Below are 72,089 nucleotides of genomic sequence, written 5' to 3'. Positions count from 1 at the left end.
TTGTATGTTTTTACCCTTTACTTCCATGATTATTGGATCTTGAAATATTTTGTTGATTTTGATTTCTAGTTCAGATATATATAAATCTTTCTCATTTTTCATAAAGGATTGGGATCTTAGATCTTCTATTTCTTTCATCACTTTTTCATTCTTACTTTCTAATCTTTTGATTTTTAAATCCTTTTCTGTTTCAGTAAGATTGCTAGATTCTAATTCTTTCATTACAGTTTCATTCTTATTTTTCAACGACGTATATGAAAGTTGATGTTAACTCTATGAGTCTAATCCTGTTTTGATAATAACAAATCACTTGGTATTTGATATGTGCTTTGAGATTGTGAACAGGAACAATATTTAGCATGCACAGAAGGCTAAAAAGTCATGGAAGCCATGAAAATTAAAGTATATACATCTTGGCACAATCCATGGAACTAAAAGAGCAGAAAAATGAAGATGTAAGCGAAAGTTCAAGATCGTCATGGGAATGGGAATTTAGAACTGAATGTATTTACATATTTCATATGATTTATTTCGAAGCTCAAAATATACCCTAGACTGACCTTAGGACTCGTGCATCTCATGAAAATATTTTAGGGGTTATTCATTGACTTAGAGACTCTATTTAAAACCCCGAAAAATGATTTATGAAGAAGCAAAGAAAGAAAGCAAAAATGGTTTTTGAAAATAAAATAAAATAACTGAAGTTGGACTACTCAAACGACTGAGGATTACACTTAGACGTCTGAAGATGCAACTTCAGATGACTGATGTTTTACTTCAGACGTCTGAAGAATTTCTTCAGAAGACTGAAGAATTAGTTCACTCGTCTGAAGAATTAATTGCTGAAACACAGAACAGGCAAAACACTTTCAGAAGTCTGAACCTCAACTTCAGACGTCTGACCTTATGTCTAGTTCAATTTTTTTGAAGCTTTAAGGAACATCAGACCTCTGAACCTTAGGCATCAATCGTCTGAACCTGTGGCAAGTTTCAAAATTTAATCTTTAGCGAGAGAACACGCAAGTTATACACTTGATCAATTTGATCCAACGGTCAGGATTTATCCTAAGGCCAAGTTTACCTATATAATCAACCTCTAAATCCTAGTGCCCTAACTTTTGGAATGGAATTAAGAGACTTGAACATATTGCAATACAATTGCCTACACTCCAACTTATACTCATCAAGTTTGGACAAATCATCTCAACAAAACGAAGGAATTTCATTTACACATCTTGATAGCAAGCTTTGGTGATTGAGTTTTGGTAAATAAGGGATTGGTTTGAATTTTTAATATATAGATATCTTGAAGATTTTTCATATCTCATACTTATACATCTATTACTCTCATTGAAAAAGAAAAATCCTTGTGTTGTTACATATAAATTTATTTGTGAAAGGATTTTCTAAACATTGAATATTTGGTGATCTTCAAGTTCATATTTTCATTCAAAGACTCAATATTTTTGTTATTGCAAAATCTACTTGATTGAAAAGTCTAAAGGTTCTCAATATATATATAAATGTTAGAAATATTGTTGTGATGAGTAGTGTTTAAATATTTTCAATAATCAAAGTATTTTATTTATTCAAAGATTCAACTTCACAAATTATTTGATAGCAAGAACTTAGATCTTCATAATATTCAAGACCAATTTTTTTTAAATAAGATCACATTCGGTATTCTTGCATCTAGTAAGTTGAACTAAAACCCTAAGTTCTCCAAAGCATTTACTTATATAATTATTTTGGGAGATTTGATCAAGGGACAATTTTGTGAAGCATATCATTCATATAACGATTAAATCATTACATACATACTGAGCTTCAAGTTTTATCATATGGATATGTGTTAGGTTTTCCATTGTACTCACTAACTTTGCTAGAAGTAATATTGAGTTGTTTTGCAGATTTGAAATTCTATATTGTAATCACGGTTTGGGTTGTGAACCGGGTGAGGAGGAAGTTGTGCCTCTTGTAAGCATCAGATGTAGGGGAAGCTTCGTCCCAGTTAAAGGAGTAGGGATTTAGTGGAATCCTTGAATGGGTTGCTCAAGGCGAGGACGTAGGCCGAGTTAGCTGAACCTCGTAAAAATTGTGTTTGCTTTCTCTCTTCCTTTACTCCTTTTAATTTCCGCAACGCATTTCATTACCTATCTTGTATGTGTGTATGTTGAATAACCCCATACGCACTTGATAATTAATTGGGTAAAATAGAATTTATTGAGATAATAATTTGAATCAATTTCAAACTCTTGCAATTAATTTGTTAAATATAGAAATAGGGATTAAGTGGTAAATAATCTTAAAGATTTTTAAAATACCCAATTCACCTCCCCTCCCCCCCCCCCTTTTGGGATTACACCTGAATTAACATTTGGTATCAGAGCAGGTTTACATAGACTTAACTGTTCATTTTGTAAAAAGATCACATGGCACACGTCGGTGTAACTCCATTCGGTGAGAGACACTCGTCCATTAGACCACCTATTTTCTGCAGTGTAAATTACACCTACTAGAAAAGAAGGATGAGTATATATCTTCTAAATGTGGATTGGAAAGTGTGGAAAATTGTTTTCAATGGAAACCATGTCCCTATGAAAGTACTTGATAAGGTTAATGTACCCAAAACTAGAGATGAGTATACTGAAGAGAACTGAAAATTTGTGCAAATTAATGCTACTGCAATGAATCTGTTATTCTATGCACTAGATGTAAATGAGTTTAATAGGGTGATGGTATGTAATACTGTTAAAGATATTTTGAAAAAATTAGAAGTTACATATGAAGGTACTAAGGAAGTAAAAGATAGTAGGATAGACATGCTCACTAGTGAGTAAGAAGCATTTAAAATGACTTTTGATGAATCTATTCAATCCATGTATACTAGATTCACACACATCATGAATTCTTTAAATGCTCTTGGTAAATCTTACCCTACTTATGAGTTGATCAGGAAAATACGCAGTGGACTACCACCAGTTTGGGAAGCTAAAGCTACTGCAATAGTAGAAGGGAGAAATCTCAGGGAGATTTTTTTTGATGAACTAATTGGATCGCTCATCACCTATGAGCTGGCAATAAATGAGAGGAAGAATGAGAAAATTAAAGCAAAGAAAGCTACATCACTTAAGGCATTATCTCACTGCTCCAGTGAGGGAAGTGATTCGGAATCGAATGAAAACATGGTACTCATCACTAAGAAGTTCGGAGAGTTCATGAGAAAGAACAAGAAATACACCAGAAAATTCAAGGGCTCAAAAATAGAAAAGGGAGAGTTAAACAGAAGGAAGCAAAAAGATTATCCTCCCATGTGTTATAACTATAGAGAATTTGGACATATCAAGCCGGATTTTCCCCAGGTGAAGAAAGTGTCTAAGAAGAAGAAGAAGAAGGCTCTAAAGGTGGGCTAGGACACTCACAGTACTAGTACTTTAGAATCTGAATCCAGCGATGATGAGATTGTGAATCTATGTCTGATGGCTCACGATGACCACGAGGTACAATCTTTTTTTTCTGCTTCATCTTACTATTCAAGTGATTCAGAAAATGAAAATAACATGCTTTCTTATGATGAATTGCATCAGGAATATTTGTATACCCTTAAAATGCTTGAGAAAATTAATAATAAAAATTCAAGTTTGAAATTAAAATTGAAAGAATTTTCGAAGTTAGTTGAAAGTCAAAATAAATCTCATGCATCTCTCATGAAAGACAAAGATTTGAAAATTAAGGAGTTAGAAATGAATTTGAAAGATAAATCTAAGATTATTTGTAAATTTACAGAAGGTTAAAATAATTTTTAAAAACTCCTAGGAGCTCAAAGAAATTCCCTAGAGAAGGAAGGTCTTGGTTTTAATGGGAAGGAGAATCTAAAACAGAGACATCTCTACATGGGATATTTTGTAAGAGAGTCAAAATCGTATGTTGGACTAAAGACTATCATAGAAATATTACATGTTTTAAATGTAAGAGGTTGGGTCACATAAAATTTGACTACCCTTTCAAAAATAAAGATGTCAAAATTAAGAAAGTCTGGAAAGTCAAAGGAGAATCTAGTACTAACCCCCATGGACCCAAGAAAATTTGGGTACCAAAAGTAGTTATTTGATTATGTCTTGCAAATGTGCTTAAGATTGTCCTCCTCGAAGGACAAGTGGTATATGGAAAGCGGATGCTCGCGACATATGACAAGAGATAAAGCTAAATTCGCATCTATCATATCCAAAGATGAAGGATTCGTTACATTTGGGGATAACTCTAAAGGTAAAATCATTGGAGTTGATAAGGTTGGTAAGGAACCTTCACTTGTCATTGATAATGTGTTATTAGTTGATGGATTGAAACATAACTTATTGAGTATAAGTCAACTATGCGATAAAGGTTATAAAGTCTCATTTGAACATGACAAATGCACTGTAGAGAACAAATCTGAAAACAAAATATTGTTTACTACTGATTGTCATGAAAATGTCTACACCACTAGCCTTGACAACCTTGCTTCTTAACATATTACTTTTTTTCTTCTATAAATGAGATTAGTTGGATTTGGCATAGGAGACTAGGACACACAAACATGGACTTAATATCGAAACCTGTTAAGGAAGAATTAGTTAAGGGATTGCCTAAGACTAAATTCGTGAAATATAAAATCTGTGATGCATGCCAACTAGGAAAACAAGCAATAACGAGCTTTAAGAATAAGAAAGTAATCTCTACTACTAGGTCACTTCAAATGCTACACTTAGATTTATTTGGTCCAAACCCAACTCGGAGTTTAAAAGGAAAATCATACTTATTCGTCATAGTTGATGATTATTCAAGATATACATGGATACTATTTTTAGGTCACAAAGATGAAACGTGTGAACAATTCATAAATCTGTGTAAGAAAATTCAAAATGAAAATGGTTATAGACTAACAAAAGTCTTGTATGGTTTAAAGCAAGCTCCTAGAGCTTGGTATGAGAGACTAAGTGGCTTTCTACTAGACAATGGATTTATCAGAGGGAGGATAGACACAACACTTTTCATAAAGTCTGAGAAAGATGACATGCTCCTAGTTCAAGTATACGTAGATGATATCATATTTGGAGTTACAAATAAAGACTTGTGCAATGAGTTTTCAAGCACTATGCAAAATGAATTTGAGATGAGCATTATAGGTGAACTAAATTTCTTTCTAAGATTTCAGATCAAACAAGCGAAACATGGAATTTTTATAAATCAATCGAAGTACATTAGAGATCTTCTCAAAAATTTTAATATGGAAGATGGAAAAATGCTAGGGACACCTATGAGCTCTTCTTTGAAATTAGACAAAGATGAACAAGGTAGACTAGTAGATGTCAAGCTCTATCATGGAATGATCGGTAGCTTACTATATCTGACTGCCAGTAGACCTGACATAATGTTCAGTGTATGTGTGTGCACAAGATTTCAGACTGCACCAAAAGAGTCACATTTGTTAGCTGTCAAACGAATACTTAGATACCTGATAGGAACCGTGAAACTTGGGTTATGGTATCCTAAGTATAAATCTTTTGAGACTGTCAACTATTCAGGTGCTGATTTTGCTGGTAGCAAAGTGGATAGGAAGAGCACAAGTGGTACCTGTCATTTCTTAGAACATTCGTTAGTCTCTTGGTTTTCCAAGATGCAGAATTCAGTTGCTCTTTCCACAGCTGAGGTAGAATACGTAGTGGTAGGAAGTTGTTGTGCTCAAACACTATACATGAAGCAACAACTGACGGATTTTGGATTAAGTTATGACACAATTCCTATAAGATGCAACAATACGAGTGCAATAAATATCTCAAAGAATCGTATATTACATTCACAAACTAAACATATAGAAATAAGACATCATTTTCTTCGTGATCATGTACAAAAAGGAGATGTGACACTTGAGTTTGTATGCACAGATGAACAATGGGCAGACATATTCACAAAACCACTTGCGGAGGATAGGTTTATCCAAATTAGGCGTGAATTAGGCCTGATGCAGAGTCGAGAGGTTGCCTAGAATTATATTAGATGACATAATTCAGGGGGAGCAACGTCACTTAATATTCACAATTAGTTAAAATTTCAAATTCCGCTCATTTGTTCCCATTTGGTATCACATTTGTTCAGAATTGGTATTAAACTCATATCATTATGAGAGCATATTAACTTACACATGTTAATCCTCTTATAATTTTTGAACTTTACTGACTGTTTTTGCTTATCCATGTCTTTGAAATTTAACACACTGTGTATGTTCACATTGCAATTTAATTCAATAGCATAGCTTTTTGCATTAGCAAGGGAAAGAAGTAAATTGAATTCACACAGGGAGACATATTTCATAGTACAACTTTTGAAATCTGAAGGTTGAATAATTTTAAAAAAAATTTGTGATTTAAAGGGGGAGAAGAATACAAGGTTATGTCCACTCATGTTTTATTATATACCTTTTTGTTGATGTCAAAAGGGGGAGAAGAATATCAGGTTATAGCAAAAATAGTTGGCAAAACTAATTGTGTATGAGCATATTTCATATTGCTGCATATTTGTTTGTGCATTATTTGAGGGGGGGCCTTGTTAGGCGTAACCCATTTTATATTTTTGCTCGCATATTGGTCATCATAAAAAAGGGAGAGATTGTTGACACTATGGGTCCAATCCTATTTTGATAATGACAAATCACTTGGTATTTGATCTGTGCATTGAGATTGTGAATATGAACAATATTTAACATGCACAAAAGGCCAGAAAGTCATGGAAGCCATGAAGATTAAAGTATATACATCTTGGCACAATCCATGGAACTAAAAGAGTAGAAAAATGAAGATGCAAGCGGCAAGTTCAAGATCGTCATGGGAATGGGTATTTAGAACTGAATGTATTTATATATTTCATATGATTTAATTCGAAACTCAAAATATACCCTAGACTAACTTTAGGACTCATGCATCTCATGAAAATCTTTTAGGGGTTATTTATTGACTTAGAGACTCTATTTAAAACCCCGGAAAATTATTTATGAAGAACCAAAGCAAGAAAGCAAAAATGGTTTTTGAAAATAAAATAAAATAACTGAAGTTGGACTGCCTAGACGACTGAGGATTACCCTCAGACGTCTGAAGATGCAGACGTCTGAAGAATTTCCTCAGAAGACTGAAGATTAGTTCACTCATCTGAAGAATTAATTGCCGAAACACAAAACAGGCAAAACACCTTCAGACGTCTGAACCTTAAGTTCAGTCGTCTGAAGAAGGGACTTCAAAAGTCTGAAACTCAACTTCAGACGTCTGACCCATGTCCAGTTCAATTTTTTCAAAGTTTTAAGGAATATCAGACGTCTAAATCTTAGACATCCGTCGTCTAAACCTGCGAGAAGTTTCAAAATTTAATATTTAGCGAGAGAACACGCAAGTTATACACTTGATCAATTTGATCTAATGGTCAAGACTTATCCTAAGGCCAAGTTTACCTATATAATCAACCTCTAAACCCTAGTGCCCTAACTTTTGGAATAGAATTAAGAGACTTGAACATATTGTAATACAATTGCCTGCACTCCAACTTATACTCATCAAGTTTGGGCAAATCATCTCAACAAAACAAAGGGATTTCATTTACACATCTTGATAGCAAGCCTTGGTGATAGAGGTTTGGTAAACAAGGGACTGGTTTGCATTTTCAATATATAGATATCTTGAAGATTTTTCACATCTCATACTCATACATCTATTACTCTTATTGAAAAAGAAAAATCCTTGTGTTGTTACATATAAATTTATTTGTGAAAGGATTTTCTAAAAATTGAATATTTGGTGATCTTCATGTTCTTATTTTCATTCAAAGACTCAATATTTTTGTTATTTCAAAATCTACTTGATTGAAAAGTCTAAAGGTTCTCAATATGTGTGTGTGTGTGTGTGTGTGTGTGTGTGTGAGAGAGAGAGAGAGAGAGAGAGAGAGAGAGAGAGAGATATTGTTGTGACAAGTAGTGTTTAAATCTTTGCAATACTCAAAGTATTTTATTTATTCAAAGATTCAACTTCACAAATTATTTGATAGCAAGAACTTAGATCTTCATAATATTCAAGACCAATTTTTTTTTAATAAGATCACTTTCAGTATTGTTGCATCTAGTAAGTTGAACTAAAACCCTAAGTTCTCCAAAGCATTTACTTATATAATTATTTTGGGAGATTTGATCAAGGGAAAATTTTGTGAAGCATATCATTCATATAACGATTACATCGTTATATACATACTGAGCTTCAAGTTTTATCATATGGATATGTGTTAGGTTTTCCATTGTACTCACTAGCTTTGTTAGAAGCAATATTGAGTTGTTTTGCATAATTGAAATTCTATATTGTAATCACTGTTTGGGTTGTGAACCGGGTGAGGAGGAATTTGTGCCTCTTGTAAGTAGCGGATGTAAGGGAAGCTTCGTCCCGGTTAAAGGAGCAGGGATTTAGTGGAATCCTTGAATGGGTTGCTCAAGGCGAGGACGTAGGTCGAGTTGGCTGAACCTCGTAAAAACTGTATTTGCCTTCTCTCTTCCTTTACTCCTTTTAATTTCCACAACGCATTTCATTACCTATCTTGCATGTGTGTATGTTGAATAACCCCACACGCACTTGATAATTAATTGGGTAAAATAGAATTTATTGAGATAATAATTTGAATCAATTTCAAACCCCTGCAATTAATTTGTTAAATATAGAAATAGGGATTAAGTGGTAAATAATCTTGAAGATTTTTAAAATACCCAATTCACCCCCTTCCCCCCCCCCCCCCCTCTTGGGATTACACCTGAATTAACCGTTGAGGTGTAGTCCCAAGAGGGGGGAGTGGATTGGGTTATTATAATTTTCTTTTAATTCTTTTCAAGAATTCTTAAACCACTTGTTAAGTTAACAATCACATAGCATAGGCTTATTTACTTATTCAATCCACAAACCAATACTTAACACACCACAAGTTAACACAACTTAAACATTCAACCAACCAATTTTCAATTAAAGTAATCAACCATAAAATACCCAATTAAGATATGGTATGCAGCTTCTTGACAAGTTTCAGCTTTTATAGCCCCGTATTGATGGATTTGATTTCTCAATATGATGCACAATATGAAATCCAACACTCTTTCCAAGAACTTGGACTTTTAAATAAACTTTTAGTTAATTAGTCTTAGGTGTTAACCAATCAACGTACTCCCTTGCGATTTCCTCAATTTGTATTGATCAACCAACGTATTTCCTTTTGGTTTTCGCAAATCTCAAAATCAAATTAATCTTTAGTTTATTTAATATCCAATCCACACAGTGTATATGATCAAAAATTAAATTCAACCACACAGATAATATATGCTGAAAAAGTAAAGAGAATAAGGAAAGAGAGTGACACCACGTTTTTATGAGGTTCATCTTATCCCTAGCCTACGTCCTCGCCTTAGGCCAATACCACCTAAGGATTCCACTGTACCATTCCTTTCCAGGTAGAACAAACCATTACAAGTAATACCCCATGCTCAGACACTCCTTCAATAGGCTAGAGCAATGCCTCTCTAAGCGATACCCTACGCTCGGTCACTCCTTCAATAGGCTAGAGCTATGCCTCTCCAAGCAATACCCCACGCTCGGTCCAATGATCCAACAACCTGGAGTCGTCAATCACTACAAGAAACAATAGATACTCTCTACGTACAATAACACTCTCACATAGTGCAGATTAGTACAATTTCAAACACTAGATACTTCAATATTTAAATATCAAATTGAAATAAGATTGAAGCTCTAGTAAGATTTCACCAATATCCTTCTCTAGATGATAATCAGTAGTAGAAATCAGAGTAGGATGGATCGGCACTTCAGTATTCTCAGCAAATCAGATTTACAATAAGTGAGCCAGAGAAAGCTTTGAAAGAGCAAGTGTGCTTTCAGCCTTAAAAATAGATTTTTCAATTCTTGGTGTAATTTCATTTGCAAAACCATGTATTTATAGTCTTAGAAAAGTAATTTCATGTTGCCTAAGATTACTTAGAGTATCTTCCAAGTTTGTAGAAAACTTGGGGTACAAGAAACCATTATTTGGATTTTACAACATTTAAAAAATTTAGCTGTTAACAGTGTTTAAACGACTGAAGTATCGGGTTCAGTCTTCTAATGTTCCTTAACACATTAAAAAATTTGAACTAGACACAAGGTCAGACGACTGAACTGAGGGTTCAGTCTTCTAAAGTCCCAGATCAGACAACTAAACTGAGGGTTCAGTCTTCTGAGGGTGTATTGCCTCTTCTGTATTCTTTCATAAAAATCTTCAGTAGACTAAACTAATTCTTCAGTCTTCTGAAGAAATTCTTTAGTAAACTGAAGTAAAACTTTAGTCTTTTGAGGTACATCTTCAGTTTTCTGAGGGTGCACCTTAGTTGTCTGGGTAGACCAAATTCAGATTTTTCATTTTAGCTTTCAAAAATCCTTTTTACTCTCTTGCTTCAATTTCTTATAAAACAGGTTTTGAAATAAGGTCTCTAAGTCCATAATTACCCCTAAAGAGCTTTCAACATATTTCCATAAGATATTTAAAACATAAAGTACTTACATCATATTTCTTAAAGCCTACAACTCTAAGCTTTGAAGTCATCCATGATATTTTTTCTTTGACTCCATCTTGTCTTCAAGCTTCAATATACTTTAGCAACTTCTCATTCATGCTCTCATGTTCTTCAAGCTTTATTAGATCATCTTTGAATCCATGCCTTTTAAGCTTCATTTTATCATCTTTCTTTTGAGTATAAGCTTTTAATGATCTTTGTGAGCACTTGACCTTGTATTCTCTTTCTTGAGTCATGTCACATCATCACTTAACCAAATATGTCAAGTTCCTCTGATTTGTTATCATCAAAACAAGATTTTAAGTCTTGTAAGGCCAACAGTATACCATTTGGTCACTTTAACTAAAATCTTATAAACCTTGAATAATTCACTTTGTAGTTATTCATAAGATGGCATACTACCATCATTAGATTCATCGAATGAATAGGATTCATTTCATGAGTCGTTAAATAATTTGTATGAGGAACTTTGTACATCATCATCATCCCATGCCATAAGACAACCATTTTCACACTCTTGTTCACTTGATTCACTCTCTAAACTACTAGAACTTAGATTGTCCCATGTAGAGGCCTTCATTGCCTTTTTCTTTTTCTTTTTAGAATCCTTCATGAGTTGTGGACAATTCGGTTTTATGTGTCCAACTTTCTTGCAATTATAACATGTAGGGATTTTATTCCTTGATTCCTTTTTATTGGTTTCTTCTTCATCTGATTTTAAATCTCGAAATTTTCTAGTAAATTTATTCTTCTTTCTAAGAAATTTTGCAAGTATTTTGGTTATAAGGGCTACATCATTTGCATCAATTCCCTCTTCATCTGCATCGCTAGAGCTTTCATGTGAGGTTTTAAATGTAACAGATTTTTGGGCTTTATATTTTCCACTTCTTTCATTTATTGTCATCTCATATGTGAGAAGGGATCCAATCAATTCATCAAGAGAAGTATTTTTCAAGTTTTTTCCTTTTGTGATTGTTGTGGCCTTGGGTTCCCATATCGGAGGAAGTGCTCTAAGGATTTTCCGGATCATTTCATAAGTTGAGTAATTTTTCCCTAAAGCATTGAGGGAGTTTATTATATGGGTAAACCTAGTATACATACTAGTGATAGTCTCATCCAGGTTTATTCTAAAGGTCTCATACTTGCTTGTGAGCATGTCGATTCTACTATCTCTAACATCAACCATACCTTCATAGGTTACTTCTAGTTTATCCCATATTTCTTTAGCTGATTTACATGCCATGACCCTATTGAACTTATTTATGTCCAATGCACCATATAGTGCATTCATAGCACTTGAATTGACTTGTAACATCCTCAGATCATTGTCAGTCATCTCTTTTTCACCTTTAGGTATTTCTTTACCGTCTACTATTTTAGTGGGCATTAGGTCACCATGTGTGACAACTTTCCACGCTTTCCAATCCATAGTTTGTAAATAGTTTCTCATCCTTTGTTTCCAAAAAGTATAGTTCACACCACAGAAAATAGGAGGTCTATATGAGGATTGACCCTCGGCAAAGGGAGATACGCCTAGGTGTGCCATAGGGATCTTTGTGTAGCTTCTAGGTTAATATTTACTATAACCTCGCTCTAATACCAATTGAAAAGGAAGGTCTACTCCCAAGAGGGGGGTGAATTTGGATTTTAAAATTTTCTTTTTACCCTCTTTAATTAGTTCTTTCTCAACTCTATTTGGCTTTAGCAATCACACATGCAAAGTTGATTCACAATCACAAGTTCAATGGAAAATTAATTTAGTTATAAACCTTTATGAATGAGAATGCCAATTTGAATACTTCTTTCAGCAATTTAAACCAACACCCAATTAACTTGATTAATCAACCAAGACTACGATATGAAACAATATAACAATTTCAGCAATTGCTTCCAAGATTCAGCTTTTTAAGTATGTCAACCTAATCAACAATATAAGTTTGATTACTCGATATGATTCAAGATAGAAAATCCAACCAAGCTTCCAAAATTTAGAATTTAAACGAACCACTTTCAATATTAAAGAGCTTTGTTATTTAATGAATTAATGAGTCTTGGGTGTTAACCAATCAACGTACTCCCTTACGGTTTCCGCAATATGTATTAATCAACCAACATACTCCCTTTTGGTTTCCGCAATCCGAAAGTCAAATTAATTTTCAACGATAACCAATCCATGCAGTTTATAGATTTGCAAAATATTAAATTCACAAGCACACAGTATATATGTGCAGAAAATTAAAGAGAGTAGGGAATACAGTGACACCGAGAGTTTTACGAGGTTCGACTATCCCCGCTTACGTCCTCGCCTTAGGCAACACACCTAAGGATTCCACCATACCACTCCTTTATGGGTATGAGCACCCTTTTACAACACTCCTTCAATAGGATAGAGCCCTCCTCTCCAAGCGATACCCCACGCTCGATAAACAATGATTCAACAATCCTGAACCGTCAACAAATCTCCCTAATAAGAATCTCCTCTCGCTAGCCCAACAATTCAACAACCTGAACCGTTAAAAAACAACAAGAAGAAATTTGGTGTACAAAGACACTCTCTTCAAGAGCTGATTAGTACAAGTTATAGAACAATATACTTCAGCAATTAATCAATATAAATAGATGATGTAACGCCCCAAACCCTTAAACTCGGGTCCGGTGCGTTTTACCTGATATAATCCTGATAATCCATAATTCATAATATACGCAGCGGAAAACATAAACATAATCTCCATAATCTATTATATAGTAATACCACAATACCGTAATACCAGAGTTTACTATCTCTATCTAAATTCCATATAATTCAATCATCACCTGCATTTCCAGAAATCTACATATCACCCAAAACATTTCAGTATTTTCTCAATCATTCCATACTTAACATCCTTAAAACATAAAGACATAAAACATAAACTTAAACTTAAACTTTATACAACTCCTCAGTATATAAAAAATATACCCTTTCTCTTTACAACCCTCAAAAGGCTATAATCCCTCGAGCTCCTAAGCCCAACCTCGAGGATGTCCTGAAAAAGAAACAATCATATTCAGGTGAGACACATCTCAGTAAGGGAAGAAACAATATACTAAAATAGTGTGGCCAACGTGAGTTTATATAACACATAATATTTAACATTTGAAAATCGTTGACATAATTTCTGAAATCATTTTCTGATCCTATTCAAACACATGTAAGATATTTTATCCACGAGATTACCTAAGAATAGGGGTGATTACCCACCCATTCAAGTAGCACTCTTATGCTTTGATACATTAGGCAACCCAAAGGTCACAGCAGAAGCATACCAGGGCACTCGCCTTATTCAGTAAGCCCTCAAGTGATAAATTAATCTCGTACTCACACAGTTCGTACAAAAGTTTACCTACGAAAACTCCCAAAAATAGGGAAATCCAAATGCCCATACAAGTAGTTTCCCTCTACCCTAGCACGTTATGCAGCCCACTGCTACACCTGATACAACCAGGGCACTCGCCTTCCTCAGCAAGCCCTCGGACAAAGAGTTTGTCTCGCCCAAACGCAACATGTTCTACTAGCATAAATACTAATAATATCATAATACATTATTTTGTTGATCATTGTTCAATAATTCCCATATGTTCATGTTCTTAGCTTGACATTTCGTAGCATTTCACTTTACGTGTCTCTTTCCCATTTTACATCATTCACATTGCACATTTCATGCCATTTCATTCCTTTTCATTTCATACTCATCTTTATTTTAATTCATAAATATTCGGCATTTTTCAGCCGTGGTTGGTTAGCTTCGGCATCCTTTCAGTCGTGTTTGGTTAGCTTCGGCATCCTTTCAGTCGTGGTTGGCATCTTTTCAGCCGTGGTCGACATCTTTTCAGTCGTTGTTACTTCCATGGTTGCATTAATACTCACATGCAGCATATTTCATATATCATTTGAATATTCAGTTCATTTCATGTATATCCTACATCTCATATATATAAATATATACAATATAATTCCACACAAAATTCTATTTTCCTCATGCCACACAATTTAACAGTAAAATTCATTTATATATTTCCTGTAAAATAAGTCAATCTACATTTATCATTTATATGCTAAAAATATATCTTTTATTTCTTACATAATTATCCTGAAAATATCTTTCACCTTCATCAGTTCATTTTCGCATCTACGTATCTAATAAATAGCCTTAAGCTCGGAAAACGTAATTTAAATGGTTGGCATTTTAAACCCATACCGAAACAAATACACACACACACACACACACACACACATATATATATATATAACACAATTCATTCTCCATTAAATTCATAAAAATTCTAGTTTAATATATATTTTTTCCCCTACTTGGTTTCTGAAAAAAAAAAAAAACCCGCTAACACCCCGGCCTACACCCCACGATGTTCAAAATTCCTGAAACGCCGAAATTCAAATTTCACTACATTACTCATCACAACCCCTAGAATAACTTTCCCTAAAATTCCCCTAAATTCTGAATACCCTAAACAACCTAATAAAGCCCAAATTATTAAACTTACCCCTAATTTAGGATTGGTACCCCGGAACTCCAATTCGAAAACCCGCTCCGGTTAGATTATAGAGAATCTTCCTACAAATCTCTTGATAATTTCCGTTCATTAATTGGGCTTATGGTTTAAGAGAAATTGAGGTAAGTTTGAGATTTGGCCTTACCCTATGAGATATGCCTACACTGCTCTCACAACAGATCCGCTCCCGTAGAAATGTCAGTGACGACGAGTAGAGCCCAACGGTATTTTCGAATTTTTGATCAGCCGAATATCGAAGACTAGACAGAGGAAAGTGAGAGAGAGGGGATGAGGAGATCGAGGGGGGGGCGCAATCAGTGTTCTCTGGAATGTTGATTCCAGTTGCTTCTTGAAGATTACTTCAGGAAGCTACCTTATGAATATATATATATATATATATATATATATATATATATATATATATATATATATATCCTTATAATATTATATTATTATTATTATTATATTAAATATTTAATTAAATAATTTTAAAAAAAATTTTAATTTTAATTTTTTATTTCTTTCATACTATTTCTTTTTATTTATTTATTTAATACATCAGTTTAATACTGTTTAACTAATTAATTCATTAATAATTTTAATTAATTAATTAATTTTATTTATTATTTTATTTATTATTTTTCCTAATTATTTTAATTTTCTGGGTCTCTACAGATGAAGCTCAAGAATATATCACTGAGGTTCTTTAGATTTGAAAAATCTCAGTTTAAGCATAGAAACCTCAAGCTTTAATTCAGCAAATTCGTAGCAATAGCTTTCAGTAAAGTATGCTTAGCAAGAACTCTTTGAATGTGGAAGAATTTGAACAATAGCTAATTTCTTAATTGTTGGTGTGTAAAATCCTTAGGTTTAGTATTTATTTATAGAGTTAAAAATCATATTTTCGTGTTGCCCAAGTTACTTGGAGTGTTTCCCAAGTTTTCATAAAGTTTAAAAATCAAAAACTCAATTTTGGAAACTTCCCATTATTTTTAAAATTTGAATTTTCGAAGGGTCAATCAACTAGACTCAAAGGGTCAGTCGCCTAGGCTTTATATTTTAGTGAAATTCAAACACAGTACAAGGTCAGTCGACTAGGCTCGCCAAGGTTAGCTTCCTAAGCCTTCACTGTCTACTATTCAGTCGCCCGAGGTGGTTCTGGTCAGTCACCTGGGGTGCTGACAACTTCAACCACCTTTTAGTATTTTGAGTATAACTTTCACTATACAACTTTAATTGGAATGTTCCTAGTATCAACACAAAGTTAAGAGAAAATCCCACAACTTTCATGTTAAATACTTTTTAAGATAAGGAGTGTTTGATAAAGAAAATGGCACATCAATGCAGATATAGAAAAAAGAACAGAATTTGGAAAATCTTATTTTGGTGCTTTTCATTCCAAAAATAATTTTAACCTTTTTGAGATAATTTTTTGCCTTAAAAATTATTTTCCAATTATTTTAAAAGTTATCTAGGTCCAAGTAATTAACCTAAGAGTTTCATGCATCCATATTGAAATCGTTTGAAGTACTTACATGAGACTTCTTAAGACTTATACATTCTAAGCACTTAAGTCTTCGTGCATCTCCATCTCTTGAGTCTATCTTGACTTCCAATTTCAATTCACTTTAAGTTTCATCAAATCATCTTTGAATCCATGCTTTTGTAGTATAAGCTTTATGAGATCTTCTTTCTTTGGAGTATAAGCTTTCAATAATCCTTGTGTGTACTTGACCTTGTATTCACATACTTGAGTCCTGAAATATCATCACTTAACCAATATGTTAAATTCTCTGATTTGTTATCATCAAAACAAGATTTTAAGTCTTGTAAGGCCAACAAAATGATTGACCCCTTTTCTTAAAAACAAATATGAGAAGCCTCTCAAGCAAGTATATATAAGAAATGAATATATGCTTATGGCTCTCTCGCATAACCCAAAGAAATTCTCCAACAAATATATTTCAAGATAAGAGTACGAGAATGCTAGGGTTTTCTCTTAATAAGATTGACCTTTAAAATTTAAATGCTAAAAGGAATTCAAGCAAAACATATAAGTGAAAATATATGCTCTAGCCTTTCTCAAGAAACTTTTCAGGCAAATATATATCAATGAATATATGCTCAAAGTTATCTTGTATAACTCAAAAATAAAATATTTTTCAAAATGAAGAGTAATGGAGAAATTTGATCTTTGAAAATTACAATAAAAAGGCTCTCAAGCAATATATATGAATGGAATATAAGCTCAAGCATTTTTTAAGAAGCCCCTCAAAAATTTTCTCCAAAAGATATTTTCACAAAGAAAGAAAGGAGAAATTTGATCTTTGAAAAACAATAGTAAGAAGTCTTACAAGCAATATATATGAATTGATATATGCTCAAGACTCTTCAAGAATAACCCAAAATAATTTCTCAAAAAAAATGTTTTCAAAAAGAAGAGAAGGATAAATATTACCTTTGAAAAACTTCAAGAATAAAAGGCTCTCAAGCAAATATACGAGTGGATATTTAAGAAGAGTAAGAGAAATAAGAATTTTAAGCTTAAAAAGGGTTTAAAATATGGGAGAGAATCAAAGAATATTTAACTAAACTTTTCACATGATTCTCTAACATTTTTCAAGTGTTTAGGGATTGTATTTATAGGCAAATACCCAATATAGCCATTATATGGCCGTTGGAGTATTAAAATATAAGTTTATTTTGAAAACTAACCGTTTCCGTCCGTTGGGGTACTTTCTTGAGAGGTCCAGTTGACTGAGGCCAAGCTCTAGTCGACTGGGGCTTCAAATACACAACATCCGGTCAACTGAGGCCAAGCTCTAGTCGACTAGGGCTTCAAATACGTGACGTCCGGTCAGCTGGAGTGAAGATTCGGTCGGCTGGACTCGAGTTTTCTATGCGGACACCCTTTACCTTTTTAGACATAACATTTTCTATACAACTCAAAAATAGACGTTCTTGGTATCAAAAAAAAGCTAAGAGAAAATTCCACAACTTTTATGTTGAACACTTTTTAAGATACGAAGTTATAGATTGATAAAAATGCTCATCAATGAGACAGAAGAAACATAAAGGGAATTTTCTGCTGCGAACACCTTTCAGTATTTTAGGCATTAATTTTTCTCAAAACCTCCAAATGAAGCATTCTTGGTATCAAAAGAAAGCTAAGGAAAAATTCCAAAATTTTCACGGTGAACATATTTTAAGATGAGAATGAATTGATTGAGGAAATTGCTCATTTCTACTATCCGGTCGACTGGGCTTTAACAGCCGGTTGACCGACCCCTTTATAAAAATTAGTTTTTACCTTCTTTTAATTTCAAAACCATTTTGAACCTTTTGGTATAAGTTTAACTTTGAATAAAAAGTTTTTTCATGAAAGTTTGTTGTTGGAATTGGTGTGATCCCAAAAGGGGGGTGAATTGGATTTTAAAAATATTTTGGCTAAATTAAACATTTACGCTGATTCACTACATATTATATCTCATTCAATATAATAATATGTATGAAAATTGATTAAGTTATAAGTGTGAGCATACACGTGTACCATATCTCATTTAAATAAAAGTGTGCATGCAAATAATTATAACAATAAATGAACAATCATACACACGCTGAATTTAAAGGGCATAAATTAAATGAGATGAGGAGAGAGCGACACATGATATTTGTTATCGAGGTTTGGCCAAACCAACCTACGTCCCCACCTTGGGCATATCCTCCAAGGATTCCACTAAACCTGCTCACTTAAACGGACAGAGTAGAAGTCGTTACAACCTCTCCTTATGGGGCAAGGTAAACTCCAGTTCAATTATAAGGCTGAACCCAACTTGTCTCAGTTACGGAGCTGAGACTCCCCAGTTCAATTTTCGGGTTAAACCGAATTGGTCTCGCTTACGGGACTAAGACTCCCCAGTTTAATTCCGGGCTGAACCCAACTAATACAATAAAAATCATTTTTGTACATAATAGTGCTTCTGAAAATGCAAGCATGGATGTACACGTTTAAGCTCAAATATATGCACTCTCTTATAATATGAGTTATGCTCAGTAGAGAAAGGGTACTTAAGTGAATTTAAACCCTAATAAGAATTTTCTCCAAAAATATATTTCGATAAAAACATAGGAGAACCTAGGATTTTGCTCTTCAAATAATTTTTGCACAAATAATATATATGAATGTATACATAAATGAGAAACATGTTCTCCAACAAAGATTTTTGCTAATGAAAAGGAGTTTTAAGTTCAAGAAACTATTTATGCAATAAATAACTTCTCCCAAAAATATTTATCAAAAGAAATAACTGGGAGAAACCAAAGCTATACTCTCAATAAAATGATTTTCAAAAATAAATAATAAGTGAGAGTATGTGCATGTGAATATGAAAATAAATGCCAAAAATAAATATACTATTTTCCAAAGTGATTTTGAAATAAATGAATGGAAAGAGAGTTGGAGAGTTTTGTTTAAAAAAATTTGTCCCAAAGAAGAGATTTTTGAAATAAAAATGGTTTGGGGCAACTTTGATTAATGAAGGATTAGAGAGAAATTTGAAGTTAATCAAAGTTACTAATCTGGAGTAATGAGAGGGTATTTATAGATTTTTAAAAAAATATGACCGTTGGGCACACGCTCAGTATTTTGGAAAGGTTTAATTAAAAATTAATGACGTTTTAGCACTTTAAAAAATTTCCAACCCAAGAGGTTCGGTCGACCATATAGAGGGTTCAGTCAACCATATTGATGAGTTCGGTCGACCATGGAACTTTTGAACTATAGGTTCAGTCGACCGTCTCAGGGCGATTCTGAACCCCTTCGTGGGTTTGGTCGACCAAGACAAGGATGGTTAACTGTTCCTATAGATTCGATCGACCAAGCCAAGGTTCGGTTGACCATTCATAAGGTTCGGTCAACCGTGGCCAATTTGAACTATACATTTGGTCGGCCGAATAATTGGGGTGTCAGACACGTGTTGGTTCGGTCGACCAAGGACGTTCAATTTAGAACGGTCGACCGTGAAGTCAAATGTTGACTTTTGACCGTGAAGTCGACCATGGCATTTATATTGCCACATGTTCGGTTGACCGGGAAAGTCAAACTTTGACTCAGAACTAGTTCGATCGACCAAGCTAATTTGTACTATAGGATTCGGTCGACCAAGGCTTTTGAATTAACCCTAAAAACCCGACATTGGTCGACCAAGTTACCTAAAGTTGTTCCAAAACCTTTATTTGATTTTAGTTTTTATAAAAAGGGTTTTTAGTTAAACTCTAGGTGCCCTAAGGTCAGTCTACGGTCATCTGAACATTCAAGTCATATCATGCAAATGCATGCATTATTACAGACCAAATAACAATAAAAAAAAATGCATATACAATTAAAATAAATGTGTCTTCTTTTCCTCATTGCTCTTCTGTCTTCATGGAATGCACCTGTAGTATGTGCTCTTTAAGTACTTCTGGCTTCCATTTCCCTTTGTCTTATGTGCGTGCCAACATAAAAAATTGTACAAGCACTCAACACACAGATAAGACACTGGTGCTTTGTCAGTATCAAAATAGGGATTAGACTCAAAAAGTCAACAATTGTGGTTCCTAAGGTCAATCTAAGGTAAGGTAGAGCTTCAATTTCATGCACAATTGAAACCTAAAAACATTACAATTGAAAAGAAACAAAAGTGTTCAAGTCTTTTGCTTTTCAAAAATCCATGGAATGCGCCTTGGAGTATGATCGTGTAAGTGCTTTCAAGGCTTCCATATTGCATCATCATCTGTGCTTTCAGAATGATAAACTTGTTTATACACTAAGCACACAGATGAGATACTATGGTTTGTCATAATCAAAACGGGATAGGACTCGAAAATTCAACACACAATCTACACTCCGAAATAAGAATGAAGGTTAATTTGAATATTGAACATTATAAATCTCGTGCTGATATACATTGCATGTTGAAAGAATTTTAAAAGGGTGATATGGTTATAGTTCCTATTCTTCCTGAGCAGAATCATGTAGGAAAGGTGAGGAAGTTACATGCTAACAAGATGGATCATTTCAAAATTTTAAAGAAAAATGGTTCTAATGCTTATATGCTTAATATTCCAGTTGATTTTAGCATAAACAATGTTTTTAATGTTAAAAATCTAACCCCATTTCTTGTAGCATCTTCTTTTATAAAACCTTGAAATTCTAACCCTGCAGGTGACCCCACTGCTTTTGAACCTGAAAACCCGAAATTGCCTTTGCCTTTACCCTTACCCATGCCCAATAACCTTGATGCAATCTTGGATGACAAGACAAAGTTCACACAAGCAAGATAATACCGAAAGTTTTTGGTCAAGTGAAGAGGTAAGCCACTTCCTGAGAGGAGCTGGAATTTTAAAAAAGACCTCCTTCGCCTTAGCCCGAAGTTGTATTCCCGGTACACCACTTTTAATTCTTTATAGAAGAATTCTTTTGGGCTTAGGAGAGATGATGGAAATCAGCATGCCTTACCTATCTCTTTTGCAGATGTTGTGACACGTGAACAACCTCCCGATGTCCACTCCTTTACTGATATGCTAACACATGGATGACCTCCAGATGTCTACTTTAGTTCATAACTATTTTGCAAGAACCCATGAATTGATGTGAAAATTTCTCTATCAAAACCTTCCCACCTTCAAAAAGTTTGAACACAAAAGTTGTGGGAAATTTTTCTAGCTTTCTTTTGATACCAAGATTGTCCTATTTGGAATTCTTTAGTATAAGTTATGCCCCAAATACTGCATGGTGTTCGCAGCTAAAATTGTCCATCCATTAGTAACTTGTAGATTTTCCAGAGAATCTCAACCAGGGCGCGACCAAGACCCCATGAGGTGTGACTAGGTCTCCTACAAACTGAAGAATTCTAGAGAACTTCGACCAGAAGTGTGACCAGGAGCCTTGGGGGTGCGACCTAGTAAAAAATATCGTCATCTGAACTCCAAAATAAGCGAGCTCGAGTCCTAGATAGCCCCACACGGATTAAGCATCTGTTTTACTTCTATTTGATGTGTAATATTGCAAGATAACTTGCTTGCATGCATGTTTTTGTTCTTAGTAGGTTGTATGTGTTAGTAATTTGTGTTGGAGTCTTTAATATGTCTAGTAATTTGTGAGAGTTAATTAGCTTGTCTCCCATGTTTGTGTGGGAAGTGCAAGTGTGTTTATTGTATTGTCCCCTTATGCTAGATTAGCTAGTCAATGTTTTGTCTCCCCCTTCACCTTGCTAAGTCTATATATGTCTTATATCATTATAAGAAAGGAGCTAAGTATTAATATTGAAATGAAAAGGAATTTCATTTGCTGAAGCTTGTTTAAGCTTTGTCCAATCTTTATGATTATGTAGTGTGAGGCTACGTGTTCTCTCCGGATATCAGGTGGTGAGAGACCACTATTCTATCCAGCGACTTCATCTTTATCTTTTCCCATTCACCACACGACCAGCATCTCCATTCACCCCCATGACCATCATCATTTCAATGCTACTACATTCATTTTGGTACTCAAAGCTTGCACAAAGAACTTACATTGTGATCCAATCTTGGGTTGGATAATCTTAAGTCATCCAATGATTTTCCTTTGGTAAGGTTGTAATCTTCTTAAGCCATAATTGATTGTAAACCATTACTTAATTTTGTAAGCTTTTGCTAAAACCTAAAATTCCATATTTGTTAAGCCTCTTTGAATCCAAAATTTGCAATATTAATACTTGCTAGTTTAAAATCAATTCTGGGAACATTATCATGCTAATGTAGAACTACATTCTTGAAATATTGAAATATCATCTTTCCTGCATTTAACTTGATTCATTTGTGAAAGAACCAATTGAGACTTGATTGTTGGACAAGTCATACACCTTTTCAAAATCTTTGAATATGTGAAATATTGCATGATTTATTGTGTTTATGTTTGGATAACTAAATTCTTAATTTAAAGTGTATTGAGTGTATGTGCTTGTGAGGGTTGAATCGTAGGACTAGGTTGACCCACCCCTTCCTACATCAGTTAACTTCCCTAATGAAGTTAGCTTTCAAGAGCTTGGTTACCACCTCGTCGATTATCTTGATTCATTCACGAGCAAAGCTCCTCTTCTTCTATTTTACGAGATGGTGGTTAATATCTACTTGCAACATATGCTCGATGACCGCAGGATCAATCTCTGACATATCATCAGCGGACCAAGTGAAGATATCTACATATTCACCCAATAATCTCATCAGCCTCGTTTTTAATGAATCTAGCAATTGGTTTCCAATCTGGATGCACTTTCCTTAATCTTCTTTTATTGGAATATTGACCAGCTCCTCATCTAGTATGGTGATATGAGATTACTCACCCCTCACCTCCACGTCATCTATGGTCAAGGCCTCCCACCCTTTTGTTTTTCCTTTTAAAGTCATTACGTTGCAGTTGTGATCCGCCATCTAATCCCCTTTTATTTCCCCAACTCTGTTCGAGGTGGGAAACTTAACCTTCAAATGATAGGTAGAAGTTATAGCTCGAGTTATGTTGAGTGTTGGGCATCCCAATATTATATTGTAGACATAAGGACGGTCTACCACCAAGAAGTTGATCATGAAGGTGACCTTCTACGGAGGTGTCGCCATGGATAGCGAAAGTGTGATTATACCCAAAGGATGGACTACGTCTCCTCCAAATCTGACTAAGTGTGTTAAGATAGGCTTCAAATTTTCCCTTCCCATCTTCATTTATTGTAGAACCAACTAGAAAATTATGTTACCTAAGCTTCCATTGTCTACCAACACCCTCCTTACCCAATAATTAGCAACGAGTAGTGATACCACCAAGGCATCATCATATGTTTGTTGCATGCCTTCCTCATATTCTTTGGTGAAGGTGATGATCTCCTTCTACTTCTGCTTTTTCTAGTTCTGCTTTTGATCCTCAATTAGAAGAACCTGCTTTGCATATCTCTTCCTGTCACCTTCGATGTCCCCTCCACTGGCTTAGTCCTCTGAAGATCACGTCGATTTCTCCTACAATATGATTCTCTTTTTGTTCAGCTTCTGCCTTCTCATGACTGCGTGCTTTGGCTCGGCGATCACTCATTTTTATAAAGTTATACAAGTATCCTCTTCTTATTAGATCTTCAATCTTATTTTTCAAGTGAACACACTCTTGTATGTCATGCCCGTGATTCTTATGGAATTCGCAGAATTTTGAGGCGGATCTCTTATACAAAGGTGTGTGCATGGGTTCTAGCCAGGAGATGTAGCCTTTCTCTCTAATGTGCATCAGCACATTAGTTCGGATTCAAAGGGGTATAATACTAGAACTTAGGTGTGGGTCCTATCTCCCTTTAATCGCTGAGCTGCCTACTACTTTCTTACTTTTTCCCTACTTTGGTTGCTTCATCCATGTCTGTTGGACCCTTCCTTTTCAAATCAACCCGGCTCCTTCTTATGGTCATAACTTTTTTCTAGATTGATATATTTTTGGGCTCGTGTCATCAGCTCTCCCATGTTGACTGGGGGTTTTTTCTCTTAACGAATTTAGGAAATCCTTTGACTAAAGAATTTTTGTCAAAGCCGTTACCGTCACCCCATAATCCAAGTTTCAAATTTGTGAGGTGGCATTGACAAAGCGTTTAAGTTTCTCCTTTTCCCCTTGAACAATACTTATTAGATAAGCCGAGGTATTCGTCATTTTTTGGTTGCTGATAAAATATCCCATAAATTGCTACTTCATTTCAAAAAAGAACCCAATGGAGTCTAACTTTAAAGTTTAGTACCATGCCCTTGCATTCCCCTTTAGAGTGGCTGCAAATGCTTGGCACATGATTGCGCCTTACAATTGCATCAACACTCTACAGGTATCTAGGTGATCAATAGGATCGAACAACCCATGATACCCTTCGATACTTGGCGTTTTAAAATTGTTGGGCAAAGGAATATCCATTACCTATTTAGTAAAAGTAGGATTCGAAGATTTGATTGATGATTCCCCTGTGGAGGGATTTCACACTTGCTTCATCATATTTTCCAATTGGTCAATTTTTTTGAACTTTTCCTCTAGCTCGTGGGAGTGCTGCTCATAGATCCCCACACTATTTGCATATTCTACCTTTTTTTTTTTTTTTATTTGTATCAGAAGCCTTAGCAGCGATTTTTAGTGGGGCTACAATCTTCCCATGAGACATAGCTTCCATTCGATTAGCCTGGAGAGTACATTCTCCATTATCTCTTTTCTGATGCAGGATCATAGTAAACATGTCTTCCACTCTTTTCTGGAAGGCTAGAAATTCACTTAGTGGTACACTGGGGTTGTCTATCGGTACAGAATGAATTGATTGGGGTGACTAATTACCCACACTGCAAATTTTAACTTTAAAAAAAATTAAAAATAAAAGACTAGGGAAATCATCGCCCTTTTGCCTATTATTCACTTGTTTTAATTTTATTATTGCATTCTTTATTTAAATTTATGGTTTTATTTATTATAAAAAAAAAAAAAATTGTGTTGTACATTATTTCCTTCGATCTTTCTTTGCAAGGATCAGTGAGTGGGTGAGAAACCTCTTGAGAAGAGGATTCATGATCAGAGCTCTTTCTCATACTTGTTTGGCCAAGGTTTTGGGTCTGATTTAGAAACTAACTGTGATTTGGAGGTCATCACTACACTCCCTTTTGATTAGGCTTAGGTAACCTACTTTTAACTATTGTTTTGTGTGACCAATATAGACAACATTGAATTTTTTTTTTATTTTTTATTTTTTTTTTTCTCTTCGAGGGATGGGAGGGAGACGCGGGAGTGCTTAGTCTCGAGAAATTATTAGGTACACCAAGTGTATAACCCCACATCAATTCTTCATCATTATGTGGAGGGAGCTCTCCTAATTTTAATGTTCAAGTTTCCTAACAGCAGACCCACCTCTTGACATAGGTGATCATTTCATTTCATTTTCTCCTAACCCTTACCGGCAGCATACCAAACATATGATAACATAATTACCATAGCTAACCAAGCTTAATACGTTAAGTTTGCTATAGTATAGTCCTCCTATAAAACCCAAACCCAAGAGAAATGCACCCTTATCCTGTGTGTTTGGGAGCATTGATTTTGAAGTTTGGATTTGAAATTTGTGAATTTAAACAGTGTAATATAAAATTACATTAATTTTTTTTTCAAATAAATATATTAAAATTCAAATTTCAAAATCCATACTCTCAAATACTACTTAAAAGAGAAGAGTTGGTTATAGATTTTTTTTCCCTTTTGGTTAACTTTCAAGCACCCTCCTCTATTAAATTAATTATTACCTTTATATTTTGGTTGCCTTGATCTGGTTCTCGTAATTATACATTATTTTTTTATTTTTTTATTTTTTTTGCTGTGGTAATTGTGTATCTTTGATGTCTATTTTTTAAAAGCAAATTTGTTCAGCATCGACTCTACCTAGTTATGCAAGATGCTGTAAATAAAAATAAAGAGAAATTGTTTATTGCAAGGAATTAACACAATAATTTTACATATAGCTGGACTGGACAAGATTTATTGAAAAAAATTATAGTAATAGTTTTTTTGTGATGAATAGCAGCATCCTCATAGGCAAATTTCTTCTTTGAAGAAAGAGCGAGAAGAAGAAGAAGAAAACCTCGACACAAACCACCCCACATTCGTCATTCTTTGACGGCGAGGGCTCCTGTTTCCTTGCGGGGTACTGAAAATGCTACCACAAAGGGGGCAAGTGCGACTCTCCAATCATGGATTTCAATAGCATAGCACCAAAAAAGAAAAAGGGAGTAAAACATGTACTTCAAAATGCTGTATTTGCCACCCCTTTGGGACAATAATTTGGTGTTGGGAGGAAAATTATTGAAAAATAAAAATCATATAAACCATGCACGCAAAATGTACTGCCAACGTGAAATGAAATTGAAAGGGCAATGACAAAGCATACTGAACATTCTTTACAGAGGGAGCGCCAAGGGGTAAGGTAGATTTGAGATTTCTGCATTCAAGAAAATGAACCAACAATTGTCAAAGTCAGCTATATATGGATATAGTTGTTGTGTGACAAGGACAAGGATGTCTGGATCTTGCTAAATTGATAGAGATGCTCGATATTAATGTCTCCTCTCTGCAAGTCTGATTGGTTTGGATGTTGAAGCAGAAGCCTTCCTGGAATCACCGACTGGCTTCATAGTGGGAGAGACACTGTAGCCCATGAAGCAGAATCAAGCAGACAAAAGATTGGGAAATCTGGTTGTGGGAAGCTGTCTAAATATATGAATAAATAGCCCAGAGTTTTACCTATAATTCTTGTGCAAGGAGTTTTTCTTCATGGCAGCAATATTCTTAACCTCCTGACTGTTAAAAATGGAAAAGGAAGAACAGATGATCAATTGCCTGAGAAACCTGTTTCAACAAAGGGAATCTGGTACCTGAGCACTGAGAACTGTTCAGTACCCAGTTTATTGTAATTGTAGCCTTCACCTAGGAAGGAAAGCCCAAGAACAACTAAGCTCCATCATAAGCATCGGGACAGCTATAATTTAAGACAATTTGATAATTTTGAACAGTTCTAATTTAATGTATATGATAGAATTTATCTCACAGGAAATACAAGAGCATTTTTTTCCAATCAGGTGGCGCAGATATCATCTCATGATATTTTTGGCATCAAACATCTCTTAAGGTTCCAAGGTCCCCCATCACAAGTCCTTGACTTGTAAGTGCATCAAATACAGTAAAAATGTAGGAAAATCTATGCTCCAGACTCGGGTTCAATTCAACCCTTTTAAATAAAGCCCCAAAAAGTTCATTGTTGATGATATTGAAATCAAATAGTAAGGAATACAAAGGCAGGAATTTGCAACAATCACTGTACAAATCTCCTATATCATAACAGGGGTTTGGGGAGTGCATGGTATATGCAACCCTACCTCAACAATTGGACAGGCTATACTTGGAACCTGCGATTTTTAGTGCAAGTGTAACACCCTTACCAATGGGTCCAGGATTGCCTACCCTCAATTTGGACTATAATTGGTCATCTTTCAAGTCATTCAGTAGGCAAATTTACCTGTTAAGATATTCTATTTTCGCCTTCTTCATTATGTTACTCTTCATATTCGAAAAGTTGTTGCCAGATCCATTACCTACAGTTTATTCAGGATGTCAGCCCTTGCCCAGTTAATTGCTTGACTTTGAGCACTAGATTAGTAGACTAGTACCATAATGGACCTGCGAAGACAACCAAAAGAAGCAGAAACTGTACCTCCCCAAAAGCTCCTTTTACTGGAAGGTGGGACCTTGGTGCAAAGCTGGACTTGCCGACTTTGTTTCCCTGTAAAATTTAAAGCACTTGCTAAGAGTTCAAATCCCAGATTACTACAATGTCTTAGATAAAGTTGGAGAAAACTGCAACCAAGTGCATGCAAATTAGTAAGAAAGTATTCAATGGTGAGGCCTCAAAAGGGCTGGCTATCCAACCCAAAAATGTAAACTTGGCATCTATAAACTACTATCTTATGAACCTGACAAATGTGATTGTTTAGTCAAGAAACAATAAAACAAGTGTTTGTAGAAAGAGAAGTAGAAGTGTGGAGGAAGGAACAGAGATGTCGATTGTAGTTCCAACCCTATACATACTATAAGCTGATGAAAAAAAAGCCACACAATAAAACCGAACCTCCTAAAGCCTGTAACCACTCTTATACTTGCCCTCAAGCTGGATATGTACAAGTATTACCTGACTCCAGCTTGGTACAGCAAGCATCAAAAGGAGGTATAATATAAAAACATTTTCGCAGAAAAGCATCCTAGCTTATTAGTTGTTAGCAGACTTCACAAATGGGGTAACCACAATCATCTTCATCCCAACATCTCCAACAAAAATAAGAATCGACTTCAATATGCTTCTTATTCTCGTGAAACATAGGATTACTTCCAATATAAATAGTGGCATGACTATTCCAAAACAAACAGGCTTTGCTACCAAAAAACTCATCTTTGATTTAAAAGGTCTCAACCAAAGTAACTCATTGGCATACTATGTTTTAGAGCTAGATCTCATCAAACTAGGATTTTTTATTTATTTATTTTTTCCTTTTTATTCTGTATTTAGAGTATCCCACAATATCAAAAATTGTACTGCAATAGGACACTAGCCTTTACCATGAGAGTTCTTGAGGCCCCGGAGAATCCTACAAATAGCACCATCCCAGTTCGTCTCCTTAAGATTCTCCATATAACTGAAAAACCACCCATGCAACGAAGGATATGTCAGGACAAGTGAAAGACTATATGAGCTTTCCCACTATGTTACTACACTAACGCTTGTTCTCAAAAATCTAGTCCACGGTCTTGCCTCCTCTCACACATCATACTCAGGTCAATCAAGTAACTGCTTATTTAGCTCCCAAGATACCTGTTTCACTAAGTTCAAATTATGTTTTCACCACGAACATTAAAAGCTCTGCTATACCTGACAAGCTCAATACCTGGAAAATGCAGGGAAGGGGAAGGGGGGGGGGGGGGGGGTTGTTTCCAGATCCTTAAGTTATAATTGATACTAAAGTCAACATTTGACATCTGCAATCCCTCTACAATTGCTGCTGATGATGTATAAACAAAAACTTTTAGAAATGGCCTTACGAAACTTATAAACTTCGCTGCTCTACCTCCCCTCTCCAACCCCGATAAGCAACATATCCTGAAGGTGTGCCATGCAGAACTATTCCTCAAGGTCGTATATAAAAAAATATTTTTAACATATATTTTGCATAAATGCCAATCGAAGTAAATTATGAAGAAGATAAAAACCTGAAAAAAATTCAGCCAAGCTAATGTTCACACATAAGTCTAAACAAGACTGATATAGCTGACATGCCACTGATCAGGCTAACATTGCTGACAGATCATTAACCGAGTTGATCTCACTAATGTGTCATAGGTTGGTTAAATTTAGGTCTGTGCCAATCTAATGTACGCAATATATCATCAGTCACCAGAGCTTTAAAGGCCATACAGTTTTGAGTCATACATCAGTGAATTTGCTCATCATCAATTGTCTCCCCACTCCCATATCTCTATTCCTCTGGGAACAATGAGTGGGAGTATTTTCTTTGTGCATTTTTAATTTTGTGAAGTATGAAAACCAAGGGTCAAATTATCAGCACTGTAATGCTCTGCTCAAAGCCCAAATGACACATTGAAATTAATGTGCAGCCTTAATATCTATGTGTGGCAGTTATGCATGGGGCATGTTGTGCTGCAACGCATGAGAGAGCACAAAACAATCTAAGTGCATTCTGCAGTTGATTTCAATTTTGAAGAGATTAGGATCAAGTTTTTACTTTACTCCTTCCGTCTTCCTCAAGTGTACATCTAAGTTGCAGATTCTCACTCCAGAGCGCTCTCTAATCCTAGGTTATTATTTTTCATTGCAGAAGTTCTTCAATACATTCCTCTTTACCTACACTTCTTTCTTCCCTCTCTTATGCAGCTCCGCTATTGTCCTTCATCTTTGCTTCCTTCCTCATTTTCAGCCTTCCTTAGTTTCCCTTATTCCATGGATTCTCATATGAAGCTCTTCATTCAGGGCAATGAGGAATCTAAGTCCAAAGGATCTTCTAAATCCACCACCCTTGCTGTTGGTAGTGGTGGCAATGAGAGTCCAATGCTATCTTCTTCTATCCTTTCTATGGAGGTTGAAATGTCCTCTTCTGTTGTTCCTCTTGCTCTAAGGAGAGGGCAGGGGTCTACTCCAAAATACTTGGAATGTTCCCCCACATACCGCGGGGGTGGGGGAGGCTGTAGTTGGTGTACAAAATTCTTGACAAGTTCAGGTTATGTCTTCCTCCCTTTTTTTGACTTGGGTTGTGATTGCAGGCCTGGTTAGGTCTACCTTTATAAGGAGGCCTTCATTGCTAGCCTCCATCTCCTCTTCACTCCCTTTGTGAGGGATGTCATCTGCTTCTACAAATTTGCCCCTTCTCAATCAGCTCCCAAAGATTGGAGAATCCTCTTGAGGTTCTGCTGCTTTTGCATTAATGCACCCTAAAACAAAAAAAACAAAAAAAAAACAAAAAAAACAAAAAAAAAACAAACAAACAAACAAAACAAACAAAAATTAATAAATAAGACCTCAAGGTAGTCTCCCAAAATTGATTCACCCAACAAGTAGAGTTTGTTCACCAATATGAAGAACCTGAACCTACATCCCAAGACTCCTGATTCTATTAAGGTTGGAAGCACCGGTTCTTCTATGTCGGTTGGAGTGAAGCCTAGCCAATGCACATGCAATGGGGGGAGGAGCTTGACTATCATGCCCCCCGCCCTTGCTGACAAGGAGGCCAAAATTTTTTATGCCATCAGAGATTTCATGCCAAAAAATTCTGTAACCTAATAACGACCACCAATTTTTTGACTCTCCACCTAAGTGGTGCGTGGTTGGAGCTATCAGTTAGTAAGTCTTTGTTGATTTGTTCTTTTATCTTGTCCTTTGGTTGTCTGACATTTCTAGGTCTGTTCACAATCATGTTTGATCCAAAGACTATGCAAAAGGCTCTTAACACACAAGAAAAAAAGGCAAATGAAGATTCTACAGGGACCACTTTTGAAAAGAAGAAACCTTAGGAGCTCACCTCAAAGGATAAAGGAAAACCAGTAGCTGAAGTCCTTGACAAGGGTCTTAGAGGGTGAGGGAGAGGGAGAGAGAGAAGAAGATTCCTCTACCCCAAGCCAAGCCCAAGGGAGAGTATCAAGATTCCTGAGCCCACTCCACCATCACTGGTGCATTTTTCAATTGAGAACCCTTTTGAAAGCTTGGCATATACTCCCTAATGGCATCTAAAGACGAAAGATCCATTCTGACAAGTGAAACTAACACCAAAACAGGCACTCAAAGGAGTTACCTTACCGGTAAATGTCAAGGACGTAGGCAAGGCCATCACCCATGCCTCATTCAACCACACATCCATAAACTTAAGGAAGTGTGTTCTCATCCTCAGCCCAATTTCATTTTTTTCTTGAATTGTGTTCATATCTTTGACTAAGATGCTTCATTATGTTGCCTAAAGGTGCTACTGAGGTTCTGACTTCAGCAAGCATGTTGAGAAGACGAGGTAAAAGGGTGGCTGGCTGGCTGGCTGGCTGGCTGGGAAGCCAACTGCTAAGCCAAACAAAGGGAAGGGGAAAATCCTTACAATAGAGAAGAGCGTAGCAACCCCCATGAAGTGAGAGAAGATAGCCAAGGCTCAATTGGCAGAAGAAAAGTCCACAGTGGCAGCCCTAACTGAAAAGCTGAGCAGAGCTAAGGTGGAGACTTCAAGAACATATGAGCTGAAGAAGGAAAGTTTAAAGAGGCAGAAAAGAGGGCTCAGGAACATATGCCTGGACAGAGGAGAGGAAGAAGGTTGAGAAAGAGCGAATCAAAGCTGAAACAATGTCCATAAAGGAGGGAGTGGCACACCGGAAGACAACTGGTGCATACAAGGATGACACAATTGCTAACTCCTATCAAGCTTTACACTACAGGTTCCTCTTGTGCAAACTTCAACTGTCAAAGGCCAGCCCCAGTCTCAACAAGGTCTGATCTAAACATGAAAGCGTGCCCAAGCTGAAGTGGCCAAAGAAGAAGGAAAAGAAACAAAAGGTGAGTGGGCTTGTTCCCCCCAATACTGTTGGGAAGATCATCATGGAGGTGGAGGATAATGAAACAGATGCTGAAATCGTCTCTCAACCTCATCCTTCTCTTGTTGCCAATGACGTTGACAATAGTCTGTTGCTGAAGTCGTTAGTATGAATCCTACTGATACAAGACCTGAAGCAGCTACTTCTGCAAACCCGCCTGCTATAAGATTTGAAGCTGCACTTGACTTCTCATGACTTTTTTTTTAAGACAACCTTAAATTTGAGGAGTTCCTTAGTTTTGGGCAAGATACAATTTTAAATTTGTAATTGAACTTTTCTGTTTTAAGTATATCTCTTATTGATTTCTGTCTTCAATTGTTGATGAATGTCTTTTGTGGAGGCTTTCTAAATGTTTTGAGTATGCATGTCTTGTCAAACTTTTTTTTGAAAAGCTTGTTTATTTCATGGTTCCATCAACCCCCCCCCCCCCCTTCTGCGGGAGGGCACAAAAAATAATAATAAAAATAAAATAATAATAAATAAATAAATAAATAAAACTTACTTTCAAAGGCATGACATTGTGTAATGCTTCTAGAAGTATTCTGTTGAGCTGAGAATGACTCCTTCCTAGGAATATCTTGGTCATCCCGCAAACTAAATGCTACTTCAGAAGTGAATGTCTTTTAGTAGGCAGCTAGCCTGGATCATAGGGCCTTCAGCAGCGCCTTTAGTATCCTTGGTCAAGTTTTTTTCTTTCTGAATTCACAGGAAGGTTTAGTCCTTGACAGTCAGTTGAACTTCAGAATAAGTCTTGTTCAAGTACTTTATACCTTTAGTGGCAAGTCAACAAGATACGACTACCTTAACCCACTTGTGTTCGTTGGAAGTCATGTGATCGATGGGTTGAGGAGGAAGGCCTAAATATAATTCTTATGGAGAAAAACTAAAGTCCATAATTTAGTAAAAAGCTGGGTATACTTGTTTGCATGTCCCAATTCTGTAAATCCTACCCTCTGAGGTCTAGCACTTGATGTTCTCACAAAAGATATAACCTGGGACAAGAGAGCTGATTTGATTCATATTGCTCCAGCCATCTAAGCCCTTCCTTTTCTGTAAGGAAGCCATTAATCTTCGTCCAGAATTGGGGGTCTAGAGAAAGTTTTTCTCTTAACAACTCTCTTATGGTAGTCGAGGTAAGAATATGCCTTCACTACCTCTTTCTAAGGTTACCATATTGAGTTACCTCCTCCAACAAAGAAGATTCTTGTCCTAAACCGAGAGTTGGGATTTTTTTGACACCTTACCTGTGCTGCAGTTGGTTGTCAAGGTAAGAATATATTTTCCTTTCATGTGGGAGAGGCCTCTATTTTGTGATGAGTGTTGGGCCCCAAAATACATCTTTTTTGGCCTTTTATCTCTATGCTAGGTTGGATTCCAACTTCCAAGGTAAGAATAGGTCTTCAGCACATCCTTTATAGGCAGCCAACCTGAATTGCCGTGCAATCATGAAACTTTGTGTGGGAACTTGGAAATTTCTCATTAGATTCATCAATAAGTAATACATCACATATGAATTATAGGAAGTACTTCTTTAAGTTCTCTGAGCTTCACATCCTTGGTATGGGCTTGCCTTGTAGATCATTCAAGTAAGTTCTCAAGTGAATTACCTTAAAGAACAGATAAGGCCCTTCCCAATTCAAAGAGAGCTTCCCCGTGTCTATCTTCCACAGCCTTACAGTTAAACCTAGGAAATACGGACAATTTTGGAACCTGGAGCATCAATGTCTGACACATATCGGATATCGACACCTACCCGACACTTCCCAACATCTATCCAACATGTATCAAAAATTAATATTTTTATTTTTATTTTTATTTTTGTACACAACAAAGACACTTCTCAACATGACAAAGAAACCTCCAGGACTCTTCTTGCACCAAAAAGCTGCATTTATGTTGCCCTTTTAATTCTGTTACGAAAACCCAAAAAAATAAAATAGAGTCAAACATTGGAGTGGTTGGACTTTGGAGCCCTAGCGCCACAACACCAGCCTTGCAGATCACTGTTGGACCCCCACCCCCAAAAATTCCCCCCTCTTTGTAAGGTCATCACCACTTTGCTAATCTTTGTTAATATATATATTATTTTTTAATTTGTTGACAAGTGGCAGCCATTGCCCATAATCAGCTATGCCCTTGAATTGTTTTTTGTCGTTCAACCAATATTCTGCAATATGAACGTAGTTGATGATTGTGTAAGTGTAGTTGTAAAATGTGTAAGTTTGTAAAATATGTAATTGATAATTTTGCATGAACGCTGCTTATATTTCATTTTAAATCAAAATTTCCACATATTTGTAACATGCCTATATATTAATCAATGTATCCCTTCTGTATCATATCCTTATTTTTTTTGAATTTGTCGTCTCGCAGTATCAATAACATGCTGTATCAGTGTATCGCATCGGTATCAGTGTTTCCTAGAGAGAAACTAGTCTCTTAGCTCTAAGTCTCAAGGGTTTTAATTTTTTATGGTCTTATTTGGTGATCTTTTCCTAGTACTGGAAAAGCTTTAAAGGTTTCCACTTCATTATTCCCTTCCAATGTATATATGGTACTCACAGTTGGTAATCTACCAGTGCTACAACTTCAAATTCGGTATGCCATCTAAATGGAGATTTCCATGAGGGCTCTATGAGTAGTTATGTATGCCGACAGAATTCTAGGTAGCCCATCTATCCATTTGCCTGATAGCTGTTCAATTCTATTGCCTATATGTTACCTCAGCTTGTCCATGTCCTTGGGGATATCCTACCAAGGTGAACCATAATTGGATTTTGAGGCCCCTGTAGACGGCTCTGAATAGTCGGCTGTTAAAATGCTTCCATTTTCATCACTATAATACAGCAGTTTCCATACTTAGTAACGACGACTTCTAGACAAAATCCCTGACTGCTTCTGATGTTACCCGACAAAAGGCTCTGCTTAAACTCATTTCGTGAACTAGTCTATGGCCATCACGAAGAACTTCCTGGTCTTCATTTTTTTTCAAATGGCCCTAAGAGATCCTTCAGCATGCTGAAAGGTCATGGGTTCCTTATGAGACTCAGCTATGATGTAGGCTTTTGCAGGATATCAATTGTCAATATTTTTTTATAATTTTCATGGCATCTCTGTGCATTGTGGACCAGTATAATTCTTGTTTTAAGGGATTTGATGGGCAGCATCCTACCTCTCCAAGCAGTTTTCATCAATTCCTTCATGAATTTCTTGAAGCATATACTATGTTCCATCTAGTCTCACACCCCTCAAGTAAGGCAAGTTGTAAGATCTCTTGTAGAGGATCCCATGGTGGAGGTGTATGTCATGTATCTGGCTGACATTGCTGTCTTAGGCTAGTTAACTTAGTTCCACAGTAGTCTGACCTGTGTGACATGTCATTGGTCACTTACCAGAGGTTTAAAGGGCATTAAAAGCCTATTTAGGTCATACCCGAGTCAAAACAAAAATATATCATACAAATTGACAATGCCAATCTGATTATTATCTTGTGATCACAGAGAACATGTTGAACAGCCTTGGCAATCTTATGAGACATCACACCAGTCTCCACTCTTGGCTCCACACTGTTCCACAACCATACAAGAATTGTATCATGCTCCCTTATTCATTCCTCGTAATTTTTTGGTTCAAAAGATGGAGAAGATTGAAGCAAGTACTTTAACTGGTCTTCTACACTGATGTGTATTTTTACCACTCGTAAGCATAACAAATACTTTGTGTAACCAGCCAACTAAATGGCTGTACTTTCACACTATTACTGGAACCTCACCAGAAGATGCAATGAGAACTGCTCTCAAGACACCATAACACACACCAAATATGCTGCAGCAAGCAGCAGTAAAAAAGGATCCTCCACACACCAGGGAAAGACCAGAAGAATATAAATACTTCAAAAAAGTAGAATGGAATGCAGCAAGTAATCATACTCACGACCCGCTGCAATACAACCACACCTAACAGAGAATGGTTACGCACACAGCACCTTAAGACAGACAAGAAACACAGAGATAAAACTAGTTCCATTACCACCCAGCAATATGCTAACAACAAAAAAACATCACGGGCACACTAGGGCTTCATGAAACCAATAACAGCTAAAACAAACCAGGAATGCTTCCAGACAACAGGTGCATGCTTTAACATATCACAGGCAGATCATGAACACATAGCACCCGCAAGGGATGCACAAAAAGTGACCAGAAAAGGGAAAGAAAACCAAACAAACTCTCAAATAAGAAAAAAAATTTCTAATTTTTAAGAATCAAAGACTGAGAGAAAAGGAGAGGAAAGAAACGAGAGAGAGAGAGAGAGAGAGAGAGAGAGAGAGAGGCTAAACCAAGTCAGATCAATTGGGTTGGAGAAGCATACTGCGTTAATACCATGTTGGGCATCTCAGAAATCTTAAGCCTAGAAACGACAAAGCGAGTGTTAAGAAATCTGCCAAAATGGATCGGGTCAGGTAATCCATGGCAATTAGGTGGACGACCAGATGAGGAAGTCACAATCCATATCTGATTCACTTAAAGTACAGATTAATGTCAGTTCAGATTGGATAATGACCAGCAGACAGCAGTTAATTGACCATTTTATACCATAAATAATACACAATTGTAAGAATAAAATTTCCACTACAAGCTCTGGGCACACACTTCATGTATGAGCTCCACAATTCGCAAATTCCCTATTTTCTAGTTTCAAAAGATAACTACATTTTTATTACTTTGCCAATTTTTTTAGTAAATTGAGAATACTTCCAGTGGCATCTAGGGATTTCAAAAACCCACACCAGTTAAGAAAAATTCAGGTTCCGATACTACAGATTTAGTTAGTAAATTTATTCCATAATGTCATAATACAGCTGCATGTGGATTTATAATTCGGTAACCGCTACACTCATGTTCCCCAGTTGAAAAAGTGAAAACATTTATAATAATTCGGTCATTTCATCATTGGCACTCATGTTAGTGCAAACACCCTAGGAGAGGAGAATTTAAGATTGCAGCATTGTTCTTCCATTTGAGACAATGATGTTCCGGACCAAGAGAGCAAAGCTCCAAACAAAAGATTCGAAGATCTGAGAGGAAGTACTCCATCAATAATTGTAGTTCTAGCCTTTTAATAGTCTAGCGATTGTGATTTATATTTCATTTGTTTTGTTAAAGCTTGATACACATTGTTGTGTAACACAATGAATTACTTAAATCACATGGGATCCAGAACAAATGGAGCTTTTGACTTGATCTATTTTTTCCGATTTAGGAGTGCATTGTTAAAGCTTGATATACAATGTTGGCCCAAAACCTAGTAGTTTAAGCTTTGTAAGTGGTAATCTAACATGGCATTAGAGTTATGGTTGGTAGGAGGTCTTGAGTTCTAGTCTTGTTGCCTGAGTTTATCGTATGGTAGTTAGAGATTATCTTATTCTCTATAATGAATGTTATAGATTGTTTGTATATCTCTCCATGTGCAGCATTTGGGCTACACATGGGGGACTGCTAAAGCTTGATATGCATTGTTGACCCACAACCTAACAGCTTAAGCTTTTAGACAACGTGGTAATCTAACATCTACTTTTTGTTGTAATTAATAAGCGAATTAGCAAAGATATGAGTTGATTTAAGTGTTTAACTAACTCAACCCATTTACAGATCAAATATAAATATTTCAATCCATATTCAAATTGTTTATTTTGTGAAACAGATATGATTTGATTCAAGGGGGATTGGATACAAATAAGATAAACGGATTTCTAGCCATTTTGTTAGGTCTAGTCACTCAGTTACTTAGGCTAAGAGAACTAGAAGAAGAAAAGGAATGGAAGACGAGAAAGTAGAGTCAGCCAGTGGACAGCAATTGTCGCAATTTTTCTCCTAGATATTCAACCCTACACATATTACAAACTAATGACTAAATAATCCAACAACAGTAAAACCATACCATCCAAACCTGCCACCACTCTAAACCAAAAAAAAAAAAGGTTAAAGAAGAATCATAATTTGAGCAAAAAAACCCGCCAACCCAAAATTAGATGAAAAGATCCATTTATATTTTATCCTTTTCAAGCCGTCTTACCTTCCTTCAAAAGCCTTAACATTTCTATTTTCAAACAATCCAAATTGATGCAAAGTGGATAGCATCCCATGCCTCTTTCTTCTTGGTCCTACAATAAGATCGCCTCCATGCCTACAATAAAGAGAATTTATTTGGAAGCAAAATACTTCATCTGTTCTTAAAATTGGCTAAGCTTTTTATTATATTTATAAATAAAAAAAAGGCTACGTCATGTTTCAAACTTCATAGATAGGACAGTAGGATATAGGTACATACCCCTCATGTGACTAAGCTGTATGTGGAGAAATTTTTCTAACTCAACAAAAGCAAAATCACTCTACATGCATATTGCTTTGTCAAAAAGGGTTTTGTTCTGAATGACTCCTTGTGAGAGTTGCTCCCTTTATATAGAAATTGTCAGGCTCATTATAAGGCTGAAAATCAGCCATTACATTGGACTATGCAAGGTAAGAATAGACGCCTATCAATTATATGCCTACATACAATGTACTCTTCTATATATAGCTAGACTAAATAAGGTAGAATATATGTTGCCTTAATAGACTAGGCTAGCACATATGTAGCTGTCAATTCTGCTAACATTACCCCTCAAATCGATGTTGGGCGATCGAGAAGCATCAATTTGTCAAGCAAGAATGGCGAGGACGAGAGAGAGCCTTGGTGAAAACATCAGCGGTATGGTGTTCAGTGGAGATGTGTGGAAGAGTAATCTCCTGACGAGCAAAGGCTTCACGAATGGAATGACAATCCACCTCAACATGTGTGGTGCGCTCGTGAAAAAGGGGATTGGCAGCAATCTAAATAGCACTGGTATTATCAGCATGAAGAGGGGTGAGAGTAAGCTGCAGAACACTAAGATCGCCTAACAACCCTCTAAGCCATACGATATCAGAACAGGCAGACGACATAGCCCGATATTCAGACTCGATGGATGACTTCGAGACACGAGCCTGCTTCTTACTCTTCCAAGAAATGAGGGCATCGCCAAGAAACATAAATCAACCCGTAACAAAACAACTAGTATCCGCACAACCAGCCCAGTCGACATCCCTAAACCCTCCAACTGTAAAGAATTCCCTGAAGGGAAGAACAAGCCGCGACCAGATGTCCCTTTGAGATATCAAAGAATATGACGAACAGGGGCCAAATGTGTCTAGCACGGAGCCTTCATAAACGGACTGACCTTCTGAACAACAAAAGAGATATCAGGTCGAGTAATGGTCAAATAATTCAAACAGCCCACCAGCTTCCGATACATCGAAGGATCATATAAGGGATCGCCATCCACCTAATGCAACTTCAAAATGACCTCCATAAGTGTAAGAACCGAATTACCGTCTTGAAGGCCGGCTAAAGAAAGAAGTTCTTGGGTAAACTTATGGTGATGTAAGAGCGTGCCATTCGGACAATGTTGAACCTCAAGTCCAAGAAAATATTGCAGTGGACCAAGATCTTACATATGAAATGGAGATTTGAGGCGCTCTTGGAGCTGCTCAATTAAATGGAGATCAGATCATGTAATCACAATATCATCGACACACACAAGAAGTATAAAGATCCCAAGGGCAGTCTTGCGAAAGAATAGTTGGGGGGCTGTTCGCCTTTTGAATCAAACAAAGTAGTAGGGGCTTCATAGCTACTTTCATTCTAAAGGAAACCGAAGAACCAACCTTTAGTCAATAGGAGCCCTACTTCCCTCTTTGCGACCTCATCACTTCAATTCAAGCGCAAACCCATTTCTTAGTCATCAGGTGGAGCACACCTTTGGTACTTCAATAGGACGAGCTGTTTGATAGTGACTTCCTTCGTTTGGTAGGGCAGCTAAAGGCATACCAACTTTGAGTAAAAGTGAAATCCAATAGAATAGTATGAAACTTCTCAAACCATGCCCGCAGTGCCTGCTTCAAACCATACAAAGAACGCTTCAAGCGACAAACCTCAACAAAAGTAAAAGAAAACAAGCCAAGAGGAGGAGACATAAATATTTCTTCCTTTAGATCACCATGTAAAAATGCATTCTTCACATCCATTTGGCGAAGCGACCATCCTTTCGAAACAGCAATGGCCGTAACAGTGCAGATAGTAGTCATTTTGGCCACAGGAGCGAACGTTTCCTCATAATCAAGCCCATACTCCTGCCGATTCCCAATTGCCACCAAACGAGCTTTATGTCTTCCAATAGAGCCATTAGCACGTAGCTTGATGGTGTAGACCCATTTGCACCCAATAAGCTTAACTCCAGCAGGACAAGGGACAATGTCCCAAGTGTGATCGTTCTGAAGAGCCTAAAGTTCGTCCTTCATAGCTTGGCACCAACACTCTTGAGTAGAAGCCTGAGAATAAGACTTAGGCGCAGAAGTAGTATCAAGAGCAGCCTAAAGAGTGGAAGAAGAAAAAACCATGCCAATCTAGGGGTTGGGAAACCCTAGTAGACCAGCGGGACTCATGCAATACAGGATCAAATGGCAGTTCAGAGGAAGGAAGAGGCAGTGGGCAACGTCGCTAATACATAATACCAGGCTTAAAACAAGTACTAGATATGCCATCAAAAAAAGGAAGAGAAATAGAGGAAGAAACAGGATTAGGACGAGACGGAAAGAAATATTGATTTTCAAAAAAAAATCACATTACAAGAAATACAAAGCTTGTTAGCATCAGCATGATAACACACAAACCCTCTATGAGAGTTACTATAGCCAATAGAAGCACACTGAACATATTGAGCAGCAAGCTTGTGACGTTCAATGGGAGGTAAGTGAACAAAACAAACACAACTAAAAACATGCAGAGAATTATAATCAGGAGGAACACCAAACAAATGAAAATATGGAGAATCAAGATGCATGGTAGGAGAAGGCAGACGATTAATCAAATATAGAACCATAGATAAGGCTTCTATCCAAAATCTAGAAGGGATAGAAGATTCAAGCATCAATGTACGAACAACATCTAAAAGATGACGATTCTTACGCTCGGCAACGCCATTCTATTGAGGGGTGTAAGGACACGAACGCTGAGAGAGAATACCCTTCTGTAGGAGAAAAGATTGAAAAGCATGAGACATGTACAGGTAGAAAGTTGGGATTCTACATAGGCAACAAAAGTTTGGAAGGTTGAGAACACATCAGCTTTAGAATGAAGAAAAAAGACCCACGTGAAACAACAGCAATCGTCAATAAATGTCACAAAATACTAGTACTAAGCATGAGAAAGAACAAGACTCCTACCCCAAACATCAGAATGAATAATTTCAAAACATGCAGAAGCACGACTACCCTGCAAAGGAAAAGGTAAAGATTTGCTTTTTCCAAGTTTACAAGGAGCACAATCAAAAGATAACAAAGAAGACGCATTTTTATTATTCAAATAACCATATTTCATAAGATGTGTCAAAATAACAGAATTGGGATGACCCAATTTCTTATGCCAAAATTGGCTATTATTATTAGCAATAGCAGAACAACCAACAAAAATTGAACGAGGAATGGTAAATGATTGAAGAGGAAAAAGACGTCCCACTCTAGGCCCCCTTCACTATCTCCTGTCCCAACGCTTGATCCACACGACAACCAGAACGATCAAAATGAAGAGAACAATTTTCTTCTACTAATTTTCCAACCGAAATGAGATTGGCAGATAAATCAGGAGACATGAAAACATTGGTAAAGGAAGACCCCGGATTTCCAACCGCTGTAATAGGAAGAGTATTGCCATCGGCGATCTAAACATGCTACTTACCATCATACTTACGAACATCATGTAAAGCTGTTGGACTGCCAGTCATGTGATTAGAAGCTACAGAGTCAATTAACTAAGGAGATGTTTCTTACCTTGGAGACCAAGAGCTAAAAAGGGCAAAAATAATCATTTGTTGAACCTATTCGGGAGTAATGCTGGAAGAAAAACCCGGATCAACGGGCTGCGCAGAAGATGTAGGCACAAAATTGGACTGAACAACAGTATGAAAAGCAAAAGCGAATCGATTATGAGGGCGTACACGAAAATCCTTAATGATACGACCCTCCTTGCAATAATTACAAAATTTCTTGCTACAATGTTTTGCAATGTGCCCAATTTCCTAGCAACTATAACACTGTGGCGGAGATCTAGATCGCCCTCTGCCTTGAGCAGCGTAGGCCACATTAACCATCTCAGAAGCACTAGCAACTTGAGCAAGGCCAATCTGTGAAGTGAGACGCTGTTCTTCATGCAAGAGTTCACCCAAAAAAACCTCCAAAAATGGGACAGGTGTGCGATTGATCTCATGCACTTTCAAACTCAAGTTGGAGCTTCATCAAGAATTGATCCCGCTGGCTCTCAGAGTGAACCGCTTGTAGTGCTGCTAAAGCTTCTTTGGGAACCTAAGAATGCACCAACCCAGAATAATCATTCCATAAATTAATAAAATCGGAATAAAATTGCTCAATAGAGAGATTCCCCTAGCGATAGTTTCCGATGTCTAACTCCAATTGAAACTTTCGAGCAAAACTATCTTGATAATAAATTCACCGAAGGTAATCCCACGTCATCTTAGCAGTAGTGAACCCACGAAGATTGTTGACCATATGAGGTATAACAGAGCTGAGTAGCTAGGAAGCAATTTTGGCATCCCTGCCTTCCCATGAACTAAGTTCCCTGGAATCAATTGGAGCCATAGAAGACCCATCCAAATGACCCCATAACTCCTTCCCTTTCACAACATCTGGAACTGGAATTCCCAACTGGCATAGTTCTTGCTATTAAGGTGAACAATAGAATTTTCTCCTAACATAATAACCACCAAAAAAATTGGACAGAACAAAGAAATCACAATAGTTATCGGAACACGAATTTCAACAGCCCAACAACACCAAAAAAAAAAAATTGCCGATAGTCACATAGCCAAACAGAATTGCTACAAAATTGTAGCCATGGGAACCAAACTTGCAATCCCAACAGCACCAGAATTGTGATATATTTTCTTATTAAAAAAAAAAATGAAAAACCGAAACCAGAATTGCAACAAAGATATAATCAGACCTAGACTTGCAACAGCCCAACAGCACCACCGATCACCTAAAGAAATTGCCGCTACCCAAAACTCTCTACTGCTACCCACAGAAAACCAAATCACCAAGAAACCAAGAATTCAATCAAGCTGAGAGATAACTACAAAAATGATTTGGGGCTCTGATACCATGTCAAAAAGGGTTTTGTTCTGAATGACTCTCCCTGTGAGAGTTGCTCCCTTTATATAGAAATTGTCGGGCTCATTATAAGGCTTACATCGGACTATGCAAGGTAAGACTAAACGCCTATCAATTATATGCCTATATACAATATACTCTTCCATATATAGCTAGACTAAATAAGGTAGAATGTATGTTGCCTTAATAGACCAGGGCAGCACATATGTAGCTGTCAATTCTGCTAGCATTGCTAGCCTTGTAAACGATGCACCAAAAATACCCGTAACGAGCATATACAGCATAAATGGAGTAGGCAATCTAGTTAGATGGCTGTATACTTATTATCACTTGTTTGGTTTATATCATGAACTGCTTACCATTCTTACTCTAATAAAATCATTGCATACAATTTGGAAGTTATCCAACCAAAATCCCCTTATTGCACCCAAAACCTCTGAAAGGAAGAAATCATTGTAATCCTGATTATAACTTGTTTGTCATGGACTGCTAACTAAGGGTTTGGAGGTTACATCACAAGCATATGCACTCATGAAATTAAGGCAAGAAAGCGGTGTACCATCTTATGTTTCCTAACATTTTTATTCTTTTGAAGGACTGTGCCAAAATTGTCTGACATCAATGTCATCGACTGGTCAGTACTGAAGTTCATTACATACATAAAAAATGTACATCAGTTTAACAGAAAAGAAACAAATACTCATTTAGGCCAAATAGACATATTCATTTGATACTTTAGCATCTTCTTAGAGAAGCTCAGAAAATGCTCTGACATACACTATATAATCACATAAAATTAGCAGAAAGTTTATGTAAATACGAAGGTTAACCACCTCATAGTACAAAGTCTCATGAGGTTGAAAAGGAATTTTAATTTTTTCAAGAAAGAATTTGAAAGATCACTGAAGTGCAAATGAGTTACTTCTAAAACCCCATGGATGTATAAGGCATCAAAATAATATAGTACAAACTGTAAACGAGACAAAATTTATGCATAAATTCATGCAAAGAGAAAAGAGTATTAAGATAACAGATATCACATTTTTCCTGAACATGATTAAGATGGTAAAGAACTTACGGGCATCTTCTTTCTTGTAGAGCTCCTTAATTCTATCAAATGATCTCTCTTGAGCATCATCCATGTCCTTCAATTTTGCCTACATGCAGATCAACCTGGTTTCAAAATTCACTTCCATTTACCTGGGGGTTATTGGCATGCATTATGTGCATACACATCACTAAATCATCTCTCTGCCCCTCATTTTGATTCATCTTCCTTGCGGAGAGATTTTGAGGAGTCGGATTTCATCCCTCTCCCTTGAGCCCCTTTCAGGTTTCAAGATCAGTGGGACACACCCATTTTCTGACTTTTCAGTCAGTTAATACTTATACTTCAATTTTTTGGATAACTTAATGAAATAAAGACAGGCAAACCATTTTTGTCATATCAATTCAACAGCGTAAAATATAATTTAATACAGTTTGGTACATGGATTCATATAGCCGAACCCACTTAGTGGGACTAAGGCTTGGTTTTGTTGTTGTTGTTGTTGTTGGTACATGGCTTTAAATTTTCATGATATTTTTAAAATTTCCACTTTCCACCATACTTGAAATCAAAATGATGGCAATTTCTGTCTTACAAATTTCCATCAAAATTTAAACAAAAATTGTCCAAAAGTTAACTGCAGAACAAAATTTCCTTCAAACTGAAAATTGAGATTCAAAACCTGATTTAAATCTCTTTGCAAGCTGAATGAAAATTTATAGGCTACACATCATTTTCTAGCCTTTTTCTGTATTTTGTTCCCCTTGTGCTAATATACTCTCTTATCTTTTCTCAAAAAAAAGATTGAGATTTGAAACCTGAATCAAAAATTCTTTCTTAATAAATCTTTTTTTTTCTTTTGAAAATAAAGATTATTACCAAAACAATAAGAATGAAAGCTTTCAGACTATCAAAATTTTACGCAAAATTGAACTTAGATATTAGATTCAATCATTCAACATTGATTAGGCCTTTTATGCTAAATTAGTTGTAATATTACAACTACTTTTTAACTGATTTAAGAATTTCATTTATATTAACTAAATATATTTAATGGTTATTGTGTTATAGACATTGCACCTTACGCACCACATACCTGTCATTGATATATTTTATCTACAATAATTTATAAATATCATATATATAAGCAAGCTAAGAGTTTCTTAAGATTCATAAACAAATTTCATGTTTTACTGCTAATTTCCATCATTTTTTAAAATCAAAATCGAAATTGAATTCAAAACTATCATCGAAATTTCCAGACTTAGCATCCTCAAAATTTTAGTCAAAATTGAAATTTAAAAACTTAGATTTGTGTCATATTAAATCAAGGTAGCACTAAGTAGCTAACACAATGATCTTCTAAGCAAAATATAAACTGCATTAACGACAACCATACCCTGTCTGTATTCAAAAGGAATCAAAAATGAAGATAGTATATGATTTGAGCAAAAAATAAATTAAAAGGAAAAAAAAAAAAAGACAACCTCATACAGCTGTCTCCATTTAAATGACACCTTCTTCTGTTTCATCCTCTCGACTACAACATTAGCACTCTTAGCACTAAATTCCAATTCATAAAATCTCTTCCATACTTTATTTGTTGCCGGACTTAGATCTCTTCCCTACAATATTTCCAAAATACACAATTCAAGATTATTGCAAAACCAAAAGTGTAATATCTTATAATAAACAACTATGCAAAAGAAAGATACCTCTGAACACTTCTCAATGTGCTTTAACTGGTCAACAGTACAGTGTGGTAGAATGTGCTCAAGGAGATGTATATCTGTTTCACCTACATCCCCTATGTATCTAACATTATCTATTGCTGTCTGAATACATAGATCAACCAAAGATGGAACATCCCTCTTCACCGTCATACGCATATTATGCATATTTTTTTATCTCCTCCTGTCCAAGTCCGGGACCTCTGGTTATGCCCCGTTATGACTAGCACAAAATAAGGTATTGTTATTTAAAAACCATATTCATAGAATCAAAAAGTATACTACGTGATAAATAAATCCAATCACCAAAAGGTTGCAGTTGTATTCTATTGTACAGAATTGGCTTTCAATTAGAATAAAATATTATTTTGGATCTCAACAATTAAAATTCAATTGCAAATTTAATGGAATGGAATTGGCATTAGTCTCCAATTCTAAGGCCCTAGTTCCACCATTTCCATGCAACCAAATGAACATGAAAGTTCAAAGTTAGCACCACTGCTTGACTTCGTTCACTACGAAAAACGCAAAGAAGTTCAAAAAAAGTTACAAACTTGGGCTTTTTCTTTGGATCAAGAAAGGAAGGACCTTTACCCAAATTAGCTAAAATTATTTAGCTCGTTCGAGTTCATACATACATCTTTCAGTTCATAAACCATCAAATTCATCATTTTACTTCCCCCTCCTCCTCAGCTTTCTTAGCAACCAAATAGAGGAAATTAACAAAAGGGAAATCAAATCCCAAAAAGTACCAAAATAGAAAAAATGCATCGACCTTCTAATACCCCTACCTCCTCCATCAAAAAGAAAAAAAAGAAAAAGAAAAATGCAGTAACCTCCACAACAGTTAAATTCAAGCACATCATCTCAATCCTTCGGAAAAAAACTTTTTGATAAGAAAACCCTTTAATCAATCGAAGGAAGATCAACCATTTCGAATAAATTTCATCAAATTTAAAAAAAAAAAATTGAGAAAAAAAATAAACAGAGGATCGGGATCACTAACAAAATCAAAGTTAGAACATTTCTTAAAAAAGGGAATTATAAAAAAAAATTATAAAAGGCAGTTACAACAACTAGATTCGATTAAACAGAGCACATATGTTTTACGGATATCATACTTCAAGCTTACCAGGTGAAGGGAGGGGAAGATCGGAAGAGAGGGGAACGTCAATGTACGGGTGATCGCCGGAAACTCCCTTATCGTAGTGTTACGATTTATGCGGAAGTCAGGTATTGGCTAAAGTGCGCCGCTTCGAATTGACAATCATGAGCCGATGAGGTTGGCTTTTATAGATTCTGAAGAGTGAAGGCTACAATTTGCTAACGTGCTCCGTAAGTGCAGGTTTGGCTTCTACCCGGTCCTCTCATGATCGCATCGCCCACCTGCCCTGCCAACCGTTTTCATTTTTCCCCAGCGGCCAAAGAGAAAAAAGAAAACCTCAAATTTAATGGGCAACCGCCCCGGCTGCAGCCTTTCCCAAAAATTTTGATTGAGGGCATAGGGTGAGTTTCCCGATTAAAATAGATAAATAAATAAGTTGGGCATAACACTTTTTAATAATTTTTAAAAATTTTGTAAAAAATTAATTTTATTATGAAAAATATAAACAGTTATCACCCCTTCATTTTCCACCACCTTATATTGTCCTCAGTCATCTCCGTCTCATTTTGTAACGTACATAAAAATATTCCAAAAAAGTACGCATATAGAAAGGATGAGAGATAAAGAGAAGAGAGATATTTTACAAAAAGTTAGTTCCAAATCATTTTATAATTTCTCCCAAGATAGTAAAGTTTTTTATCCTATCCACTCGTGGAATAAGCATAGCCGAACCAGTTAAATTTCTCTTTCATTTCTATTTATTTTCTTAAATCTTTTATAACACGTTATCGGCACGAGACTCTATCTAAGATATTTCTTTAAATCTTATTTAATTTATTCCTTATAAATTTTACTCCATAAGAGTATAATATTTTCTAAAAGAGAATATGTCTTTTAAAATTTAAAGAATACAAATTTCTAGAAAAAATTGTAAAATAAACCTCCTGAAAAGATTATACATTTAATCTCTTAAAAAGATAAATCTCCTGAAAAGGTTATGTATCTAACTTCCAGAGGTGATAGTAAATACTTACCTCCTGAAGAAGGTTGAAATTGATCATCTAAATAGGTTAGACATTTATCCTCCAGATGAGATAGTACATTTAACTTCCGAAAGAGGTGGTAATTATTACTTATATTGTAATTGAAATCATACTCCTAAAGAGTGCAAATTGAGAAAAAAAAAATAGTGTTCCTAAAGAAACAAAAGGATAAAAGTAATATTATATCTATTATTATCTCAATTTTATTTCAATTTTTACATTTTATTTTTCTAAATTGTCTTATTAGTGTTAATTTATTCATATATCAAACCTAAGTAAGAGATGGTGATTGTAATACTAGATTTTTCCATAGGATAGCTAATGGGAAATTGAGAAAGAACTTAATTAGGGATTTGGATATGGATCCTGAAGTTATTATCTCTAGTACTAGTAGGATTGCCTTTCAGATCACTAATTTTTATCATAACTTGTTTTTTTTTTAGGAGGATAAGAGCAAATCAATGGTGGAAGGTTTGGAGTGGAATCCTTTGTTTGTTGATAAGATATCGTGGTCGGACAGACCTTTTTAACGGAAAGGAAGTTAGATTTACAATCTTCGTTATGGAAAGGAATAAAGCTTCCAGTCTGGATGGTCTTAATTTAGCTTTCTATCAAGATTGTTGGTCGATAATCAAGAATGACTTAATAAAGGTTTTCAATTAATTTTTGTTGGAATAGAACTTTAAGTAAGAGTGTTAATTCTACCTTTGTAACTTTGGTGACGAAGAAAAGTAGGTCCATTAAGATTTCTACTTATAAACCTATTAGTCTAGTATTCAATGTTTATAAAATAATCACTAAAGTACTAGCTAAAAGGTCGACTATGGTGCATGATAAGACTATTTCTAAGGCCCAAAGTGCTTTTGTGGGTGCAGACAAATTCTGGTGCCATTTTGATTATGAATGAATTTGTTGAGTGAGTTGGAACCTTGTGGATAAAACTTTAATTGGAAAGGGTTTGCAGAGAGATGGAAAAGATGGATGAGAGGTTGCATGTCTAATGTGAATTATTTAGTGATAGTGAATGGTGAGCCTAAATCTTGGTTTAAGGCCACCAGAGGATTAGACGAAGGATCCTTTTTTACCTATTTGTGTTCATTTAAGTGCCTAATCTTTTGAGTATAATGGTTGATAAGGCAGTGGATAGAGGTTTAATGAAAAGAAATTGAGAGTAGGGAGGGAGGAGATTATGGTTTCACACCTTCAGTTTGTTTATATACTATATTTTTTTTCTTAAAACATTACAAAAAAATTGATTTTTAGTGACGAAACTATTTGTGACGGTTTCAAATATTTGTGATGAATTTGAAACCATCACTAATAGTTTCATCACTAAAAATCAAAAAAATATCAAAGGAAAAAAAATTTCGCACAGAAATTATCCCGAGAAAATATTGGCGACAATTTCTGCGGGATTAGTGATGAATTAAGTTTGTCACTAAAAGAAACTTATAAGTGATAATTAAATAACCGTCACTACTATTATTATAAAAAAATAAAAAAAAAATTAGTTCAGAATATTAGTGATGAATTTACAGATTCGTCAGTATTGGCCCATTATTAGTGACGAATTTGAGAATCATCACTAATACTTCCATTTTTTTTTTTTAAATTTAATTCAGAGTTTTAGTGACGAATTTACAGATTCGTCATTATTGGCCCATTATTAGTGATGGATTTGAGAATCGTCACTCATACTTTCATTTTTAAAAATAAAAATAAACATTTTTTTATTTAAGAGTATTAGTGACGAATTTGTAAGTTCGTCACTATTGGCCCATTATTAGTGACGAATTTGAGAACCATCACTAATACTTCAGTTTTTTTAAGTAAATAAAAAATTTTAATTCAAAGTATTAGTGTCGAATTTGTAAATTCATCACTATTGGTATAATAACCCCAAAAATGTATAATAATAATAATAATAATAATAATAATAATAATAGTTATTAAAACGAAAGTGTTTCTCTATTAGGATAGTTGATTCTATGTTTAATGCCTAAGAAAGACCTTATCTAAACGAGTGCTTAGAGACCATTGCAACTCAGTTGCTCCTTTGAGGTCGGCCTGGTCAAAATGGAACTTCATATGATAAATAGGGTAGACACCGCTTGCACACAGAAATAAATACATATACATAAAATAATGTTTCGACTGACATCATTTGTAAAAATATATGATAAATAAATAATAATAATAATAATAATAATAATAATAATAATAATAATAATAATAATAATAATAATAATAATAAGAGGTAAATCATGGATTAATAACGCAAATTGGTGAAAAGGTATATGATTTATCTTCTATCTCTGTTAATGATGCATTTGATGATTATTCTATTGATGTCTACAATATATTTTGTGATGAATCTTCAAATGTTTCTTGTGATGATGTTGCTATAAATGCATGCAATGATTCATGTGATACTTATGGTGATAAATCTTATATTATTGAATCATGTGCATCTAGTTTTGGAAGCATGACATCTTATGAGAAACTGAAAAAGAAATTTTTTAATGCTCATAAGATTATAGTTAGAATGTCTAAGCAGAAAATATTTCTAAAAAACAAAAGTGAAAAGTTGGCGGCACAATTAGAAAATCTAAAAGATTATCATGCCACATTAGAAAAGAGAAAGATTAATAAGATATTGAAAATTGTTTGCTTAGATGAAGAAATATATGACTATTCTAAAGTTGCTCTCAAAATTAAAAATGAAAAGAATAATCATAATAAACCCTTAGGAATTAAAAAGAAAATTCCATTCAGTAAGGGTTCAGGCTTAATTCATAAATCTTATAGTCTTGCCTCATCAAGCAAAAAGAATGTAAATAAGCTTAATTCGTCACGTATATACAAAATAAGCTTATTTCATGAAAGAAAAGGGCACGCGTGGTTTAACTGTCTATTTAGAAGTGCCAGAGACTTGAGTAAAGAGATGATATGGGTAGTCATGATAGCAAACCTAGTAGGAGACGAAAAAGGATGGTTTCAATATAAATAGCATAATTATTTAATTCTTCCTTAGTTCCTAGGTTTAAGGGGTTGTGATGACTATAGGTTTGGGAAGTGATTGTCGCTTAAAATGAAAATCTTAGTAGATGCATTCACTATACACTATACTGAATACTAAGAATCCTAGATAATTAAGCCAATATGAGAAGTCAAGTACAATATCCAATCTAATCACTTAATGAAGAAATATCATGATGATTGGACAAAATGTGAAAACAATGGCTACAACATAATTGAATGAAATCCACTTCCAAATGGACAAAGCATTATTTGCTTGGTAAATAAGTCAAATTGCTTAATTCACGCCTAAATATGATCATCTAAAGTTAAAGATATTATGTCCATTGTACAAGTTTGAGTTTTAGGAAATGAATCCTTCTAGTCAAACATCTTGTCATAAACTCATCTTGAAAGCCTTAAATGCCTAATATAATGTTTAGTCATCACTCTAGGCTTAGAGCACTATTGATCATAAATGACTAATACATATTAATTGCTCATCATTAGACATCCCGTCTACTCACCAACCGTATCCTTACTTCATAATTATAATTATATCTAAAGGATACATACCACTATCCAAAGAGCTATATTCAAAAATTCATACTCTCCTAGACACTTTTTGCTCATACCTAGACATGATTACTAAGCAACGAAAATATTTTGAAAAATGTCCATTCATTCTAAATACTCTTTTGAAATAAATGATAGTTTAATTATTAAGAGTATTTACTCTTTCTCATTTCATAAGCTCTCAAACATTAAATCAAATCCATTAGAGCTTCATATGCTTAGAGATAAGATGAATGACTAATATGATTGCACTAGGTCTCAATCTAGATGGATGCATAAAATTGAAGTAGACCTATGCACATGCAATTTAAATTGAAAGTCATTCCATCTTGTGCCTCTCACATATTGAAAATCATAAGAAAAGAGGCAGACATTGGCTTATCACTTTAATGAATATGCATTGTGACTTTTTGGTCCGATAAGCCTAAAGCATTCATTCCAAGTCCAAAATCTATTGAAAATCTTAGGAACCTTGGCTAAAATATTTGGAGATGAAAAGGGCATAAAATGAATAAGTGCATAACTCAGGGGGGGCATTTCCTTTCAAAATTTCATTACTCTTTTGAATGCTCTCATTATTATATTTCCATATGCCTTTATGAAAAACAACACAACACTAAACTCATAACTATCCATTATTGTTTATTATTCATATTATATCTTGATGGATAGTGATATTTGATTATCTAGTATTGTGAACTGTTATTGAATATACCGATTGATAATACTGGATAGCATGGAACGCCATCTACAAGGCTGTTGCAGAAACTTATTTACTTGCATGCTTAGTCTAAAATGTCTCCTACATGGCGGATGTAGTTGATGAGAATTGCATGCTAGTAGTGGATATAGGTTCTCTTGTGCCTTAAACTAAATTATAAATTGCTTATTTGAACCTATTAGGTACAGGTTTTATGGGAAAATGTCCAATTTATAGACGACATGCTGTAGAAATTTCGACAAGAATTTTCCTAACATAAAACCTTGTACAAAGATAATTATGATAAAATAAATGTTAAAATATTTTTGAAATGATGAGTGAAAATCAATTGAATAATTAAACTTCATCCTAGCATAATCATCGGACATTTAGAGAAGCTCAGATCCATCCCTATAGGAAGCGCATAAATGATCCATATGCATCACTTTCGTCTACTGAATTATTGAAAATCTTATGAAATCCCTAAACATTATATCTTGCGCTTGAAGTTTTATGGTTTGATATGGAATATTCTTGGGTCATGAACATTATTGCATGTCTTAATATATATCTTCTGATGCATCTATGGACTATAGGGACAACTATACTAATCAAGTGATAATATGTAATTGACAAATATTCAGTATTTGATTTTAAAGATTTGCATTGGTGGCTTATATAACTAGGCATAATGAAATAATTCTCTATCTAGTATAAACAGCTTATTGTATCTAAGCATGAATTCCAAATGATAGGGGGAGCATCTAAAATTAAATATTCATCTTGTTATGCTCTCAAATACTTTTAACTTAGATCTGTTTTGAATCAAGTGTGGCTTGTGCTTAAATAAAATGATTATATTGAAAATCTTAAGTTGAATCACGCTGATTTGCCACAATCATTTGATTTGTCATATGATCTTACATGTGATTATTAAATTTTTAGGATCATTATGGTTGTGATTTTTCTGGTTATACTGTAGTATGTGCTTGATTGACAAACTAGAAAATTTATGCTTGCTTGTTTTGAATTAAAGTTTCTTTTTCAGCAAGCACCCCCTAGCACTCTTAAAAACATCACTAGGGGATTATATATTTATATACATATATATATATATATATATTTAAAATTGCATAATTGGTTCGATACCTACACAAGAAAATGCATGCGAACTTGTTAGACTGTTTTTATGCTCAAACCTTCTCTTTGCTATCATATGTCGTGTGTTTTAAATTCAAATCTTTCACAGGTCTTATGATATGTTTCAATTGCCATGGTTTGTGCATATTTATGGTTTAATTTAGTTTTCATGTCATTTAAATTTTTAAATGACTAGTTATATAGTTTGTGTGCTTAATTGCTAAACATGTCAATGCTTTATATTTTATGAATTTTTTTGTGCTATGAAATGCATGACTATCATATCTCTAGCATGATTGATAGTTATTTTTGTGTTTTGAGAATACTGAACTATTTGAGTAAGTAGTTGTGGATATCTTGGAAAATATATTACTCAATCAGGTCATTTCTATACAGATATTCTTTTGGGAAATGTTCTATTTTCAAATGGTATTTTGCCGAAATTTTTAACGATTTCCCAAAACCATATTTGTATTTGAATGATAATAATCCCTTATTTGCCTATATATACTTCAATGTTTATCTAAGCCCTTTTTGTTGTTGCCAAAAGGGGGGAGAAGTAGGCAAGTATTTGTCATCATAAAAAAAGGGGAGATTGTTGACCCTATGGGTCATTCCTAGTTTTGATAATGACAAATACTCTAATATTTAATGGTTGTCAAGTTTGTGTGTAGGTTCTTACTGACAAGTTCATATAATGGTATGCGGCAACCTGAAAAGAAATGAAGACCCGACATATTCATTATTTGTTTTAATATATTTTGGGTCTGTAATAATTTCATTTCAAATGTCGGTAATAATCACTGCATATCATACATGTAAGATCTATAAGCTCAAAAATATCGTACGCAGACCATAGAAAGACCTTAGGGATCACCCTTCAGTCGATCGATGCTGGATTTTTTCGGTATCCTCAAAAGACCTTAAAAAGACCCTAGGTCCCAACAATTGCATGTAAGAAAGTCCCCATTCACATTCATAATCAAGGGATCAACTTGAAATGAAATTGAATAGAATAGGCACTATTTGTCATAGGTTGGGCGACCGAACCCTAGGTGTTCAAAACACCTCGGGTGCCTGAACCGTTGGGATGTCAACGATTTGACCAAGCTTCGGGCGACCGAACCTAAAATGACCCTATCTTCCTCGGGTAACCGAACCTTTAGAAAGTGACTTTTCACCAACTTGGGCTACCGAACTTTTGAGTTCAAAACAAGCCTCGGGTGACCGAATCCCTCTGTTCAATTAACTGAATGTATTTTCGGGCACCTGAACCACGCACCAAAAATTTTCTGACTTTTGTTCAACCAACTAAATTTGAACTCAGGCACTCGAATCATTTAAAATACATTTTTGGGCCGAGTCTATTCGGGCGACCAAACTGAAGTTCAGCCACCTGAATCTTTCGTGTTAAATTAATTTTTATTGAAAATTAAAAGGGGTAAACTGGGTTAATTTTTCTAAACTTGTTTTAAACTTTTCTAATTATCCCCATTGAGTTCCCAACGATAAAAAATTTCGCCTTGCCTATATATATATATATGTTCATTTGCAATGATTAGTGGGGATTGGCAAAAAGATTAGGGCAAAAATTCTCTGAAAATCCATAACTTTATTTTGCCCATTCTACTTCCAAATACTCTCATACCTTCATTCCTTTGATAAATCCTAGCATTGTGAGAGTATCTAGTGTGCTATTTCTATATTCTTAATTGGCTAATACTCCCATTGTTTGCTTGATTGGTTGATATTTATTTTGGGGAGTTAAGTTTATTCCACAGATTTAAATTTAATAAATCTTGTGTTGGGATAAACTAAGTAGCTTAAGGATCTTTGCATTGTCATTGCTTCCTATAGCTATATTTTTGTTGTGCAAATATTTTCACAAGCTATAATTGTAACAACCTGAAGAATAATGATATTTAAATAGTAAGAGGAGAGGGAAATGGAAACAGAAACAGAAGAAGGAAGTTTTGCGTTCGTCGACGACGTTGCACTTTGGATATAATAACCCGAAAGTTTTACACAGGGCCTCGTCGATGAACATGGGGAATTCGTTGACGAGCTCATAAGTAGGCCTCGTCGATGAAGCCACGCCTCGCCAATGAGAAGATGTTGAGAGGGGTTTTTGGGAAGTCTGAATTTCATTGAAAAGGAGGTAGGGTTTGTCAATGAAATTACTTAAGGACTCGTCAACGAGGTGACATGTCTCATCGACGAATTCGGCTTTATAAATAGTGAAAACCTAGATTTTTCAGCAGAATTTTGGCACAAAAACTCTTTCTCTCTCTAAAAAATGCCTCTCCCTCCTTCTCTCTTCTATTTCGGGCTCATTGCTCACTGGATTGAAGATCTGAGGGCACCACGACACTCCTAACGAAGTTCTCTACAAGTTTGTTGGAGCTGATCGTTGGTGGAGTTAGTTTGAAATTCATCCCAAATCTAGGGTAAGGTATTTTATTCAGATTATGCCTTCCTCATAGTTATAAGAAATGTTGTAGGTAAGGAAATACTGATGTTTTGTTCTGGGGGATGTTATTTTCAGGGTGTTGAGTAGAGAACCTGTGGGTGTAGGACTAAAGTTTAGTGAGAGGCCTTTCAGATTTAAGGTAAGGGAAATATGTTATGCTAGAAGTTTTAAGAATGTTAATAGAGATTTCATAGATACATATATATACCAGTTTATTATACAATTTTTATAGAATAAGAGTTTTAATGTTTGTGTGGCCTGAGTAGATATTTACCTGATGTAGAACTTATACAGTATTTCAGCATATCATGTTATATAATGCATATATACATATATATATATATATATACAGATTTATATAGATTTTATTCAGTTTAGTATATTATAGTATTTACAGAATGACGACGTGTTTTCCTAAATGCCATAACACACAGATTATACAGACAGTTTATAAAGACAAATTATATAGTTATAGCATCAAGATGCTATAGTTACTTAGATATTACAGTATTTACAATACAAAATTATAGCGTTATGGTTATTTTGGAAACATGATGAGAACAATAAAGATATATATATATATATATATATATGTATATATGTATTTATATAGTATCAGATCCCTGTGGAAATATTACAGACATATACAATTTACAAAGCATGGTACCGTTGCTATATACAGATAGAGTGCAACCACATATCTCAAATAGTGTATGGTACCGTCTAACCGTGCTCGGAGAGGATGTAGCTCCCCAGAACACTGGGTTAAGGGGGGCCGGTTAGACGAGGTAGTAGCCAGTCCTGAGCTTAGGAGCGGATGCAGTTTGGCTGGACTGAGGTAGTGTAGGGTATGATGACTTACCTGGAGGGATGACCAGGTTAAGTCCCGCCTACGAGCCTCACAACCCTGTTATAAGGGGTTAAATCATAACATACAAAGTCCTAGGGAAAGAGCACAGTTACTTATATGTATACAGTTTTACAGCTTTTGTTGTATATAGTATGATATAGCAGTATAAATGATAGAAAGTTTAGATGATATAAATGTTTTAAGCTACTATACATGTGTTTTACGGATTTTCTATATCATGTAGTTATATATATATATATATATATATATATATATATATATATTAATGTTATAGTTTTACGACTCGGTCGCCACACACTAGTAATAGCATATTTCCACTTACTGAGTGTCATCTCACCCTATTACTTTATCATTTTTCAGGTGAGTTAGCTAGGCGAGCAGATCAGGCTTGCGGATAGAGAGTTGACTTGCCTACCCTGGTTGTAGGGTAAGTTTATGACAAGGTTTTATATTTTTTTGGGGTAGACGAAACTGGAGGGAGTTATTGTATATGGGTATGGTCTGTATGTACAAAATTCTGGTATTGTATAGTACATGTGGTTGTATGATTTATGTTTTCGCTATTTAGGTATGGTTATATAGATATTAAAAAAATAATAATAATAAAAATTAAAAAAATATGGAGAAATTTTGAGGATGTTACAATAATATTTTTCAAACAACTCTTGTGCCATATTTTATTAAGAGTTGTGTATATACTGCTACTGGATAGTTTAACCAAGGAGATAAATTTTTAAATTTCCAATTCACCTTCCTATTGGGAATACACCAAGGCTAACAGAATCTTTAACCCATACTTAAACCAGTTTGTTGTTGTTTTCATTGATGATGTACTAGTCTATTCGAGGAGCTATGAGGAGCTTGAGACACATTTGAGGTAGGTTTTACAGATGCTTAAGGAAAAGAAGTTGTATGCCAAGTTTGGTAAATGTGAATTATGGCTCGAGAAAGTTGTGTTTTGGGGGCATGTCATTTCAGGGGATGGAATTTCTATGGATCATAGTAAAATTGATGCGATAGTGAATTGGGCTAGACCGAGGAACGTCCAAAAGATTAGGAGTTTCTTGGGGCTAGCAGGCTATTACCGTCGTTTTGTTAAAGGATTCTCAGCATTATTAAGGACTCTGAAGTGACTAACTAGGAAGAATATCATATTTTAATGGGACGATAGCTGTGAGCAAAGCTTCCATGAATTGAAGCAAAAGCTTGTCACAGTACCAATGCTGATCATCCCGCCAGGGGCCGAGGGTTATGTTATCTACAGGGATGCATCCTTGAAGGGACTTGACTGTGTATTGATGCAGCATGGTAGGGTGGTAGTGTATGCTTCTAGACAGTTGAAAGAATATGAAACGAACTACCCTACCCATGATCTTGAATTGGCTACAGTAATACATGCATTGAAGATTTGGAGGCATTACCTGTATGGCGAGTGATGCGAAATCTTCTCCGATCATAAGAATTTAAAGTACTTTTTCACTCAGAAGGAACTGAACATGAGGCAAAGAAGGTGGTTGGATCTTATTAAAGATTTTGATTGTACTATCAGTTACCACTAGGAAAAGCAAACGTGGTAGCTGATGCGTTGAGTAAGAAGTCAGTGGGACCAGCACTAGCAGCTATGGAGATTCACTGTCCGATCATGATAGATCTAGAGAGACTCGGGATAGAGTTGTTCGGGAGTGATCCTCAAGCATGTATCACCAGTTTAGTGGTGTAGCCTACTCTGCAGGAAAGGATTAAAGTTGCTCAGAAGGAGGATCCAGAATTAGCAGAGGTAATGGTCAGAGTACAGAGTGGTCAGGAAGAGGAATTTTTTATTACAGATGACAGAGCTTTGTAGTTCTGTTCTAGATTATGTGTTCCTACTGATGCTGATATCAGGAAGACCATCCTAGAAGAGGTTCACAGATCTTTATACACAGTTCATCCCGACAGCACAAAAATGTATAGGGATCTACGAGAGTCTTATTGATGGAGTGGTATAAAGAGGGAGATCACCTAGTATGTAACATAATGTTTGACATGCCAGCAGGTAAAAGTTGAGCACTAAAGACCGGCAGGTCAGTTGTAGCCACTTTTTATCCTAGAGTGGAAATGAGATCATATATCTATGGATTTTGTTTCAGGGCCGCCGTCAGCATTGCATAGTCAGAATGCAGTCTGGGTGATTGTAGATCATTTGACTAAGACCACCCATTTCCTTCCCATCAAGACCAGCTACTCCATTAACAGAATGGCAGAGATTTATATTCAGGAGATAGTCCATTTTCACGGTATGCCTGTGTCTATAGTGTCGGATTGAGACCCACGTTTCATGTCACGATTTTGGAGGAGCTTGTAGGAGGCTCTAGGATCTCAGTTATCTTTCAGCATGGTGTTCCATCCTCAGTCAGATAGGCAGACTAAGAGGATGATTCAGATATTAGAAGATATGCTTCGAGCATGTGTGCTAGATTTTGGGGGTAGTTGGACCCAATTTATGCTGCTGGTGGAGTTTGCGTACAGTAATAGTTATCAAGCAAGTATTGGCATGACGCTGTTTGAGGCGCTTTACGGTAGAAGGTGTTGTTCTCCTATATACTGGGATGAAATGGGTGAACGACGAGTTTTGGGACTAGAATTAGTGCAGCAAGCATATGATAAGGTTCGATTCATCATAGATAGAATCAGTGCAGCTCAGAACTGACAGAAAAGTTACGCCGATAATTGCCACAGGAAATTGGAGTTTGATATTGGTAATCATGTGTTTTTGAAAATATCTTTGTTAAAAGGGGTAATGAGATTTGGAAGGAAAGGTAAACTTAGCCCTAGGTTCATTGGCACGTTTGAGATTCTAGAGAAAGTAGGGTTGGTTGCCTACAACCTAGCTTTACCACCTGTGTTATATAGGATACACGATGTATTCCACGTCTCCATGTTGAGGAAATACGTCCCAGACCCTTCTTATGTAACCAGTTATAGTGAATTAGCACTCAGTGATTCATTAGTTTATGAAGAGGTGCCAGTGTAGATTCTAGACAAGAAAGAACAAGAATTACGTAATAAGAAGATTTCTCTTGTAAAAGTCCTGTGGAGAAACTATGCAATAGAAGAAGCTTCTTGAAAGCTTGAGGAACAAATAAAGCAAAAATACCAGCAATTGTTTAGTGGAGTTCAGTTGTTATCAGAAAAGTGTAAGTAATTATGTAATATTTCTTTTGCAGGTTAGTCAGTGTATGTAATAGTTTAGTTAGTAAGTAGTATTTTAATTTTGGGAGAATTTTATTTTATATATATGTAATCTCCCAGAACTCTGGATGTAACCATGGTATTCCTCCGCCACAAGTGAGGGTAAGTAATAAAATAAGTAGACTGGTTATCTTTAAGGGATGGTGGATCATATGGACAGTAAATTTCGAGGATGAAATTTTATAAGGAGAGGAGAATGTAGAGACACGAAGAAATTATAATAATTAATAATAAGGGAAAGGAGAGAGAAAGTTAAACTGTAATTTGGAAATTTAAACAGGGGTCTCATTGACAAACATAACACGTTCGTCGACAAACACGCTTGATGGGATCGTCGACGGGGACATGTGTCTAATCTGAATTTCATCGATGAGGGATAAGCATTCATCGACAAACTCCCTTCTCGGCCTCATCGACGAAGTGACGTGGCTCGTCGACAAGTGCAGGTGTATAAATAGCCTAAACTTGATTTTTCTCTCAGAAATCACATGAAAACCTCTCTCTCTCTCTCTCTCTCTCTCTCTCTCTCTCTCTCTCTCTCTCTCGCATTTGTCCCCTCTCCCTTCTCTCTAAGATTTTGGGCTAGTTTCTTGCCGATTCGACGATCCGAAGCCGCCATGACACTCCTGAGAAGTTTCTCTTCAAGTCTGATGGAGTTTATCGTTGGTGGGGCTAACTTGGATTCCATCTCAAATTCAAGGTAAGACTTTTTATTCAGTATTTGGCTTTACTACAGTTGTAGAAAATGTAGAACTTGAAGAAATATTGAAATTTTGTTCAGAGAGTTGTTTTCAGGAGGTTAAGCTAGGAGCCTGCGGGTGCAGGACTAGTCTTATTAGGGGCTTTTCAGTAGTCAGGTAAGGGAGTAAACTAAAGTAGTAATTTTTCATGAAAATTATTATTATTTAATAGTAGAATAATTTTCAGAAGGCATGTATTATATATGAGCATATTTTGTGAAAATGTATATTCGGGAAAATATTGTTGTTATACAGGAATATATATATATATATATATTTAGTATAAAATGTCAGGAAATGAGATTTCAGAACATAATTCATGATTTTATTCAGTATTGTGTGGCATGAATATTATTTTACGTATTTTGTATTATGTTAAGTCAATTTTACAGAAAAAAGCATGTTTCAGTTATTTTCAAGAATAACATGATAATACAGTAAACTATGATTTCAGAATATATTATAAATAGTACATTTATTCAGATCAGTATCTATGATATGTTCGACACAAGACCATGATTGATAGTCGGCACAAAGCCCTAGTTATGCATGTTTTCGGCGCAAGGTCATAGTTATGATTATATTCGGCGCAAGGCCGTAATTATTTATGTTATTATAGAATTCAGAAAAATATTATCAATCTATTTATGTTAAAATAGTATATTATGATGTATTATATGTTATCAGGACCCGGATGATAGTTCAGATAAGTTATCAGGAGCACAATACCATAGCTATACAGTTTAGTTCAGTTCAGACTTGTGCAAACCACCCCTGCTAGTAGAGGGGGTGGGAGATGGATAGTCGATGTGACTTTCAGTGCAAAGTTTTAGACGTCCACCTGACTGTCCGAACCAGGGTGTGGCGGGCCCATCATACTTACAGACATTTTTTACTCGACAGTGGTTGGCCAGCCATTGTCGAGTCCCACCTTCGGGCTGCACAACCCGTCATGGGGGGTAATACATGACATCAGCTAGCTATTCATCCTGGGTAAATTTCAGAATTACTTGTTATATCAGATGATTTTATGAACAGTGAAATACAGTATGATTTAGTAAAACTATGAAATTATGTCTATTCAGTTATGAGATTATCAATTTTTTCAAGCATGTGACATGTATTATATATTTATTATGGCACACAAATATTCATGTTACCACACAACTGTATTTAGTTTATTTCCCTTATTGAGAGGTGTCTCACCCCAGCTTAAACCATTTTAGGGAACCCAGAAAGAAAGGCGGACCGAGCCCGCCATTGAGGCAGTTTTACTACCTCGTCAGGAAAGTAAGTTTTGAGCTAGGATCAGCTGGTTTTTGGTATTAGATCTTAGTTTTATCTTTTGATGATTTTGAGGATTGTATATTTACACAATATATGGTGGAATGAAGGTAACTATGGTATATTGTATTCTATGGTTGGGTGAAAGAAATTTATGTTTATTGCTGCTTAGGTTTCCGCTATGTATAACAGGTGTGTCCCCGTTACCACAGGTTCAGGTTGACATTGTTGTGTTTTAAGTTAATAAAAAATTAATATGATTGTTTATGTAGTAAATTAAGTAGGTTGTTATAGCACCGGTACTATTCGTTAAAAAGAAAGACGGATCGATGAGAATGTGTATTGATTATCGGAAAATAACTAAAGTAACAATTAAGAACAAGTACTTGATACCTCACATAGATGACTTGTTTAATCAACTCCAAGGAACACAAGTCTTCTCTAAAATTGACATCCGATCAGGGTACCATCAAGTAAAAATCAAGTCAGAAGATGTTCTAAAGACTACATTCCGAATGAGATATGGTCACTATGAATTCTTTGTCATGCCATTTTGACTAACCAATGCTCCTGCTGCATTTATGGACCTTATGAACAAGATCTTTCGTGAATATCTAGATCAATTTGTGGTGGTCTTCATTGATGATATTTTGATTTATTCAAAAAGCCCCCACGAACATGAGAACCATTTAAGATTAGTACTCAAAGTACTAAGAGAAAAGAAACTTTATGCCAAACTTAAGAAATGTGAGTTCTGGTTAGAAAGAGTTGCATTCTTAGGGCACATGATATCTAAGGATGGTATTTCTGTGGACCCAAAAGGCAGTAGTGGATTGGGCGAGACCCAAGAATAGTCATGAGATTAGGAGTTTCTTAGGTCTAGCATGATATTATTGCCGATTTGTGGAAGGGTTTTCTAAAATATTTGGTCCTCTGACGAGGTTGACAAGAAAGAATGTGAAGTATGAGTGGACTGATGAATATGAGCAAAACTTTCAAGAATTAAAGCAATGATTCATCACTGCCCCGGTGCTGACAATTCCATCAGGAGAAGATGGTTTTGCGATTTACAGTGATGCATCTCAAAAAAGTCTTGGGTGTGTATTAATGCAACAGGAGAAGGTCATTGCATATGCTTCTCGACAACTCAAAGAGCACGAGAAGAATTATTGAACACACGATTTGGAATTGGTAGCTATGGTATTCGCACTAAAGATCTAGAGACACTATCTGTATGGTGAAAGGTGTGAGATTTTCACAGACCATAAAAGTCTCAAGTACTTCTTCATGCAAAAGGAATTAAACATGAGACAAAGAAGATGTATGAATTAATCAAAGATTATGATTGCACCATCAACTACCACCCGGGAAAAGCCAATGTGGTAGCAGATGCATTAAGTCGAATGTCATTGAATGTATCAGTCTCAACAATGGTGACCCAACATCAAATCATGATGGGCTTGGAAAGATTTGGTGTGGAAATAGTGGAGGAAAATCATCAAGCTCTCATTGCTAATCTGGTAATCCAACAGACCTTATTGGAAAAGATTAAGGCTACACAGATGGAAGATGCAAAGCTAGTGAAGATTATGGGTAAGGTATAGAGTGGACTAAAGGGAGACTTTAACATCTCTGATGATGGAGTTTTGAGATTCCAAACTAGATTGTGTGTGTCAAATGACAAAGATATCAAAAGAACAATCTTGGAAGAAGCTCATCGATTTTTTTATACAGTGCATCCGGGAAGCACAAAGATGTATCGGGACTTGAGATAGTTTTTCTGGTGAAATAACATGAAAAGGGAGATTATACAATTCGTGGAACAGTGTCTTACTTATCAGCAAGTAAAGGCTAAACATCAGAGACCAGCAGTACCGCTGCAACCACTCCACATTCCCGAGTGGAAATGGGAGCACATCTCTATGTATTTTGTAATTGGGCTACCTTCAGCACTCCATGGATAGAAAGCCATCTGGATGGTTGTTGATCATCTAATGAAGACCACTCACTTTATTCTCTATGACCAAGCTTGCAGAGTTGTATGTTTAAGAGATAGTTAAACTACATGGCGTGCCCGTGTCTATCGTATTATATCGAGATCCACGATTCACATCACAATTATGGAAGAGTTTGCAAAGAGCCTTGGGATCCTAACTTACTTTCAGCACGACATTTCATCCTCAAATTGATGGACAATCGGAGAGAACCATTCAGATATTGGAGGATATGTTGAGAACTTGTGTACTGGATTTCAAAGGAAGTTGGATATAGTATCTACCGTTAGTTGAGTTTGCCTATAACAACAGTTATCAGTCCAGCATAGAGATGACACCGTATGAAGCATTATATGGTTGAAAGTGCCGATCCCCATTGTATTGGGATGACGTTGGCGAACGATGACTTTTAGGTCCCAAGATTATATAAAGGACCTCTGAGAAAATTAAGCTCATCCAGGACAAAATAAAAACCGCTCAAAGTTGGCAAAGGAGCTATGTGAATACTTGTCGGCGTGAGTTGGAGTTTGAAGTGGGGGATAATATATTTTTAAAAGTCGTTCCAATGAAAAGAATCATAAGGTTTGGGGAAAAGGGCAAACTAAGCCCCAAGTATATTGGACCATTCAAGGTATTGGAGAAGATTGGTCCAGTCGCTTACAGAATTACCCTACCTCCAGCACTATTGAGAATTCATGATGTATTCCACGTCTCAATGTTAAAGAAATACAATACAGACCCTTCTCATGTGATAAGTTATGAGTCGTTAAAAGTTAGTGACACTCTATTATATGAAGAAGTACTAATCCAAATTTTAGACAAGAAGATCAGGAGTTACGCACAAAGAAGATTTCATTGATAAATACCCACATATTTTCAACAATAGCAGGATCAAATAAAAGCACAACATTATACAAGGTACTCATTTTAATTTTAGTAAATTTCGAGGACAGAATTTTTATAAGGAGGGGAGGATGTAATAACCCAAAAAATGTATAATAATAATAATAATAATGATTATTAAAATGAAAGTGTTTCTATGTTAGGATCCTTGATTCTATATTTTATGCTTAAGAAAGACCTTGTCTAAACAAGTGCTCAAAGACCATTGCGGCCCAATCGCTCCCTAGAGGTCAACCTGATCAATATGGAATTTCATAAGATAAATAGAATATACACCGCTTGCACACATAAATAAGTGCATATACATAAAATAATGTTTCGACTGACATCATTTGTAGAAATATATGATAATAATAATAATAATAATAATAATAATAATAATAATAATAATAATAATAATAATAATAATAATAATAATATAGGCACACCCACACGAGTCATGAAGTCGTGTGGGGTCCATATGAGTCCCGAAGCTATGTAAGGTTCATAAAATCATGTGAGAACTATTGGAGTTACGTAGGACCCACTTGGGTCTCAAAGTTGTCCAAGCCCACAAGATCATGTGGGGCCCAAATGAGTTTTCAAAATTTAAATTTAATTCTTTTTCATATATATATACATACTAAAGCATAGCTTAAAAATAATAACAATGATTTTTAAAAAATAAAAAAATAAAAAAATAAAAAAATAATTAAGTAAATTAATTTAAAATTAATTAAATGGGAGTGTCGGCAAGCACTCCCATTTTCCCATATGATCCCCATCCCCATCTTATACCTAGTCCATACCTAATCCATCCCATGCCCATTCCTTTATTTTAAAAAAAAATTATAATTTTACCCATTTCCTCATACTTTTACAAATTCTATTTTCTTTCTTAAACTTTTCCTATAAATAGGAAGCTCTCAACCTTCATTTTTAACAAAAAAATTTCAAAGGAAGAAAAGGATTAGTGAGTGAAAGAATTAGTGATGGAGGGAAAATTTTTGTTGTAATTAAAATTCACACTCACCCACTCTTTCCGATCTCATGTTTTTTGAGATATTCATCGTGATCATATCAAAAGGTTAAGTAAGAGGTAAGTAAATTTGATTATATTAGATTTTTATTTAAAATTTATACCCGAGTTTATTTGTAAGTAAATTTTGATTATGTTAGTTAGTTTCATTAAATTCTCCTGAGTTTATTTTTACGCATATTTAATTATACTAGTTTTATCTTTCATATACTTGCACTTATTTTTGAGTTAAGAAATGTTCTAAACCCCTCGGGTATTTTACAACATTAATTTCTATTTAAGAAAATATTTTTAACACAAAAATCGTGTGACATGAGTTTATTTTTACGTTGCATATTTTATGAAAATATGAGTAAAGATGTCATTAGTTTATTTTTACATTACGTATTTCACGAAAATATAAATAAAAATGAGACTTTCATGATATTATTTTATTTTTATAAATTACATAATAAGATGTTTTCAAAACCCCTTATGGCTCAGACTATACAGAAATTACGAATGCTCAGTACCGTAACTTAAAAGTTTTAAACGGATCAGAGTGCACCTATAGTGTTTACAGAGTAATTATGTATGGTAATGAATTTCTCCTGAATGCACACCTAGTTCCGGACCAAGACTTAATAAGGAAAATCTCACTTAATTATTATGTACGTTGATTTAGTTTGGTCAGTTAGCCAGTTAAGTCTAGTTTTCGGACCACACAATCTAGTCATGGGGGTAAACATGACTTACGGCTAACAAGTCTATAGGTAGTTTTTACAATATATGTTTATACATATTTAATTAGTTGTACAGAGTTATTGATGATTTGAAGGAAAAATATATGTTTATATGAATAAAGTCATTCTTATGCCTAAATGATGATCTAAAGGAAACGTATAAGGAAAGTATATATATGTATATAATTAAATATTTTTATAGTTTTAAAATTTAAAATTTAATTTAACAGTCACAATATATGGTTATTAAATTTTACTGTTATAGTTGATGGTAAAAGTTTTATGCAAAAAATTTTAAATTTATGTTTATTTTAGAAGCAGTTTTAAAGTTATAGTATTAAATATTGTTTTACGAAATTATAAAAACTTATTTTGGTCACACACTAATAATAATCTTATTTACTTACTAAGCGTCGTCTCACCCCAATCATATTTTACATTTCATATAACTCTGAAGGGCATATCGGAAATCAGGTATAGCAAGCATGTGGGTGGAAATAGAAAAATAAAGTTTGATTGGAAATATTAGTCTGATGCCAGATGATTATGCTTGTGTAATTTTTCTTCTTTCGGAATAAATGATTGTAATACAATTAATTAGCACTCTGGTTTAATAATAATTGAGTTTATTTACTTTCGTTGTAAATCAATTGTCAAAAGTAAATATCCCAGATCCTTCAGGGTGGGGGTATTACAATTGGCCCATTATTAGTGATGGATTTGAGAACTGTCATTAATACTTTCATTTTTTTTAAAAAAATTTAGTTCAGAATATTAGTGACAAATGTACAAATTCATCACTATTGACCCATTGTTTGTGACGGATTTGAGAATCGTCACTAATACTTCAATTTTTTTAAAAAAAATAACAAATTTTTACTTCAGAGTATTAGTGACGAATTTGTAAATTCGTTATTATTGGCACATTATTAGTGATGGATTTGAGAACTGTTACTAATACTTCAATTTAAAAAAAAAAAAAAAATTTTAGTTCAGAGTATTAGTGACGAATTTATAGATTCATCACTATTGGTCCATTATTAGTGACGGGTTTGAGAACCGTCACAAATACTTCCATTTAAAAAAAAAAAAAAATTTTTTTACTTCAGAGTATTAGTATTGAATTCATAAATTCGACACTATTGACCCATTATTAGTGATGGATTTGAAAACCGTCACTAATACTTCAATTTTTTTAAAAAATAAAAATAAAAAAATTTGTATTTAAAACTATTAGTGATGAATTTACAAAGTTGTCACTATTGGCCCCTTCCCCCTAATATCTTATTTCCCCGTTTTACCCCCCAAAATTTTCCTCCATTCTCTCGTAGCCCCTCCCTCCCTATCCCCCTCCCTTTCGATCCTCCTCCCTTTGTCTTCGCTCGCCGTTGCGTCGCTTGTCGCCATCACCCATCACCGTTGGCTCGCCGTCACCGTCATAGCCAACTTTTGCCCGTTGCCGTTTGCTACTCTGACTGCCGCCACTACTGCTCCTCACCAAGATCTAGGTTTGCTTCTGGTTCTTGTTCTTCTTCTTCTTCTTCTTTTGCTTCTCCTCGCTGCTGCTGTTTCTCGACAGGAGATCCTAATCCATGTTTCTTTTACATCAAATACTATTGAAAGCAACTATTTGCTGTAAAAACTAATTTTTAAAGTCAAGACAATTAAATTTTGATGATATTTAAAATTAATTTTTGTACATGAAAATTACAAAAATTAATTGCAAAAAATAGCATAATTACAGAGAAATGAGATAGAAAAAATAATTACTTTGATTGACTAAATTAAGGATGTATATATCAGTTTAAAAATTGCAAGCATGCTTTGAAGAATATTGGAGATGCCAGCAAGCACAATGAGGTTGAAGATTGATCGATGGAGAAATAAAAGGCAAATTATTGTAATATATAGAATCAAGTTGATACTTGAATATTCAAGCATCCTCATTGTACTTGCTGGCATCTCCATATTCTTCAAAGCATTTTTCTCCAAAATGCATTTTTTATGAAGAAATATCTGTAAAAGACATTTCTTTCATGCATACAATTGAAGCTACATTAAATTTCTTCCGAAAGAGGAAAAATGGAGTGGAACAAATGATAAAGATTGTTTTGGAGTATGAATTTCAACCTTCTAACTCTACAACTTAAAAATTAGAATTTATTTATATTTAAATAAATTTTAATATATTTTTATATTATATTTTTTAAAAATTGTACATAATAAATTCATTCTTTCATTCATTTTTTTTTTTGAAAACCCTATCATTTTATGTTTTTCTAGTGTCCAAACAATAATCAATGTGTATTAAAAGAGTAATTTGCTAATATAAAAATACATTTTTTAAAGAAAATAAAATAAATAAGATTGCGAGTTTATGTGTCAAATCATACATAAATTAATTAATTTTAATTTGATGGATGAACCAAAATAAAATCAAATCAAACAAAAAAAATTCATGATTTGGGCTAGTTTGGTTGATTATATTTTCGACTAATCAATTTGAGCATGAAGTTAAATTAAATCAGAATTTAACATTTTATATGATGAGTATTAATACGTTTAAATTGAATCCATACAAAAATGATAAATTAAAATGTTCAAATTTCAGCCTTATAAAAAAAAAAATACTATGTTTTTTTCATATACAACTCCACGAAAGGGAAAACAAACAGCAAGAAGCAATAATTATTAAACTATTGATAGTCTCACATATTGTTTGAATGTGAGTAGTTATTATCTAATTATATAATAGCATACTAAAAATAATTGTACTATTTTAAGACAAATAATTGAACAAAAAGTTAATATCTTTAAACAATGATTATTCATAATTTTAACCTTGAGAATGCCTATTTATATAATATTGTAAAGGTAAGTTTTATTTATAACTGTGTGAATTTGAAATCTTTTGAAAATTTAAATTAAAATGTCGAATGACTAAATATTTTTATAAATGATATTATGTTGTATGAATTGTAAATTGAACTACTGAAATACATGCTCGTGTTGAACGCCAACTACATGACTGATGTAGTACATTGTGAATTGCATGTTAGTAGTGGATTTAGGTTCTCGTATGCTTAAACTCACTGGTATCTGCATGATGCTTATTATTGTAATTTTTTTTTTTGCTTGAATCTTTCAAGTTTTAGTGCATGAATTTTTTCAGAAATATCAAATTTACAGATGACATGCTGTTGAAATTTTGTTAAAGTTTTTCCAGAATAAAACCATGTACCATTACAAAAAAACTGGTTCTTTTGGGTCAGGGGAGGGGGAGCCTAGGATTCTTTAACTTTATAGTTTAATTTCAACCATAATAAAATCTATGAACAAACACTAAACAAAAATCAAAAGGTTAAACTTTGTTAATCTATCATAATTTAAATTTTAAGAAATAAAGTACAATTTAATAAAACTTTAGAGACATATTAAATAATTTATCTTTTTTTTTTTGGTTTATTGGGAGAATTATTAGGCTATACCAATCAGAATTTTTTACACTGTTGAATTACACCTCATATTTACTCAAATTGTTACAATCTTATGCAAAACCTCATTGGTGAATGTCAAATGCAGCAATTTCTCATGCTAAATGTGAGTTTATTGAAGTCGTTTTAAAAATGTTTGGTCTCCTTGTGAAAAAGGAGCTACTAAAAAGAAAAAGTTAGATTTGAGTATTTGATGAAAAAAGTTGTAAGATGTTTAAAAGTATATAATAACTAGACAGAATATGATCTTTTTAGAAAATATAATTAATACATTGATTGTGTTATAGAGTTAGAAAAAATTAAGGACAACAATAGAAAAAAAAATTTGTTTGTGAAAAAAATTAGCTTCTAGATTTTCAATTTTTAATTTTGTAACTTCTAAAAAAGTAAAAGTTGATTTTTAGAAACTAAAAAAATTATACCAAAAGTTAGAGCTACCTTTATCTTTTAAAAAGGACAAGACAAAAGAGGGGCATCAAACTCACCCTAAACAGCTTAAATGTTTACCTTATTATTTATGAATTAATATATTATAATCATATATATATATATATATATATATTAAAATGAAGCGCTCACTTGAGCCATCCCTAATGATTTTATTTGGTTTAGTAAATGAGTTTTAAAATTATGTTTATGTTGAATTTTTCTAATCAGTAGGTGTGAATATTTTCTCATAATGTTATCTTTTAGTATGCCCCTCTGAAAAAAATTTTGGTTTTCAACATAAATAGTAGGGTTTCATCTTTATTGGCCAATGCCTTTGCGAATGAAGCCTCTGGCTACCTCAAAGCACTGCCACTTGCCACAATGCGCTACCAAGCGGCAGAGGATTCAAGACCCGCTAAGGGAAGAGTCTTCTCCCAATGGTCGAGCTGTACTGAGT

General features: G+C 34.9%; 1 protein-coding gene across 1 annotated transcript; it reads right to left on the bottom strand.

The window, feature by feature from the left end:
• Nucleotides 1–27,029: 27,029 nt before the first annotated feature.
• LOC131148888 (uncharacterized) lies at nucleotides 27,030–48,402 on the bottom strand. The gene is made up of 8 exons (XM_058098846.1): nucleotides 48,027–48,402; nucleotides 46,880–47,117; nucleotides 46,652–46,789; nucleotides 45,195–45,273; nucleotides 28,438–28,506; nucleotides 28,243–28,318; nucleotides 27,471–27,527; nucleotides 27,030–27,374 (listed from the first exon to the last, which is right to left on the bottom strand). The coding sequence occupies exons 2-8, from the start codon at nucleotides 47,060–47,062 to the stop codon at nucleotides 27,284–27,286; spliced, it is 693 nt and encodes a 230-aa protein (XP_057954829.1). The 5' UTR covers nucleotides 47,063–47,117; nucleotides 48,027–48,402; the 3' UTR covers nucleotides 27,030–27,283.
• Nucleotides 48,403–72,089: the final 23,687 nt, after the last annotated feature.

Source organism: Malania oleifera, chromosome 2 (genome assembly GCF_029873635.1).
Source record: "Malania oleifera isolate guangnan ecotype guangnan chromosome 2, ASM2987363v1, whole genome shotgun sequence".
Taxonomy (NCBI): Eukaryota; Viridiplantae; Streptophyta; class Magnoliopsida; order Santalales; family Ximeniaceae; genus Malania; species Malania oleifera.
This window is presented reverse-complemented; position numbering and strand designations above follow the sequence as displayed.

Coding starts and splice junctions, on each gene's coding strand:
- LOC131148888 (XM_058098846.1), bottom strand. CDS start 47,062: ATGCATAATATGCGTATGACGGTGAAGAGGGATGTTCCATCTTTGGTT. Junction 45,274..46,651: donor AATGGAGACAGCTGTATGAG/GTTGTCTTTTTT, acceptor ATCTGCATGTAG/GCAAAATTGAAGGACATGGA. Junction 28,507..45,194: donor CTACAAGAAAGAAGATGCCC/GTAAGTTCTTTA, acceptor TAAATTTTACAG/GGAAACAAAGTCGGCAAGTC.